We start from the raw sequence: 72,089 nt of genomic DNA, 5'->3' as shown, positions 1-72,089 counted from the left end.
GGAACTTTATAGATTCAGCCTGGGTAGAGAGAATGTGTATCCCTACAGAACCAAAAAGCACTGTGGATATTGTTAGGACAATTGATGGCAGTTTTATGAAATCTGGGCCTATAACACATACTACCACACCGTTACATGTGTTACTTTTAAACTAACATCATGAAATCATTTATTTTGATATCATCTCCTCGCCTCAGTTCCAAGCCATCATTGGTCTCCCTTGGTTGATGAAACATATCCCCAATATTGACTGGCAAAAACATACCATAGACTGTGCATCAGAGTACTGTATAAACCATAGTCTGGAGCCTTCCGTATTAGCGCAACAGGTAGCTAGCAGTGCCGACTGTCCGGTACCGGTATTACCGGATGTTATAACGAGTTCAAAGACGTGTTGGACCACCCCATCGGTCGTATGACTGCCGTATAGATCTGGTACCCGGTGTCAAAATTCCGTGCAGTGGCATCTATGCCCTAACTGAAAAAGATAACATCTATTTGAGGGAGTACTTGGACGACATGCTGCAAAAAGGCTTCATTTGCCCTTCGCGATCTGCCGCTTCCTCCCCTCTTTTTTTTATACCCAAACGGGAAGGGGGCTTTAAATGTTGCATCAACTATAGAGCCCTTAATAACGTGACTACAAAAAATCGATATCCATTGCCTCTAATACAATCTCTGCTCGACCAAGTTGAAACAGCCTCCATATTCACTAAACTGGATTTGAGGGGTGCGTATCACTTGGTTCGAGTAAGAGCGGGAGATGAATAGAAGAAGGCTTTTCGAACCAAGTTTGGGTTATATGAATACTTGGTAATGCCTTTCAGGCTTTGCAACGCCCCTACGGACTTTCAATTCTTTATCAATGACGTGTTAAGAGAGACCTGGACCTAAACACTATTGCGTACATCGATGACATCCTGATCTACTCTTCCACTGTGGAGGATCATGTCAGACATGTCAAGAGTGTTCTAAACCGTCTCAGAGACAACAACCTGTACGTCAAGCTAAACAAATGTGAGTTCCACGTCCCTGAGGTCACCTTCTTGGGTTTTGTCTTATCAGCACAGGGGGTGACTATGGACCCCTAAAAAGTTGCTGCTATCACTAAATGGCCATCTCCTCATTCCGTGAAGGAAGTGCAGAACTTTCTGGACTTTGCCAATTTCTATAGGCGATTCATACAAGGATTTGCTGCACTCACAACTCCCATCACCAGACTCTTGAAGAAAGGGATGTCGTTCTGTTGGACGCCTGAGGCTGAGAAGGATTTTTCCTGTTTAAAAGAGGCCTTTGTTACCGCCCTTCTTCTGGCGTATCCTTACACTTCACAGCTGTTTCTGTTGGAAACAAACGCATCCCAAGTTGCCATAGGAGGAGTGTTGTCTCAAAGGGACAGACTGAAGGGATATCTACATCCCATAGCATATTATTCCCATAAGCTAACTCCTGCTTAAGTAAACTACTCGGTAGAAGATAGGGAATTGTTGGCTATAAAAAGGGCCTTCGAGGAAAGGCGACAGTATTTGCTTGGGGCTTCGCACACAGTAACCATCATCACTGATCACAGAAACCTGCAATTCTTGAAGGCAGCCAAGGCCTTATCTATGAGACAGTTGAGATTGGCCCATTTTTTTGTGATTTTGATTATGTCATCCAGTACCAGGCTGGCGCTAAACATGGCAAGGCAGACGCCCTATCCCGCTTTGGGTATTACCTTCCTGACGAACTGTGTGCACAAGAACCAACTTTCATCTTGAATCCTGATCATGTATTGGGGGTACCTTCTCAGAAGAATCTCTTATGAAAGAAGTGGCCCTTACACATGAATCAGAGGAAGTTAGGAACATTGAAACAAAACACAACGGAGTCAGAAGTAAGGATTTGGTCTTTGTTTACTCCTCCCTACTCAGTCTCTTCAGACACAAGCACTGAATTGGTGTCATACACATGCTCTAGTGGGCCACCCTGGTTACAAGAAGACCCTTGCCATGCTCAAAAGGTATTTTTGGTGGCCATCCATGAACTAAGATGCCCGTTTGTACGTACAAGATTGTTATGTTTGCGTACAGAGCAAAATAACTCATCAGGTACCAGCTAGTTTCTTAGCTCCTATGCCTACACCTCCTACACCATGGCACTCTATTATTATGGACTTTATTGTGGAACTGCCTCCTACTAAACAAGGGCACACAGTCATATTTGTTGTGGTCAATATTCTATCCAAGATGTCACATTTTATACCCTTGAAGAAAGTACCTTTCCCCAAAGAACTAGCTTGTATGTTTCTCCAACAGATAGTGCGTCTTCATGGCTTACACTCCATAATTGTCTCAGACAGGGGCCCTCAATTCTTGTCCCATTTCTGGAAAGGGCTGAATGGCATGCTGGAGATAAATGTACGTCTCTCTACGGCTCACCATCCTCAGACCGATGCTCAGACAGAAAGGGCAACCAGTGTCTAGAGCAATATTTGCAGTGTCACCTCCTGCAGGGAGAGAAGGATTGTGACTTATGGACTGCAGAGTTTGCATATAATAACAGTGAGAATGTGTCTATCCGGGTTTCACCTTTTCTTTGTACCTATGGGTTTCACCCTCATTGTGGTATGGTCTCACCTTTACTGCCTGCTACTTCCCCGGCAGCTCAGGAAATGGTATCTCACCTCCAGAACATTCATACTTCTGCTAAGAAATCACTAGATGAGGCAAAAAACAAGTACAAAGAGGGAGCAGATCGGCATCGTTGACAATCACCTGTTTATGCTGTAGGAGACAGGGTATGGTTGTCCACTCGGAACATTCAACTGAAGTGTACAACCAAATTCAAGCCTCGCTTTATTGGTCCCTATGTTGTTACCAAAGTAGTGAACCCTGTGGCTCTGAAGCTTGAGTTGCCTACCTCCTTGCGTTTACATCCTGTCTTTCATGTGTCTTTATTGAAACCTGTCACCCCAGGTACTGTTGTTCCTGTGCAGCCTCCCCCTGTTTTGCTTGATAAGGGTCCCAAGAATGAGGTTGCTTATATCGTGGACTTCAGTAGAGTGCATCGTTGGTTGCAGTACCTGATTCACTGGAAGGGCTATGGGTCAAATGAGCGGTCATGGAAGCCAGCTTCTAATGTGCATGCACCCTGTTTAGTTCGCTTGTTCCATTGTCGGTATCCACACAAACCCAAGCCTGTTGGAGTGGGGTTTTGGGGGGTGCACTGTCAGGCTCCGTAGCTGCGGGGCCTTTAACAGCACCCACGCTCGCAGACGGAGCAGAGAGGCCCGCCCGTCATTCCTTGTCGGCGGCCGGAGGTGGTGCCTAAGGGGTATTTAATGACGGGATCCACACTGGAAACGCGCTCCGCGTTCCAGTTCGGATCCCGCCTGGCCTCCCGCCGCCGGCTGCATTTTCTGACTACACTTACCTGCTGTTGTCCTTAACCTTTATCCTCTGTATTGGTCGTCTGCCTGCTTTCGGTCTCCGGAAGGGCTCTTCCGCTTCCTGGGTCCTTAAGTCTTCTTCCGGAGCTTTCTGACCTTCCGTGATGTTGTCCCAGAGTTACTGATGGTAACCCTTGACAGTCTGGTCCAGAGATAGGAAACAGAATAGCGTTTTAAAGCATCAATATTTTTGATTTAGGTTTTCTTTTTTGTATTTCAACAACTTTATGTCTGGGAATAATACTTATCTGATGGTCTTGCATCCCTCTGCAGTATGTCTGGAGATTCTTGTGTTTTCCAGTCTCTGTAAAAGAGAGGAAGAGATATAGTTATTATACAAGAGTCCATCTCTTCATTCTTGTTGCTCACATATTTCGACCCCTGTTTATTTATTTATTTATTTATTCTGTTCCTCGTACTTCCTCCTGTGAAGGGAAATTCGTTTTTTGTTTTTCCCTGTGTATAGGAGTACAAATGTATTTTTGTCTTACTTGGGGCCTTCCATACCTATGGTGATTTTAACCTAGGTTAGTACTCGTTTTGTCTTCTTAGTGTTATACGCTAACTGCTGCAGTCCTATTACTTAATTGACCCTTGTCCGTCCTTCTAGGTAGCTGGGCATTCTGGTGTCCCTAGGAGCTGTCTCTTCGTGCGTGATAGCTTTTTCCATTCAAGGTATTCCTTAAAAAATAAGCAGGGTATTTAGCTAGCTTGCTGGTGTGAACATTTAGAACTCACCTTGTGCTTTCTCTTTTAGGATTCTAGGAGACACTCTCTAAGAAGATGCAGCGGACGCCTAGCCCTTCTTCCTTCCCTTTTTTGTTTACCTTGTTCCCCACCTTTGCTCGTTTGCTTTGACTAAGTTGGGCGAAAGAGGTGGGTGAGGGAAGTTGGGGCCTAGCCTCGTGTTCATCCATGCTGTCCCTGCAGTAAACCCAGGTGAGCTCTCACACCATTCACTGTCTGACTGCTGCAGCGCATGGCATGACGCAACACAAAAACAAAGACAATGTTTCACCCGCTAGTAGCTAGGTCACTGGCCAATCCTCATCCAATCACTGACTTCTTTGTGAACTCGAGTTAACGCCACTGACTCTCAGCTTGGACAGGGGGCAGTGCACTGACTCCTTGTGTTGGGGTGATTATGACTCTCCAGAGAGGATGTAATTATCAGAGTCTGTGTCAATGTGAGAGAAACTAAAGCTAACTTCCACAGATGCATAATGAATGTTGTGGACTGGATGAAGGACAACTGTCTCGAACCCAACATTGAATAAACTGAAGTCCTCCTCTTTGGGAATAGCACCTCACCCTGGACCGTCACATGGTGACCCATGTAGCCGGGCACACCACCTGCCCCAACAGACCATGTCCACATTCTCGGCATCATCCTAGATAGCAAGCTATCCATGGAGAAGCAAGTCAATTAAGTCTCCTCCGCCTGCTTCCACACCCTTCTGATGCTCCACAAGATCTTCAGTTACCTCCCAGTAGACACCAGAAGGACCATCACGCAGGCACTCATCACCAGTAGACTGGAACACCAGAAGGACCATCACGCAGGCACTCATCACCAGTAGACTGGACTACAGAAGCATGCTCTATGTAAGAATCACTGCATACCTTCTAAAGAGACCCCCACAAAACAGAACTCAGTGGCAAGACTCACACTCGACCTCCCCAGAAAGACCCATATCACACCATATCTCAAGTAACTACACTGACTCCTGATTCAGAGGAGATGCCAGTTCAAGATGCTGATCTATGCCTACAAAGCCCTGCACAACGAAGGAATAGAATACGTCAACAAAAGCCTGACCCTCCACCAACCAGCCAGATACCTTCAATCAGCTTCCCTCCCTCTGCAGACACACCACGGATCTGTCGAGCCATTAACAGAGGATACTCCTTCTTGCACCTGGCAGCCAAGACTCGGAACAACCACCCCCTGCACCTCAGGACCGCACTGTCACTCCAGCAATTCAGAAGAGAACTAAAGACCTGAATGTATGAATATTCAAACTTCCAAGCAGCAGCAAACCGCTCCAGTGCCTCGGCACTCTCACAGGAGATTTGCCGCACTCTATAAATATTTGATTGATTGAGCCATGGCATGTCACGTGGTCAAGTACCCAAAGCCCACCTTTATTGTTCACTGCAGTCAGAGCCTACGGCAAGGGCGGCACTGCGCCGTGTGGTACCAATTTGTGCTCACTGTTGTGAGTGAAAAACCACAACTGTGACAGGCAGCATCATATAATGCAGGCTCACTGGCGGCAGTGTCACAGCACTGCCAGCAGGCAATGCGTGTCTCGCAGTTTTCCACCTGCCTGCTCCTACATGTGCCTTATTGTGCCTCGCATTTGCACCATTTTTGAATGTGCTATAAATGCATCACTATTGGCCTTATTTAGACCTCAGCGGATGGAATACTCTGTCACAAACATGACGGATATCCCCTCAGTCTTATTATGATCTCCATCGGGTATAATGGGATCGTAATATGGCGGACGGGATCTCTATCATGTTTGTGACGGAGTGTTCCCCTCCATCAAGATCTAAATCAGACCCTAAGTATTTTAGTGCTGTGATGAAGACCACCACACTAAAATGTGTTAGTCTAACCACTGATGCATGGTACTTGGCAGAGCTGTGCCTCCAGCCCCTAAATAAACAAATAAAGTGCTTTTATTCCCACCTTCTCTGTTGTCTGTGTTGCCCCCCACCCATCCCTTCTCTTGCTACTTGTGTACCATGCCTTCCCTCATACCCCACCAACAATATAAAAAGAACTAAGATCATATCAAATCGCTTTTTCACTTTCGTTCATGCTACACTCCATCTATTCTGCTGTACAACATGATTAAAAACATTGACGAGTCCAATAACTCTCTCATAGGCAAGACTATTGGCTTTACCAATTCTTGTTTTAGTTGGCATTCTTATGATTGTATGCATGTCATAAAACAACCACTTTTGTTGCACTTACAGTGCCAGTTACACAATTGTAAAAAATATTGTTATATTGTTAATTGTATAAAATACAAAATATTTTATTCCCCCATTTTCTACTGCTGCTTTCTCACTGCCTTTTTTCCTCCCATCATCCTTTCATTTTTCTACCCCTTTTATGGGTTTTCCCCTTCCAGCTTTTTTAACTTCTGCTTTTGTTTCCCTTCTCTTTCATTCTCTCCCCTCTTGCTTTATTGTATAATTTAATTCTATGTCAGGACCAGAGGCTCAGATTCTTCTTCTCTCGCTTTACTAGCTCCAAACAGCAGCCAATCATACAGTGTAAAAAACACTTGTAAAAATTACAAATCCCAAGAACCCCTCAAACTCCGCCTCCACCACAGTCCACAAATCATGACATTCCTAGGCCCCAAACCTGGGAGGCACCATCTTGATTGCCTCTTTCTTTGCTGCTCTGCAGCCAATATAAGTGTTTCTCTGCTTATTATGATGTCCTTCTTAATGTTGTTCAGATTTTGTTAGATTTGATACTCAATGTTTTTTGCAGGCATGCGACGTTGTGTTTGATGCCATTGTTCACTTCTTGTAGACTGGAAGTAGTGTCCAATACCTCATTGTTACTCTCTGCGACCACGCTTGTTTATTGCATGGATACCCCCCACCGCCCTACCGGTGTGTGGAGCGTGATCTTCTCCATGCTCTGTGTTACTGTCGAGCTGGCCGACTGTTCCCCGCAGTGGCCTGTTTGGGAGAGAGGGACACGCAGGTAGCCCAATTGGGCTCTGCACATGTAGTCCTCTTTCTTCCTCTCTACAGCCGGCACTCTTTTACACTCTTGGTGGCTTCTGAAGGTTGTATCTACAGTAGAGGTTCAGTGCCATCCCCCAGGCAGCAATGACAGGGGTTGCCTCTCTCCCCAGCTTTCTGACTCTATAAAGGTGGTGCTTTGGCTGGAATATTCTACATCTGTCTGAACTGCTCCCTCATGATGCCCTGTATGGCAGATACTTTCAGGGCTGTAATAATCCTTCTACAGGCGTGCCCTAAGGAGCTATTTTCTTTGGTGACTAATGTATACACCTATTTACTCTCATTTGTGAGCGGCTTCCCTTGCTCCTATGGAAGTGACTGACTATTGGATCCTTTTTGTTCGAGTCTGAGACCTGCCAAACTGCTTACCATCATGTCGGACTGCAAATCTTTTGATTCCAGTGAGTATGAATCCTATGGCCGTGAGGACAAGGAGGGGTACTACCTCAACAATGGCTTGGGTAGGTTATTGATTATTCTGTGTAGCATTCCCTGAGAAAAGCACTGACTGTCGCCCTGCAGCCTATAACAGAGCACCTAGATCAACTGAGTGAGTGCCAGAAGAAAGTCTCCCCTCCACTCTGACTGTGCCCCAGGTTCATGCCAATCATATAAAGCCAAATCTAAGTTGGTGGACTGGCCACATGCTAAGACTCTAACAAAATTGTCAAACAAAATATTAAGAGAACATACATAGTGTCTGGTGTGTATCTCAGGACCCAAAACAGGATGCCTCCCACCCTGATTCAGATTCCAATCCTCTTTCTTCCATCCTCTCCAACCTTAGCAAACCTTCAGGCTGCAAGTGTAAGAGGGCTGTGAACTGCCTTCCAAGTGGCTCCCTGTCTTCTCTTCTGACCAGCCCCTTGGAGGATGAGCTGGACAATATCGTCCATCTGAGATCCAAGTATTGGGCTCCAGACCATGTGGAGGCCAAATACACACAGATTAATCTTTGCAAAAGTTTTTAAAATGAGGTGTGCAGTCGCCTCAGAGCTGAGTGGCCCATAGCTGACCTCGTGAATAAGACTGCTGAGACCCCAGACATAGAGCCTAGTATGCTGACCTTTCTAAAGAAATATGCTCCTGACCCCAAAAAAGGCATTGATTGTGCCTTACGAGCCCATCAGGACAAACTTTTGGACGTCTTGGGGCCCCTGACAAAAATACTGGAGTTAGCCTTCGAGGCTTAAGAGACTGTTAAAGGGGTAGACCCAGAAGTCCTTGCCGGGTGGGCTTAATGGGCAGTTTGCCTCCTTGGCAATGTTAACTGTGCTCTCTCTTCTGAGTGCCATAAGTCCATAGTTGTGAGAATTGATCCCAAACTTCTCGACATGGATACATCTGAAGCTAGCCCTTTGGCTGAAGAACACTGCTGGGACCATTTATTAAAAGACATTGGGAAATTTATAAACATGTTTACAGCTTTTGACAAGGGGCAGACCTTCCTTAAAGTGTTACAGGCCCTTTATGGACAAGCCATTCTAGGACGCTTGGCCTGATGCTCCTTTTCACAAGGTCTTCAGAGGGCATTTGGATTTCGCCATTGCAGAGGATGGCAAGACAGTGTTTGTCCTCCATATCAAGAGGCTTCAGGGGACGTTTCAACAGGGGAGCTCTCTGTGGAAATAAAGTCTCCTTCAATACAAAATTCTCAGGTAACTCCAATTACCTTTCCTTATGTTTCCTTCTAGGGCAGACTTTGCCACTTTGCATACGATTGGGCCAAGGTTTCCACCAATGCCTGGGTTCTCTACACTGTTCAGGTTTACAAAATAGAGTTTACATAGAATCCTGTTCAATCTTCTATTCCTTCTCAACTTCATTCCAACTAAAAGGGGTGGGTTTTATACACCGAAATCCAAGACCTTCTTCTGAAGCAGGCCATTGCTCCTTCCAGCCCTCTCCCAGGGGTTTCTGCAGCACTATCTTTCTTGTTCAGAAGAAAGGCGGGGTCACCAACTTGGGCTCAATCAGTAACATTACATTTGATGGGGTGTTCTATCACCACTTCACTCCGAGACCTACTATAGAAAGGGAACTGGATGGACCAGTTGGACCTCAAAGCTGCCTATCTCATGATCCCCATTTTTGTGCCCCACAGGTGGTTTCTACAGTTCCAATGGATATCTCAGTAGTTCGAATACCTAACCCTGCCCTCTGGGTTATCCTCAACTCCTTGGGCCTTTAACAATCTAATGAAACTAGAGGTCGAGACATTGAGGGAGAAGGGCATATGATTGATAGTATATCTCAACAACATGATAATTATAACCTAATCTCAAACTGTCCTGCTTCTTCAACTTTCATGGATGATCAACTTACTGCAAGACCTGGGCTTCATTTTGAACCTGAAGAGGTCAGTTGTGAGCCCCTGCTAACAGATAGAATTTCTGGGGTTCCAGGTGGATTCTGTCATGACACAGTTACTATTCTCTGCTTCGAAGATGAAATCAAAAAAGAGGGAGTTGAGATCTGTAATGGGCAAGCAGCCTCTTTCGTTGAGATCAGTTGTCAACTGGTGGGCGTCCTGGTTCCTCTATCCAAGTGTTTTTTTCTGGGCCCTCTGCACTACAGGGCCCTTCAAAACTTGAAAATTCAACATAGACACTGATTGACATACAACTCTCAGATTCTGCTATCCCAGGACGCGAGAGTGGAGGTAATGTAGTGGCTACAACACGTGGAGCCCTGGAATGGCAGAGCCATTTTTTGAGCCGTTCCAGATGTGGTCATAGAGTCCAGTGCCAGCAAATGGGGTTGGGTAGCCAGGTGTGGAGAGTTCTCCACTAGAGGTCGTTGGTCGCTAGAGGAACTCGGTCTTCACATCAACTGCTTAGAGCTTTTGGCAGGTTTATTCACAAAGTCCAATTGTTGCATTCTCCTTTGAATGGATGTGTTGGTAGTATGCTATATAAACAGACTGGCTGTTTGCGGACATCAGCAAAGACTTCTAGCACTTCTGCCTTTGCCAAAGGATCACAGTGGTAGTGGAATACCTGCCCAGACTGGACAATGTTGCGGTGGACTGGAACTCCAGGTTTATGGCAAATCCCAGCAACTGGGAGCTTCATTCCTGAGTCTTTCAGGGGATTAATTGTGCCCTGGGTACGTGCAAGGTGGATCTGTTTGCATCCTGGGTGATCTATCAGTTGAAGGGTTTTCACAGTTGAAGACCAGACCCAGAAGCACTTGCCATGGATGCATTTTTTCAGTATTATTAATTTCCCCCATTTCCAATGATCTCCAAAGTTGTGGCCCAAGTCAGACACCAACGAGCAGCTGTGGTGTTGATCACTCACAGCTAGAAAACCCAATGTTAGTTTCCTGTTATTCTGGAGATGATTATCGACTACCCGATTGCCCTTAAGGTGTTTCCAGAGCTTTTAACAGATAATGCCTGGTGTTCCCGGTACCAGCCTTCAAACTCCGGACAGCACGAAATGGTTGCTGCCAACTAGAGACACATTTATGCCCTCCTGCTGCTGAGCGAAGCTCGAGCAGGGGAAGGCAGAACAATAAGCATCCTGTCACAGGGAGGTGTGACCACCTCCCAGACAGGATTTAGTATATTAGGACTAGGTGGGTGCACTTGCCAGTGACTGAAAGTCTGCAAGAGGGGCACATTTGGTGTCCCTGTACATAGTGCAGTTTAAACCAGTCCTGGGTGCCGTTGGCTCCCGCTCTGGTGCTAAACTGGACAAAAGACATGGGAGTAACCTCCCCCCTGTCCAGACCCTCCCCAGGGAGGGTACCCTGGACCGTTCCAACCCTCTCCTGTGGGCACTTATGGGCTTACCTGCCTGTAATACCTCAGATTCATCGAGGACAATATTCTAACCAGAAACAACTGCACTTCGACCGTCTGGGCACTTTGGACTTTGCTGGACTTCATTTGTGCCTTACTCCATCTTCCTCTCAGTCTGCTGCATTGTTTGTGCCTGTGCACGATACAGGATCTGTGTGGGCCCTGTGGAGCATCAAGACAACTGAAGATAATCTCCCTTGGAGTGAAGAAGTCACTCCCCTGCATTCGCAGGCACCGCAACACTGCTGACTGGTCTGCTGATCCCAATCTCCTGTGGACTCTGAAGGGTCCAGCAACACAAGAGGTAGATTTCTATGCCTCTTGAGGTCTGAGCTGCCCTCTCACCAGAATCCCTTGTGGGGGCTGCAATACCTTAACCCCTGTGCACTGCATACTTTTGCAAGTGCATGTGCTTGTTGGCAATTTCCGAACAACTGCATTAGGCTCCGAGTAGCCCCAACCTCTGGCACCACTTTTTACAAAGATCTACAACCACCTTGCACCGTGGGCTCCGTGACCTGTTGTTTTGTGAAGCTGTTTGAGGTCCTCTTGCGACTCCTGTTCCTCCGGCCTGTGGGTCCATTTGAGGGTCAACTTTGCTTTTCTTGTACTCACCTGGTTGCTCCAGGCTTGCCCTGACTCCCCTGTGTGTCGTGAGTCTCTTGGACCTTGCTGGTCTAAACCATACACTTCTTTGGCCTTTGGAGTGAGTTGTCGTTGCCAAGGCTTGTTGGTGCTCCCCCCGAACACCGACAACTCAGCACTCAACATTCTTTTTGAGACAGCCCGTATCTGGCTCCTGGTCATCCTCGACATCGCCTGGTCCCAGCAGCTGCACAGTCAAGGTCCCCGTCAACTATCCTGAAGCACCTGACATCGGTGGGCATTCGTCTCTCAAGCCCCTGGTCACTCTGAAGTGACACAGACTCTGTCCCCTCTGCTTTCCGGTACTCTTTGACTAGAATTCACATTTGGATTCCAACTGACATTCTTCTCCCTTCCAGCAGCAGCTCTTCTTCGAAGTCCTCCACTGGGTTTGACAGCGGTTTCGGGTGCCACTTCACACCTATGCACCCGGCTTCCCTGGGTTAGGTAACTTGGATACCTCGGTACCCACAGGTGGGGTGGCTCTCTAACCTTTCTGTCTTCAATAGGTCTTCTTCATAGTTCTGGGAAGGGTCCTTAATCTTTAAAACATCAACCACGACTTTCACATAGAGTTGTACAGAGCAGGCGGTCGTGTTCCCACACTGCACCCGTCCTCTGTGGGAGCCCTATCTACTCTTTTTGGCCATGTATGGAACGATGTAATTATTTCTTTCTTTCTGGTAATATATGTCACTGTTATTGCTTGACTTTTGGTCTGGCTTTTTATCTCAGTTGATCATATTGCCTATTGGACTCATTTGTGGGCTACTTCATGTATTGGAGATTTACTTACTTTCAGCTCTTCTTTTTATTTTTGTAGCTTTTACTTTGCTGTATACTTAGCTTGGTTGTTTTCAAATATTTTGGATGTGAGGAACTATTTAGAACCTCATAGATTTGTAAATCCTTTAACTCATTCAGTAACTCTGTACATGTCTTACGATGCGGACTGTCTTGATGTTGTTTCCATTCTTTTCTTCTCTTTGAAGTGATAAAACCGGTCTGGCTCCACCCCTAGCAGGGTATCCATCTATTTTTTCAAGTAGGTTTTTATACATTTCTCTTTACGAGGGTGTGGTGACTGGTGCTACTGATATCTATATTTCTTTCAATATTTTTTTCTCACTTCTTGGGTTTTCTTATTTCGTTCAAAAACACTTTTTTTGGTTTTGAATATGATTATTCAAACTCACTTGGTGTGGGCTCTTACTTTGTTGGTAATTCCTAGAGTAGCTACTCTCCTTCTTCCCTTTTCCAGTTGCAGCCTTATGTAAAGCCTAGATATTTATTGCAAATTCTCTTTTGCCCACAGACCAACAGTTTTATAAATGTTGAATAAAGTCCGGCACTATAATGAAATGATGTTGGAAATGAAGATTTAAAAATTTGCTTTCAACTAAACGACTCATTTTGTGTGCGCCCTGAAGAAGGAGATGTTGAGTTTTCATAAGATCTCCGAAACGCGCGTCGGCGCTTGTCTTTTGTGTATTTTTTAGCTATTGTGTAATGTATTTTGATTTGTTGCTCACTGTTTTGTAACACAGCTATTGTTGGTTTTTTATTCTCAGATCTTAGATTCTTTCATGTTTTGTTATTGTTATTTATTTTTGTTTTTACGTTTTGTGCTGGTTAGGATGTATCTGTTTTCATCACTGTCACCCATTTCGTATGATATTTTGTATTTTTTTTTAAAAGATGAGAAAAATTGCTATAAACATTATGAAAATGAAAATGATTTAATAAATTAAATAATTATTTTTTGAACACTTTTGGTCTGTGGGTCTGATCGATTGTATGGACATACTGCCCACTATTGAAGTATATGCGTGTAGGAAGTTTAGCCTGTTTTGTTGATCACTTTATTTCCCTGATTACTTCCTCACCTACTTAACTTACTCAGGGTCCCTCTTCTGTAGTCTTGTTAGGGGCCCTATCTACTCACCTTGGGTGGTTCCTTGGGAGCCCAGTGATTCTACGTCCTCTCAACATCGTCCTGACTCGAGTCATGGTTCTTATACCACTTTCTTAGTATATGGTTTGGTCCCCCACTGTGGCCCACTGTGTATTAGCGCTATTTTCTATTGTGTGCTTTGTGTCTATCGCCGTGTAGGAGATACTGAAAAGCACTAGATAGTGTTATATAAATAAATACATATTGTTATACCTACTGTGTGGTTCTCCTTTCATTTAATCTACCCTATAAGATTGCATTCTGGTAAAACAAGCTGCTTTACACTCCTTCAAAACTTAGCCTGAAGGCTGATCTCCACAACTACCACTTGGATAGCTTTCTAAGGTTGTCTGAGACCTCTTAAATCCCCATAAGGGTTGTCTGGACTGGGGCAGGGTGCCCATTTTAAATAGTGGCCAGCATATATCAGGCCAGCCTCTCACACAGTGTGAGAAGCAGAAACATAAAATGGTATTTAAAATACCATTTTATGTTTCTGCTCCTTGCACTGCAGTGAGACAACGCTCCTCCACCCACACGGAGGAGCTGCCCCTGGTGCAATGATGTGTAAGTAAAGGCTTGCTTTTCTATGTGATGTTAGTCTATTCATGTTGTTTTTGGTCTGCAGCATGTAAATGTTTTATGCATTGACCCGCCCTTTTGTTGTTTGAACTATTTTCGTTGCATGTTGTCTGATTTCAGGAGCTAAAATAACATAAGAGTGAGATCAGGAGTGGCTCCATGGTGGATGACTGGTCCATGCTATCACATGATTTGAACAGGATTAACCTTTGAGATGGCTCCGCAGTTCCTGTTGTTACTGTTTGATTTTGGACTTATAATTCGTCAGACATTTTACTGTTGAATTTTTAGTTCATTCACAAAGAAAGAGGCATTCAAGATGTTGTCTCTCAGTTTTAAGGGGCTTAGGAATGTCACGATTGCTGGACTGTGGTAGGGAGGCATGATTTGAGAAGTTCTTGGGATTTGTAGCTTATTATAAGTTTTTTCTACTGTTTTGATTGGCTGCTGTTTGGAGCTAGTAGAGAGAGATAAGCATAATCATCGCCTCTGTGTCCTTAATAGAATAAAAAATTATTTTCGCAAATGTTGAATTTTTTTTATTTCCATTTCCTTGAAAATATTCTATATCCTTTCACTCTGTCTCCCTTCATGCATTTAATTTTCTTTTATTTCATGCCTCATTCTTTGTAGTACTTGCAACTGCGCAGCAATGGCTGCAGTATTAGAGAGACATTGGGTATTTGAGCTGAGTTTGGTGTCTCGGTGAATCATGTATCCCCTAGCTTAGCCCGAGAAGACATCTGCTGCTTCTGTCTGGCGCTGCCAGGACCGAGTTTATTCTTGGGCGCAATGGAGTTACACGATCTCAAGGAGATTCCAGATATTACTCAACACTGGTTCATCCCAGAATGGAACAAAAAGCAAACTACCCTAAAAACTGGGCATGCGCACAGCTGACTGAAAAGGCCAACCTATTGAATACAATTGGGATCCGGGCACAGAGTAAAGGAAGACTCTGCAGAAACATGTGAAATGGGACGGGAAGAGAGGCAACACGAAAGGTAAAAAGAGAACAAGCATTTGCAATGCGATCGGTCTCGCCTTTGGGACCTTATATGTATTTAGTTATTAAGCACGTTAGCCTGGGTGCTGAAACATCTACTATTCATTAACATGGAGGGAAAGTAAGCACCAAACTGCGTGACACACCAGGTATGGGAACACATGGAGAGAAATATTGCCTTTCAGCTGGAAATAGTATAGTCCAAAGCTCTGTTTTTAATATAAAATCAGGGCCTTCAGTGGTCATATCACTGAAAATACAAGATTTGAAAAAAATATTGTCTACGGGTGCTCGTGGAAGACAATTTCTATGGACTGGGATCTAGAGAATGCTAAAGTGATTCTGGAATTTTACTGACCTCTGCTGGTCGTTTTCTATTAAGAAAGTTAAATAGAGGCAGTTGCCAGAAAAATAAAAAAGTCCTTCAGCAGAAAGCAATTCTGGTATTTTACTGACCTCTGCTGGTCATTTTCTATCAAGACAGTTAAATAGAGGCAGTTGAACAGAGAAATAGTCCCTAAACGGAAGAAGACAAGTCCTAGGGCTGATCTCCAGAGCCCACAAAGTACATACACATATAAGTATATAAATAATAATGTATATACTAAAGTGTATACAAGAGGTCTCCAATGCTCGACCATAAAAAGGGAGAAAACTGGAGGGGTATGCTCAGCCGTTGCCCGTGGAGGGAGTTCCATGGAGCAGAAAGGCGGGGCGGGGGGTACTAAACACAGGAATATGGATAATTGGAGGTAAGTAAACAATTAAATAAATCAAACTAATTTCGTTCGCGTGCTACAAAATTTGTTTTATTTATTTGATTGTTTACTTACCTCCAATTATCCATATTCCGGTGTTTAGTACCCCCCACCCTGCCCCTCACCCGCCCCGCCCCGCCTTTCTGCCCCACGGAACTCCCACCACGGGCCGCGGCTGGGTATGCTGAGCAAAAGACGACATACATATGATGAGTTACAAGAGGTAGGGTAGAAGGAGGCATAGTGGGAGCGAGGAAGGCTGTGGGAAACAGACTGAGTGTAATCCTAGACGTCTCTGGTTGGTGCAATCAGAGAGGGGACAGTCTGTAGACTGGGATGGTGACAAGCTGACAGAGAGATTGAGGGGGCGATGAGCCTGCAATGCTTATAGGTTTAACCAGGAACAACCTCAAAGGGAGAGACCAAACTGTGTGGGAGGCGGGCAGAAGAGTGTGGTTTTAGTAATATGGGAGTAAGATGTGAGTGAGTGAGTGAACGAGCAAGAGGGCAATCCAGGGAGGGAGTGATAATTGTAGAGCACAAACTTGTCCACCCACGGTCAGATTTGCCCTGTGGCTGATAAAGTTATGGATAAGTGCTGCAGGACTTCATAGAACCTCATTAGCTGAATAAACTGGACTTTGGGGCCATGAGGAACCTATCATGGTTGGCCTTCTGCTAAGGCAGAAGAAACAGATTGTTCCACAACTAAGGTGTGATCACAAAGATTGAGCTTCCTCCAAGATGTACTTATTCAATATGCAGGAAAAGAAGAAGGGGAAGTGAACCAGACTGAAAAGAGCATCATCAGTGCGGTGAACAACATAATATCCAGTGGAAACCTGGAAGCTGGTCATAGGTTTCCACCAGCAGTGCAGACATGGGCATAATTGTGGATATCCAAGATCATCACAGTGAGTCAGTGATGAGCGAGGAGCATAAACTTCCGAATATCCTATGACAAGTTACCAAAACATAGTCCTCCGTCAGATTCAAGCACGTTTCACTTGCCCGTTGACACCCCACTCACACTTTTAAATAACCAAAGGACTCCAGCACTCGTTGTAACCACCCCAATAAACATCAGAGATTTCTGTATCCAAGAGATGACAGGGAGGAGTTTCAGGATTTTGAAGAAAACAACTGTAAACGACAAAATAGTAATCCATATATAAACCACCTAATTCTAACCCTATTCTATATGTCGACATAAATAAATTTTACTCTTTGCGAATCAGATTTTACAGCACATACAAAATGCCGGCAAGCAATTACATGACTGGCGCCAGCCATAGAGGATAGCCTTTAGGAACATTTTGGTACACCATATTTATGTTTTTATTTTTATTATTTCACGCATGGCACAGCATCAAAAATTTAAATATTAAAATATGCCAGCGCCCAATGCGTCCACTAAGAATTTTAAATAAAGAAAAAAATGCCATCAAGTATATCTTCAACAGAGCAGTATGAGTGCTTCCTAGCAGGCAGGTGTACTTAGACCCATGTAGAAACCCATTTTAGTTTTTATGTACGACAGGAAAGTATAATTTTATCGCCGGGAAGAAAGTGAAGTTGGTGTAAAGTGAAAACATGCTTTAGAAAACACAACGATGACTAAAAATAGAAACGTGTGTAAAAAACGAAAGTAAAAAGCATTAGTAAAGTAAAAAAAATAAGGTATTTGCCCACCAGTCCTGGCACTGCAGTGGACTTTGTGCTACCATTCAGAGTGCAAGAGAGCCAATGAGTTAAGTAGGTTTGCCCTAATAACCCCCGCTAAATGCTGCGGTGGACAGAACCACAACACCAATAATGATAGTTGAACAGATCAATCAATCAATCAATCATGGAATTTATATCGCGCACTACTCACCCGGAAGGGTCTCAAGGCGCTTGGGGGAGGGGGTCTGCTACTGCTCGAACAGCCAGGTCTTGAGCTGTTTCCTGAAGGCGAGGTGGTCCTGGGTCAGCCGCAGGTGGACGGGCAGGGAGTTCCATGTCTTAGCCGCCAGGTAGGAGAAGGATCTTCCTCCGGCGGTGGCTCTCTGGATGCGAGGGACGACGGCGAGGGCGAGGTTCGCGGATCGTAGCTGTCGGGTGGGCGTGTAGAAGGTCAGGCGGTCGTTGAGGTACCTTGGGCCCAGGTCGTGGAGGGATTTGTGTGCGTGGGTGAGGAGTCTGAACGTGATCCTCTTGTTGACAGGGAGCCAGTGCAGGTCTCTCAGGTGGCTCGAGATGTGGCTGCGTCGGGGGGCGTCCAGGATGAGACGGGCGGAGGCGTTCTGGATACGCTGAAGTCTTTTCTGATGCTTGGCTGTTGTACCGGCGTAGAGGGTGTTTCCGTAGTCTAGTCTGCTGGTGACGAGGGCCTGGGTGACAGTCTTCCTGGTCTCGGTCGGGATCCATCGGAAGATCTTGCGGAGCATGCGGAGGTTGTGGAAGCAAGATGAGGAGATGGCGTTGACTTGTCTGGTCATCGATAGGGAGGAGTCCAGGATGACGCCTAAGTTGCGTGCGTGGTCCGTTGGCTTGGGTGCGGTGCCCAGGGCCGGGGGCCACCAGGAGTTGTCCCATGCGGAGGGCGACGGTCCCAGGATGAGGACTTCTGTCTTGTCCGTGTTCAACTTCTGGCGGCTGATGTTCATCCATTCGGCGACATCTTTCATCCCTTCGTGTAGGTCGGCTTTGGCGGTGTCGGGGTCTCTGGTGAGGGAGAGAATCAGCTGGGTGTCATCGGCGTAGGAAATGATGTTGAGGTTGTGTTGGCGTGCGATGGCAGCGAGGGGTTTCATGTAGATGTTGAAGAGAGTAGGGCTGAGCGACGATCCTTGCGGGATGCCGCAGATGACTTCGGTGGCCTCAGAGCGGTACGGAGGGAGGCGTACTCTCTGTGTTCTGCCGGAGAGGTATGAGATGATCCATTCCAGAGCATTCCCCTGGATGCCGGTGTCGTTGAGGCGTTGGACTAGGGTGCGGTGGCAGACAGTGTCAAATGCTGCGGAGAGGTCAAGGAGGATGAGTGCCGCTGTTTCACCTTTGTCGAGCAGGGCTCGGATGTCGTCGGTGGCTGCGATGAGGGCGGTCTCGGAGCTTCGTCCCCAGTTCTTTGATCCCTTTAAATAAGGCAATAAACAGGTTAGTGCGGGAACAATTTCTGTGCAGATCTGCTGAATTAAAAAACAAAATATATTTGTTAAAAAGAAGGAGAAGTCGCATCAAGAAGAAACTTAAAAAGGAAAAAGAGGATTCTCTTTGGATAAGTTTACGGGAGGCGGTTGTTCATGGCAATGTTAGAAAATTTTGGTCTCTCATTGGAGAGGGTTGTGGAGTTAGAGTTAGCCCTCATCCTATTCCTATTGCTGAATCGTTATGGGTGTCATTTATCTCCGCCCTTTATGCTGGGAATGGTGTAGCATTTGAATGTGAGTGCTCCTTAGGAGCTCCTAGAGATGCTGAGCTTCCTATTGAAGCTCCTTCAGAGAAAACCATTGAAATGGCCATTAAGGATATGCGTTCCTCTGGAGCTATGGGGCCCGATGAACTTCCCATTTCGATACTAAAGCTAGACCCTGTTTTATGGAGTAAGATTCTTTTTCCTTTATTTAGAGCTTGCTTTTCCAGTAAGATTGTGCCATCCTCTTGGAAGGGGAGCATTTTGGTTCCCCTGTTCAAGAAGGGCGATAGGAATAACCCAATGAACTATCGTCAGATAGCCCTTCTTGATGCTATTGGAAAAGTTTTTTCCAAATGCCTTCTAGCACTAATTACTGACTGGGTCAAGGCGAACCAGATTTTACCCCTTGAACAAACGGGTTTCCGCAAAGGGCATAGTACTTTGGATAACCTTACAGCCCTGCAGGTTATTCTGGATAAATATGTAAGAGTTCGGGGCGGAGGAGTCTATACGGCTTTTATTGATTTCTCCACAGCATTTGACAAAGTGGATCGTCCTCTGCTGTGGAGAAAGCTAGCTATATTAGGTATGCCCTCTCTTCTACTAGACCTAGTACGATCTCTACATTCGGACACTTGGTGTCGAGTGTTACAGGGTGGAGAAAGGGGCCTCTCGCGGGCTATTCCCTCCACTAATGGTTTAAAACAAGGTTGTCTTCTGGCTCCCCTTTTGTTCTCCTTGTATATTGCTGATCTTCCAACCTCGCTTGCATCTTGTGTTGGCATAGCCCCGGTAGTGGGGGGTTATCCTATAGCCTGCCTTCTATATGCTGACGATATTTTAATCCTAGATCTAACTCCTAAAGGTTTAGCTAATCGTCTGCAGGCTTTACATGATTTTGCTGAGTCCCACTTCTTGAGGATAAATGCCACAAAAAGTAAAATTATGTGCATTACAGGGAGGAAAAAATCTAAATCTGAGAATTATGGCTGGTCAGTAGGTGGTCAGAAATTGGAAGTGGTTAAATCATATACCTTTTTAGGAAGAATAATTTCTGCAAACCTGAGCGAGAGGCAGCACATTGATAACAACTCTCGTAAAGCCCTGTCTCAAGGCAAAAGCTTGAGTGCTCTTTATTCCGCCACAGGGAGAAGACACTTTGCTTTTTTACTCGAGGTTTATAAGGCAAAAATTCCTTCAACCCTCCTATATGGAATAGAATTGGTTGACTTAAAACACTGGGGCTTTCTACATATGATTGAAGGAAAATTATTAAGGTCTTTAACCACTCTGAATTCTGCTTGCTCTACAGCTGCTCTTAGACTTGAATTTGGTCTACGTAGCAGTTGGGTACAGGGCCTGTCTGCTTTAGTACGTTGGGTTGCCAGCCTGGCTAGAGGAGAAATGGGGACGCTGAGATCCCTTCTCAAGAGAGAACTATTGGGAAGTTTTAAAGAACACTCTCAAATCGTTAGGAAATTCAGAAAGGCTGTGGCACTACTTGAATTAGATGAGAGTTCTATCTTTACTATTTCTTCTTCCCAACTAAAATCTCTTTTGAAACAGGCTTCCTGGACTCTTTGCTTCATGCTGGACAAAGAATCCATGACAGCTAAGAAGCGAAGCGTCCTTCTGTTGAATACATATTCAAGGAAGCTTGTTCAACCTTACGTATTTTGGAATTTACCACACGGCATTCGGAGATTTTGGTTTCTCTTGAGGCAAGATCTATTGCCGCTTAATTCTCTCTTGGCTAAATGGTATGGGTCTTCCCCCTTATGTAATTTTTGTAATATGTCTGCACAGGATTGTACTCATGTATTGTTTATTTGTCCTGCATTGCGTTCATTGCGTTTAAAGTGGCTACGATCAATTTGTTTACAATTGGGAATTCTTGATGCGAATTCTTTTTTAAAGGCTTTATATACTCCTCCCAATGAAATGTTTTGCTTCAATATTTTTAACTTTTTTAAAGGTTTTTTAGATATTTATTGATGAAATAAGGAGGACTGTGTCGTAGTATGTCCTTTTTAATGGAGAGTGTTGTAATTGTTTTCTTTTCTTTTTTATGATGGAATATGTAAATGTATTTTTTGCATTTTGTTTATGTGGCCCTCTTCGGAGTGCCAAAACATAATAAATAATTGAATTGAGAGAGGGCGGTCTCGGTGCTGTGGTTGGCTCTGAATCCGGATTGCGATGGGTCGAGGGATCCGTTCGTCTCGAGGAAGGCGGCCAGCTGCTTGTTGACGACCTTCTTGATGACTTTGGCAGGGAATGGAAGGAGCGAGATTGGGCGGAAGTTCTTGAGGTCGGTCGGGTCCGCTGTTGGTTTCTTCAGTAGTGCGCTGAGCTCGGCGTGCTTCCAGCTCTCCGGGAAGGTGGCTGTGTCGAAGGAGGCGTTGATGATGTCTCGGAGGTGGGGTGCGATGGTAGAGGCGGCCTTGTTGAAGACATGGTGGGGGCATGGGTCGGTCGGAGATCCGGAGTGGATGGTGTTCATCATGCGTGTCGTGTCTTCGGGGGTCACTTTGGTCCATGTCTGGAGGATAGCGGCGGGGTGCGTAGGTTCGGTCGATGGGTGCGGGGGTGGAGCACCAAAACTGTTGTGGATGTCGGCGATCTTGCGGTGGAAGTACGAGGCGAGGGAGTCGCAGAGGTCCTGCAAGGGAGTGATGTCGTTGTTGCCGGTGCTGGGGTTGGAGAACTCCTTGACGATGTTGAAGAGCTCCTTGCTGTCATGGGCGTTCTTGTCCAGTCGTTCCTTCAAAGATTTCTTCTTGGTGGTGCGGATGAGCTGGTGATGTCTGCGGGTGGCGAGTTTGAGGGCGGTCATGTTGTCGGTGGTCTTGTCGAGGAGCCAGGCCTTCTCGAGGGTGCGGCAGGCCTTCTTGGAGTCCTTGAGTTCGTCGGTGAACCAGGGGGCCTTCTTGCTTCTGGGCCTGGTGAGTGGGTTCTTCAGTGGGGCGAGGTCGTTGGCACAGGAGGTCAGCCATTGCGTGAGGTCGAGGGCTGCTGTGTTAGGGTCCGTTGTCCTGACCGGTGGGTTCTGGCTGAGGGAGGTGGTGAGCTGGTCGACGGTGATCTTGCTCCAGTTTCTGTGGGGAACCTGCTTCGGGTGGTGGTGGACCGTGTTCTTCTTGAAGATGAAGTGGACGCAGCTGTGGTCAGTCCAGTGGAGTCCGGTGCAGTGGCTGAAGGTGACGTGCTTGCTGGATGAGAAGAGGGGGTCGAGCGTGTGGCCGGCGTAGTGGGTGGGGGTGTGGACCAGTTGCTGGAGTCCGAGGTTGGCGAGGTTGTCCAGCAGGGTGGTCGTGTTGCGGTCGTTGTTGTTCTCCAGGTGGAAGTTGAGGTCCCCGAGGAGGATGTAGTCGGCGGAGGGGAGGGTGTGAGGGCTGATGAAGTCCGTGATGTCTTCGCAGAACTGTGCGCGTGGTCCCGGGGGTCTGTAGATGAGGGTGCCTCTGAGGGTAGTCTTGGGGTCGGTGTGGATCTGGAAGTGCAGGTATTCGGCGGTGTTGAATGCGTCGGTGGAGTCCGTCGAGATGCGAATGGTGCTTTTGTGAGCGATGGCGATGCCCCCTCCGGTCTGGTTGTTGCGATCCCTCCTGATGATCTTGTAGCCGTCCGGGATGGCTATGGCGATGTCGGGGGCTGAGGAGTCGTTCATCCAGGTTTCCGTGAGGAAGGCGACGTCTGGAGATGCGGTGTCGAGGAGGTTCCACAGTTCCACGGCGTGTCTGTGCACGGAGCGGGTGTTGATCAGGATGCACTTGAGGTGGTTGCTGTTGTCCGTCTTGGTGGGCGTGGTGCCTGTTTGGAGGCAGGAGAAGTTGCAGGATCGGCAGACGAAGGGTCCATGGGTGCGTCGCGGGGTCGCTCGGTAGCATCCGGGGGCTCGGGCGGTTTTGAGTTCGATGAGCGTGGCGAAGTCGTAGGTCCTGCGGGGGGGCTGGCGGGCGCGGGGGCCAGGGGGTCTGGCGCTGGGCGTGGTCCAGGCGCGGACGGGCGCAGACGGGCTTACCTTTGGCGCACCTTCGGCGCACAATCGGCGCTCCCGCTGCGCGCGTCCGCTGCGCGGTCGCTGAGGGGGCGTCATAAATAAGGAGCCGGGAGGGAGGGTCAGCTGGGAGGCGGGAGCGGGTTGGCCAATGGGCAGTGAGGGGAGGCGGGACTGCAGGCGGAGGCGGGAGCAGGAAGGAGGAGAGCGGGTCAGCGGCGGCGGAAACGGCGGGAAAAACGGAGCAGAAGTGACCGGGGCAGCGTCGGCGGTCAGCGGGCGAGGAGGGGCAGCAGCGGCAGGAAGCGACAGGCGGAACCTGAGAGGCAGCAGGCAGCAGGCAGGAGGCGGCGGTGGCGGCGTGAAACCAGGTAAGTGGCGTCAGGCGGTGGTTGCAGGGTGGGCAGGTGCCAGGCAGCGACAGGTAGGCAGAGCAGTGGAGATGAGCGACCGGCTGTGGGGGGGATCAATGGTTGAAGAGGGCTAACCCAGAGACTCTCCATGTATGTATTTTTATGTATAAACGTTTGTCAAATGAGGCTGTTGAAAAAAGTGGTAAAGTTAGGACTCCTAACTTTAGGACTCCTAAATATCTTCTGTGAATACCGAAAGTTTTAAAGTTAGGATTTTTCTCAGTTTAGGAGTAGTAAAGTTAGTAGTCCTAACTTTACTACTCCTAAACTGAGAAAAATCCTAACTTTAAGACTTTTGGTATTCACAGAAGGCATTTAGGAGTCCTAAAGTTAGGACTCCTAACTTCTGTGAATACCGAAATGAGTAAGTGCCTTCTGAGAATACCAAAATGAGTAAGTGCCTTCTGTGAATACCAAAATGGTAGTAAGTTTAGGATTTTGTCTTAAGTTAGTTCTGTGAATCGGGCCCTGTTTACACAGCCACAGCTCTTTTGCACATTAATGACCGGCGCTCACCCAGTCCTTGTTCATGAACTTGTAATCTCTCTTTCTATTGTCTCTTGTACATTCTTAAACCAGTTTTTAAGTACTTGCATGTAACACACATGATTAGGTCTCGCCTTGCTATCGCGTAAGCGATCGCAAAGCGAGACTATTGTAAGGGGCTCCCAAAAGTGCTCCGAAAAGCGGATTGCATGGCCAGCACGCGCACAATCACGCGCATCGTGCCGCCATGCAATCCGTTTGGCATCGCACTTCAAAGGGTCCGCTCCCCCGCCCCCGCCAAGCGCGCGCGCCACGCTCCGCCGGGCTTGTCTTGTTTATTTATGTCTTTGTTGTGGTGACTCCCATCTAAGCTCCACTTTTGTGTGCACTTCCGTTTTCGCTTTTCTGGGCCTTGTACTTCTTCTTCTTCTTTTTGTTGCAGTGACTTCCGTGTTATCCCCACGTTTGTGTGCACATTACATTGCTGCTTTTCTGTGCCTCGTACTTAAAAAAAAAAGTGTGGCAGTGAATACCGTGTAATCCCAACTTTTGTGTGCACTTTCATTTCACTTCTATAGGCCTCAGACTTGTTTAATTTATTTTTGTATTCCAGTGACTCCCGTGTAATCACCACTTTTGTGTGCACATTTCATTGCCGCATTTCTGGGCCTCGGACTTTTTTTGTTTTTTGTTGTTGCAGTAACTCTTGTGTAATCTCCACTTTTGTGTGCACATTTCATTGCGTCTTTGCTCTTTACCGCCCTCTGACTTGATCTCTTTCCTACCCCTGTATACTTGTCCATTGAATGACACACACGCTCCTCCTCTGGCTCCTGTTGGTGTTCTGTATGATGGCTTGAGCATCCATTCCCAGATGTCACCTTCTTCGCGCCCCTCATCCACACCCATGTCCGACGGTGACGGTCCAGAGGAATTTAAATTGCTTTATGACGCCTTCCGGGTTTCTTCTTACAAAGACAAGAGTCACGTTTACTTATCTTGTGCAGCGATGTCATCTTTTCTGGAGTCCGAGATAAACAGGCCTTTGCAAAGCCATTAGTTCTGGCCTTTGAGACCTGTTGAGTTCACTTTGTGTGTGGATGTGTTCCTTCTGAAAGGGCAGCATGCCGTCACTCATAGCGAAGTCAGCAATTGGCTGAAATGGGCTCAGGCATGCTCCTTAATGCATGCTGGAATGAATGGGAGGAAGAAAAATGTGAATGACACAAAAACGGACAAATGAACATCAAGACTGGCTGAAACCTCTATAATTAACTATGGGGCATATCAACAACAACCGGCGATAATTATTGCTAAGCGCACTTAGCGCTAGGATAATTATCGCCGGCTTGCGTGGATTTTTATCGCTGAGATAGCGTGCTATTAGCAACGCTTATCTCAAAAGCGATAAAAATCCTAGAGCTAACTGCCTAACGTGAGATTATCACTGGAAACCCAGCGATAATCTCACGAAATGTGGCGTTAGCTTGTTGATAGGGACTCACAAACTTAGCCATGATATCCTCCTTCCATAGGATATCATGGCTAAGTCAGTCCTGAAGCAGGCGTAAGGAAAGTAGCGATAACACTGGTTATCGCTACTTTTCTTGCCACTATGCTTCATAGCGTGGGGCTTGATGATAGGAGAAATGTCGCTTAGCGACATTTCTCCTGTCACGTTAGGTCAGGAACGTCCACTTTGCATCTCATTAGAGATGCAAAGCTGGGCGTTAAGATTTCGTACGCTAAAGCTAGGTTTCACACGTTAGCGTGACCTTGCTAATTAGGCGATAAAATTATCGCCGCTTTTCGGCCGATAACGGCCGCATAAGCGGCGATAATTTTCTATCGCCTCGTTGCTGTTTTATGCCCCTATGTTATGCACAGGGCCACTGGAATTATGCGGCAGAGGAGAGCCAAAATATGTGTCATGGTTTAGTAAATTATTCAGCAAAAAAAGGCAAATTATGCTGCAGATTTTGTGATACTATTACTTCATTATTTTGTCTTTTATACACTTATTAAGACTGTCTGGCATTGTTATTTGCAATGTCAATAGCTCAAACTCGTGTAAATGCGAGACCTATTGCATTGCAAATGCTTGTTTATACTCATGTTTCCGTACACACATTGCAAAGATTTTAATTAATTTTGCAATAAAGGAATTATGACTGACTGACTCATCTGCAATGCTTTCTGAATGAAGCTTGGCAGTCTGAACTGAACTGAACTGACAGTCTAAATTCATTTATCACTCACATACTGAGCTTGATAAAATAAAGTGTATAAAATCTAGAAATGACAAAGAATAAAGGCTTTGCTTTTGCTAAAGATTGGTGCTGTATGACTGCATGAAAGGAGTTAGAATTCGATATTTTTATAACGTGATTAATTTTACTTTAGGTACCTTTGATGTTGGGAGCACAAAGCGAACCACAGTGAAAGGAATGGACTTAAATATTCAAATATTTGCTTTTGATGCATTTGTTCTAGGTGGAGTGCAGTACTGTGTGCTAGGGTACAGTGCAAACATTTGAATGCCATTAGATGGCGCCGGGGGTGGGGCTGAACTGCCGGGGCACTGCCAACTAATGTTCTTATAAATCGCTGGTAACGTCTTGAGGAAGAGTGTAGAATGTAGAAAAAAATGTCAGCAAATATGTTTCTTTTGCTGCTCCCGCAGTCCTACTAGAGAAATCACCTTACCCCGGTTTCTTTCTAAATCTCCCTTTTATCTGTTAACAAACATTGGAATTAATTATAGTGGTGTATAAAAGCATACAATAACTGTCTGCGTGGTGGGGCGTGGGGATGGTGTACCAGAGTCTGGATAAACCACCAAAAATAGAAAGTGAAGACAACTAGGCATAATTATATTGCACAATTGAAATAACACACACTGAAGTGTAAACGGGCCTTCGAATTGCATATTTATATTTCTCTGCTGCCATCTACCGACAACATATGGAATATATTTCTACTGTTTCTCAGACAAAAAATGGCTTTTATTCGAGTTCATAAAATGTGCATTAGTTGCAGCATCCGATCATTAACATATACCGGGGTTCGTTAGTTATTGGATGCTATAAATAAAGGAAATTATGAGTTTTGCCATACAAATTGGCATAACATTCAAATGTTGGTTCCTAAACCACTAGGTGCTTACAGCACCTAAATCTCTGAGGATATTCACAAGAACGTGTGCTAAACATCACCAAAAAATGCTAACGCAACTTTACACATCGCAGCCTATCACGGGAAAATAACCCTGTGTCATCGTGGAACTCACAACACGGCGGTACCATGCGATAGTCCGCCAAAAACGCGGCCAATGTCCGCGATACAACCACCGCGACGGATATAAAAACACAAACCCCAACGCGTAAAAAGACGCGATGTGCCCATGCACGATAAGAAAACAGTGACAACCAGCAATACCCACGCGTAATACGGTAAAAAGCACAAGAACAGCATATGGAAAATGCCACTAAAAAACGACATCAACTGCGGAGTACCACGGATGCACCCTGCCCGACTGCAGTGGACAACATGAACCCCACAATCCCCACGGAGGAACACCCAGGAATACAGGGCCCGTGGAAGGGCAATGAGAAGAGGAAGAGGAAGACGGGGTAAAGTCGCCAGGAAAACCCGATCATCGCCAAGGATGAGCCAGAACACCACCACCAACTGTACGTCACCTCCAAGGTCTCATTGGCAACAAAGAGGCAAAGATGGCACACCACCTCAGACATAAGTATAAGTGCCCCTCGACACTGACAACATCTCGGTACAAACAGCAACACCTCCACAACAGAACACAGGACACAACTGGTGCCGCAAATGTACACAACATGGCAAATCATATCTGGAAGGAAACTGTGACATGACAATGTACAAGTACAACCTGTAACCTGCAAATATGTTTTATGCACACATGCTGTGCTTTTGGACATTTTGTACTGTCCCATGATTGCCAGGGACAGCCATAATGTGACGTGCCCATGAGAAGAAATTGTCAATGATGGTGTTCTTATGGGCCATTCCTGCCGCAGCTGCAGTGGGATGTGGGCCACCTGCACCATCGTCACCATCATCTGGAACTGGGATCCATGGTGCATTGGTGCGTACACAGATGTTGTGCAACACACAACATGCAATGATCATCTTGCACACGATGTACAGGCTGTACAGGAGCTTTCCACCTGTGCCGTCCAGGCACCTGAAACGTGACTTCTACACGCCAAATGTGCGTTCAACGATGCCCCTGGTGCGTATGTTGGCCGCATTGTACTGCCTCTGGGCGGGTGTGTTCGGGTCTTGGAGGGGTGTCATCATCCAAGGGCAGAGGGCATATCCTTGATCACCTGTGACAGTGCAGGGAGAAAAGAGTCAATACTTGGTTTCTGCAGGATGTGATAGCAGGCCCACTAATCCAGTGACGCATGTGCTGGCTGTGTGTGGGGTGTGTGTAAGCCAGCCCTCAGGGAGTAGCTGGTGCTGGCAACAACTCTAACACTCATCAGGCACTCAGAAATGCAATGTCAGAACAACAAGGGATGATGACTTGAGTCGCACAGGGTTAGTGGCCCTGGATGCACAGCAGCCGACACGGGCCCACCGCCACGGGACGCTGACCTGCGGGAGACTGGGGTAGAGTCATGAGGGCAGAGAAGGGTGTTGTATGTGTCATAGGTGCTTTCTGCGTAGTTTCTTGGGGGAGAATGGGAGGTCTACCCCCAGGGCATGATCCAGAGAGCACATGCCAGCTGTGTTTGGCAACATGGCGGATATGAATGCCACAGACTCATGCCAGACACCAAGTCCGTACCTGCCCGTTGCTGATGACAACCCCCAGGCCACACGCTCAGACACCAACGATGTTCTGCCGGAGGCTGTCGGTCACTCACGGCACACAGGGTTAGTGGCACCATGTGTCGCCGGCTTGCGTTGAACAGAGTTAGTGGCACCACATGTCGCCGGCTTGCGTTGAACAGGGTTAGTGGCTCTACGTGTCGCCGGCTAGCGTTGAACAGGGTTAGTGGCACCATGTGTCGCAGGCCTGCGATATGGAATTATGCCTTACTGATTGAAGGGAGTTTGTGGGCCAGCGTCGGGGGGGGCAGCGATAATCTGCGGAGGCTGCAGAGGTCACGGGACTGGTGCTTGGAGCTTGCACCGGCACGTGGTGGGCACTCTTTGACACACGACGGTGTCGGCAGGTGAGCAGAGCGGCCTTGGAGCGCTGGGGCGGGCAGGCCTGGTCTGGGTTTCAGCGTCCTGGGGTGCAGCAGGCTCACAGGGTTGCAGGCTCCGCTGCTCACGGTGTCGGCCTCGTGGCAGACTGCAAGGCGCCACCCTGTCAGTGACGTTGGCATTTCCGGGAGAGAACCACGCTCTGCGCCACGGGGGGGTTGGTCCATAGCCCTGCGTTGCCCTGGCGTACTCAGGGGCAACCAACTACGCTCACGCACACAGGGGGGATGCAGCGAGTGACATTTCCGCTATCTGACCCACAGCCTGGTGTGACATGGTTGCGTCCACTGTTCACTACTCTCCAGTCACCAGCAGTTGTGGTCTGCATGGACATATCTGTGGTTTGCATCCCCATGTCTGTCCTGCACATCCATGCCTCACTTGTCGTTCTGTACATTTCCATTCACGGGTCACTTGCATCGTTCGCACATGGCTGCATTCCGCATTTCCACATGTTCAGCTGTTGTGTGGCTGTGGTGCCATGACATAGCTGTATTGTGTGCAGGGGTAGCCCAGGATCGCCATGGAGTAGTGTTGTCGTGTCTGGTAGGTAGTCATGTTGATTGACATGTTGTATGTGGTTTGGTCACGTGTGCATTCCCACATTTGTGCGTTGTGTGATGGTGGCTTTGAGGTGTGTGGTGTGTTGATTTGGCACTTACCAACGAGCAGTCCAGTTCCATGTGTGCCATCCTGGAAGCGCTGCTTGATAATGGACTGTCGGAAGATGTAGGAATCGTGCACACTGCCGGGGTAGTTTGCGAGGACATTGGTAAACATTCCCCGGTGGTCCACTATTGCCTGCACATTGTTGGAATGTGTGTGCTTTTTGTTGCAGTAGTGGTGTGCAGTATCCACAGGGGGCACAAGTGGGACATGTGTGCAGTCTATTGCCCTCAATACTACTGGGAATCCAGCTATGGCATAGAAGCCTTGCTTGGTCTCCTGCTGTTCCTGCGCAGTGTGGGAAAGGTGAAGGTACTGGGGTATGAAGATGATGATGGCATCCAGGACAGGTGTGATGAACTTTGATAGGGCTGGCTGTGAGACCCCTCTGACTCTGGCAGTTGTTGATTGGAAGGTACCAGAGACCAACAGGTGCAGCACAGCCAGCAGCTTTGCCTGCGGAGGGATGTTGGTTCTCCGTTGTGTTGGGACCGTCAACCTGTAGGCGATGTGGGTCATGATGCGGATGATGGTTGACCTTTTGAGCCTGTATTGGGCAATGACTTTCTCAGGCGTTAGGTCTGTGAGAGTGGTGCGTTTTCGGTAAGTCCGCTGTCTTACTCTGCGCTGCCACTGTGGTTGTCCGGGGGGGCGGGTCTGGATCCTGGGGGTGGTGGCAGTCCTAGGGGTGGAGGCGGTGGGTGTTGTGGCCCTGTCGGGGCTCCGAGCTGCATGATGAGTAACTCCATATCGTTGTTTGTTCTTAGGGTGTGGCTGTGTGCGGGGCTCCGTTGCCTACTGCAGGTAGTCGTCTGGCTTTACACCTGCAGGAGGCAGGTGTTAAATACCTGCTGCTACCGTGGCTTATCGCATGGTTTTGACTCGCATCGCGGATCTGGCAGTTCGTTGTGAAAGTGGTGTTGTGGTTTTATCATGTGTTTTTGCACGGGAACGCCTACTCTGCATCTCATTAGGGTTAGTTGGTGTTGTCGATAAATTTTGGGGCAGTTATCGCGGGAATACTGGCGTTATTTGCAGTTTGCACCAGCTTGTGAATGGGGTGTTAAATCTATCTCCACTTTTGATGCGTTAAGGTGGAGATAAATCGGAGATAAGCCCTTGTGAATATCTCCCTCTGTCTTTTTATTTACCACACCTTTTTCCCCTGGTGATTTAGCCTGCCGAAATGTATCGCGTGCAAATTTTGATTTTCAGGAAAGTCCAACATACTTTTATTCCTGATACCTATGTAAAAGGTGGTTTACAAGAGTGTCGAAATGTACCACAACCTCCTGATTGAGGGCTTTGGCCTACATTATGGGTGGCCCGGGTCTTTGTGATAAGTTTTACGTCTGATAATGAGCAACATCCAGGTGTATGTGTATGGAATTTTTCGAATACGATAATTGTTACCTAATTAACAGAGACGTTTTAAGGCATGGGTAAAGTGGGCCCTGTCCTGGAGCCCCACGCTTTCAGAGTGCCCCCTTTGAGCCAGCTCTGTACTGCAAAGTGCCCTGACCCGATGACCTTGAATAATTCTTAAAGAGATTGTTTAAAATGCCATTTTCCTTTCATTAGAATTTAATGGGGGTGATGGGTGAGAGTCAGTCAGTCAGTCAGTCAAAATTACTTTATTCGGTTTCATAACAAAAACCATAAAAGCATATAAATATATACAGACAATATAAATAACATTTAACATTAAAACATTACGAGTGAATTAAAAAGGCATACAAGGTAGTGGTTACAATTCATGAATTACCCAAATAATGATTATGTCCAAGAAATTTTCTTCCTTAATCTCATTGAGGTTGCTAAAAATTTGGCAATATTAAAGATCTCCCACGTTGATCCCAGCAATTGTAAATATAAAAGGGCAGGTTTAACTTGCCTAAAACCTTTCTCCTTAATAAGGGGGATGATATGTTTTTTTACGAATGGGAGCCAAGTATTTACAAAAGAAGATAAAGTGCACTGTATCTTTAAGGGAAAAACCGTCACAAGAACAGATTCCCAGGTCCTTCTCCCTTGACCACCCTGGGGAATCGGTGAGCAAAAGATGAAATTTGTTCAGTCTGAACCTGGTAAGTAAAAAACGATGATTCATGTTATTAACAATGACCAGGTAGGGTTCAATACTGTTTGAGGTGATTAATAACTGATGAGCCCTGACTGAAGGTTTAAGTAGCTCCTTATCTTCTCTTTCTAAAGTTATCCGATTTTTATATTCAACTTTCACCCATTTTAAATCCCCCTTAGTTAGACTGCCAGGAGCATCAAATAATTCTGGACGACCTAGTTCTCTTGATAAGTTCTTAACATAGTTTATCCAGGGGATGGAGGTGCCATACTCAAGAGATAAACAATCCTTTAAAATTGCGTGATTTAATTCCAAATCAGGGTTTAGCCAGGTTGTAATCCATTTTAACATGGGCGCTAGAGCAATACGGTCCACGAGGTGGTCTAACCCGCATTCCTGATGAACAATAAAGGCAGGGGTTGACTGAGGAAGAGATAAAATAGATTTTAAAAATTTGTCCTCAACTATTTGAAGAATTTTTACATCTTTAATTCCCCATAATTCAGCCCCATACGTTGCTATAGAAAGACATTTAGCAACATAAATGTTCAAAATGGCCTGCATGGGCTTCACCCCCAATTTGCGGGCAAAGTCTAATACAGCTAAGGTAGATCTAACAAAAGTATTATGCTTAGCCGCCAATTGCGGAGACCAGTTAAGACTATCATCAAAGATAACCCCCAAATAGGGAAATCTACTGACGCGGGATAAAACATGCCCTTCGCAATACAAGCTCTTAGCTTTTTTTACTTTACACCCCATAATCATAACATGAGATTTGGAAAAATTCACGCTGAGATCAAGTGCTTTCATAAAATTTGCAAATGAGTCCAGCAACCGTTGCAGACCCACAGGAGTACGTGCTAGCAAGGCGGCATCATCGGCGTATAATAATGCCGGAATAGAAAATTTGCCAGCTCTAGGAATGTCCTTGCACGATTTGGTCAAAACAGCACCTAGATCATTAATATATAAAGTAAAAAGCAGGGGGGCTAGAATACAGCCCTGTCTAACACCATTCGAAATTCCAATCCTACTAGTACAGTTGCCCAGGCGGTCATATCTAACAGTGGCGGTGAGATCCCTATGTAAATCAGCCAGGAAAAATACAATGTTTTCATCAATGCCACACTTAAGAAGCAGATCCCATAGCTTTGACCGGTTTACTCGGTCAAAGGCCGAGGACAGGTCCATAAAGGCAAGATATAATTTCCCTTTTTTGGCAATAGTGTATTTGCCTATTAATAAATATAGGTTCAGACTTTGATCTATAGTACCTCGGCCTGCTCTGAACCCATATTGTAGGCAAGATAGGGTCTCCTTATCCTCCAACCACGCAGAGAGTCTCCCCAAAACTACACGCCCAAGGACTTTGACTGCAGAATCGATGAGGGAGATAGGGCGGTAACAACTAGGATCCCCCCTGCAACCTTTTTTAAAAATGGGTATAATCACGGATTCAGACCAAGTATCCGGGATGCCTGAAACACAAATCCTATTAAAAACATTCATTAAAACCACAGACCAAGTCTCAAGGTCAGTTTTATAAAGATCAACCGGAACACCATCCGGGCCCGGGGCTTTATTGCTTGTCATCTTTTCAATGGCCTCGACTACCTCGGTCTTAGAAACCGTTAAAGTATATTGATTTACAACGGAGGAGGATGGGGGCTGTGCCCCATTTCTAACCCCTTCATAGACTGACTTAAAATGGGTACACCACAAATCTTCCCCTATTCCGCAATCTAATTGGCCGTTACAAGCGTCGCTAAAATAGGGTTTATTCACCACGGACCAGAACTTTGCACTATTTCTAAGAACATCCACGGAAGCTAGTTCCGCCCAAGCCTCCTTTCTAACCTCTTGCTTTCTAGTTTTCAAAGCTTTATCATAATCTTTCCTCAGCATAGCAATAATCGGCCTGTTGATAGGTTTACAACGTAAAGCAGCCTTCAGCCTTCTGTTAGCCAGAGAGCAGTTACTATCAAACCATCCCAGGTCTATATTATCATTACCCTTAGCTGGGCAGCTGAGATCAGCGGAGATTTGTGAACAAATTACAGAGTAAGCCTCTAATACTTCATTATTACCGGCATCCGTGTTCAAACAAATATTTATCTCTGAACCCACCTTCCTTTTTAAATTAGAGTGGAAATCCTCCGGAATAATTTTGTTCCATCTAATCCTACGATTCTGGTCAGAGGGGCGGATATTGAATTTATCCGTCCTGCCCGTAGTTTTAGTGCGGGTAATAAGAGTTTCTGAAATGCTAAGGACCACAGGGTTATGGTCACTGAAGTGTGACCACATCACCTTGTAACCGTGAATCATTTTACCAAGTGCAAAGCTAATAAAAATATAATCGATGACAGAGTGTTTACCATTCCCTTTAAAAGTGGGAATTTCCTCCGACGTCAAAGAAGGGAGTATAAGGCCGAAGTCTGCTAATAATGACTCAAGACATTCTCCCTGAACAGAGTGCTCAAAATGAGCATCACCTTGTATAGATGATCCTAATGGGTCAAAGGTCTGACAAGTGTCAGGACAGCCGTGGATGTTAAAGTCACCCGAGATTATAATAAAACAGTCATTATGGTTAGCGTCTTTGTAAGCCGCCAAAAAGCGTGTTAAAGCTAAGAGATGATCCGTTGTGGTGACTCTTTCAAAAGAAAGGGTAAGAGTCTATTACAGACATTTTGCAGAGAAATGTTTTATTTTTATTTTAGATCAAAACAGGACCCCACATAGGACAAATGGGAGGGTGTCACGGAGATTATATGCAGTAACATTAGCAAGGTGATGCTGTGTTAGAATATTGAAAACACGTCACTATTGCTGCATATTAGATGTAAACCCATTTTGAATTTTGGACGAGTGCCCTGTGCACTCACTGTCTGTGACCTGGCCAAAGAGGGCATGAAAGAGCTGAAATTGGATCGTAAATTTAAAGATGAACAGGGCCCCCCAAAATTCGCTTGGCCCCGAGCGCCCAACATCATTCAGATGTCCCTGATTACAATGGGTCATCTCAATGTAGATTGTGGTGAGTAGCAACTAAAATCTATGCATTCCAGTATTTCCAGGACATTTTTCCCTCCTAAATTCCAGTAGGTTGGACCAGCAAAAACGTAATGATGTCTGAGTGCGAACAGCTGCTTGCTCGCGGAATTTAATGAACTGGGCCATCGATATTCAACGCCTATGTCTTCTATAGCTATATGGAGGATGTAGTGCTTCTGCGTAGCAGTATGATAACCATTATCAGGCGCGCAACACCCATTGGACTCACAGGGCTTCAGCCCCCCCCCCGTCGTGTGTGGCAGCCCGGGATGAGACACCTTCCCCGGCAAAAAAGCAGCCGCCCCCGAGCACTTCACAGGTCTTTAAAAGACCATTTGCATGTTAATGAGGCCTCGCTGTGGTCTCACCCCTTCTAAGAGCCCCTGCAGCTCCACTCTGCCTATTGCTTAAAGTTCAGCCCCCCCCGAAATTTTTGCTCAGCCCCCCCCCCCCGAAATTTTTGCTCAGCCCCCCCCGAAATTTGGCTCTAGTTGCGCCTCTGATAGTCCCGATGTATTAAATGCATATGACTGTGGCAAATACGGCATTACCCAAAGCCGCAGGCTTTGTCAGAGTGAATAATCAAACTCCATTAATGAAAGCCCCATTGGGAGTCATAAATGTTTTTGTACCTCACACTGTCAACATTAGGATTGCTTGAGAATCGCAAGCATAATGGGGCCTCAGAGAGACATTACAGAGCTGCCTTATGATTCACTGGGAAGCGTACCCGAGGATCACAACATTGAAAGGTGACTGGCTGCTTTCATCGGCCTCAAACAATTTGCATATGAAAGCATTTTTTTTTACAAAAAAACATTCCATCTTTACTGTAACTGTGATACAAGTGTTGCAGTATACCTCCAGTAAACCTTCACTCTACCGTCTTTGAACGAGGCCTTCAAGGCTTAGGCTGGACAACGCTAGTGGGAGAGTGAAGACAGACTGGAGGTGACATTCATTTCCATTGCAGCTCGAGAGGCCTGTGCGCTGGTTAGAAGGGACCACATTCAATAGCACCTTTCATGTTGATAGGGTGTGTCTGAAACTGCAAAGATCACAGAACAAGCATTTACAATGCAATAGGTCTCGCATTACTGAAAGTTTGAGCTTTTGGTGTTGCATTATTATTAGCAACGCCAATAGCTCAAACATTCATTAATGCGAGACCTATTGCATTGCAAATGCTTGTTTAAAATGTGCGTGTTAATGCCTATAAGTTGGTGAAAAATAGTCATTTACATAATTATTTATGTTAAAACAGGTGGCTTTTGTCCTCTGGCAACTTCTGTGTGTCTTGTTGTTTTCCAGTAGCTTTATTTGTCCACAGAGAGAGAGAAAGATACTTAAAAATATATATGTTTTTAACGAATCGCAGTTGTGTCAGCGAGATGCAACCTATATTAAGTAGCATTAATGAATATATACCAGACAGAAAACAGTGCGTCCTCACCACGCCCCCTTGTTTACTGCCTACGACATATCTGTTTTCGTTTTTTATTTTCTCGGTGAGCAACTTCGAAGGTTGCAAAATGTCATGGGCGTTAAGCAAAGCATCATTTAATTAAACAAAACGAGCGCGCAGAGGAAAAAAAGGTAACTTGGTGAATCTTCCTAAACCCCAGTATTTTCCCGGTTGTTCTCTTAGAGCTGCACTGACGTCACAACCTAAAGCCCTAGAGCAGGGATACTCATAGTACGGCCCGCGGGCCGCCAGCGGCCCGGCAAGCCTTCCTTGGCGGCCCGCGGACCTTGCAGACATCGTGCCGGTTGCAGCAGCGTGGAGCTATGGGGGCCGGGCCGGGCCGGGCCGGGTGATTCTTTTAAAAGCCATTCACTTGTTAATAAGGCTTTGTTGTATTTCACCTCTTCTTAGCGCCCCTGCATCTCCCCTCTGAATGAGTGGAGATGCAGGGGCGCTAAGAAGAGGTGAAGTACAACAAAGCCTCATTAACAAGTGAATGGTCTTTAAAAGACCCGTGAAGTACTTGGGTGCGGCGGCTGTGTGCGCTCTGTCCACTCTGTGCCCCGCCCCGCCTCCCCTCTCATCGCGCCTGGCTCTGCCTGGGAATGAATGTCATCTGAAGTGTATGAGGCTGAGCAGATCAAACACCACGAAGAAAGCACTGAACACTACGGTTGTGCTCCCGGCTATTCAGGCTAGAAGGCGGCCACTGTTCAATACCTGGACGATTTTAACTAATTTGGAGAGATGGAGGCCGGCCTGGCTGACTCCGAAGCACATGTTCCCAAAATCCGGGTTTACAGTCTCGGCCAAATCTCTGATTTCCTCCGCCAGCTGGTTGGCAGGCGTCATGTGTTCTTTGATTCTCTCCAGCCCCCTTTCACACTCCTTCAAGAGCCCCTCCACTTCGTCTTTCTCTATTTTGCTGTTGATCGCATCCACCACACTTGCCCCTGCAGAGGTGACTCCCCCTGCGGTGGAGAGGCCGAGTCCTACAGCAGCTGCCCCGAGGGATGCCTCCCCTGTGAAAGGTGCAAGGACCAGCCCCCCCAATGCCAGCAGTCCCCCAGAAACACCCGCGAAGCTCCCGATGGAGACAGAGGGAGAGAGAGGGAAGGAAGGAGACGGAGAGAGAGGGAGAGTGATAGAGAGAGTGATAGAGAGAGCGAGAGAGTGATAGAGAGAGCGAGAGAGTGATAGAAAGAGCGAGAGAGTGATAGAGAGAGCGAGAGAGGGAGGGAGACAGAGGGAGGGAGACAGACAGACAGACAGACAGACAGACAGACAGACAGACAGACAGACAGACAGACAGACAGACAGACAGACAGACAGACAGACAGATAGATATGTGTGAATGCCTGGTCTGGTGGCTCAGTGGACAAAGGCGTCCGCTGCAGGGGCCTGTGTTCAACCTCATGGTCATAGATTTTTGTGGGGGTCTAGCCCCGCCCCTCCCCCACTGGCCCCGCCCCCACCGGTGCGGCCCTCAGCCAGAAACCACACTGTAAATTTGGCCCCCGAGAGAAAGTTTGTGAGTACCCCTGCCCTAGAGCATGCAACCCGTTGTTTTTTTCAAATGGTCACTCACACTCAGTGCCCAGGAATGAGTAATTTGTTTGAGCGAGTTAACGCTCACCGCTGACATCTGTTGTGATCCGAAGGCCACGACCCTGATTTTGCCACTAGATGTACTGTCATAAAAACGACATAAAAATCGATATTTATAATACCATGTTGGTGCAGACCTCTCAAGCTGTCCCAAGTTGTGCGTGAGCTGTTGACCAAGAGGCATTTTTTCTGTCTTCTGCTAATTGTAATCCCGGTAGTTTTTAAGTTACCATTAAAAACTCAACGTCACAAGTACCATCATCTGAAGAAATAACGATGATAGAAGCAAATATATATGACTTGAATAAGTACAAGATGTCAGAGTTTTATAACTCTTAGAATGCCCTTCTTACTAGTACCCTGCTCCACACTTCTCGTTTTATGGACCTCTGACAGATAAAGGGCTTTTCTGGCCAACTGGGAATCAAACCTGGATGCATACATAACTTAGCATCCGACATATGAACCTTAAGTTCTTAACTATACTACACATTCCACTAAATGACAAAATCGTGTATTCATAGCTTTTATTGGAGAGGATGTGACCTTACGGCCAGAGCTGCCGACTTTGGAGCTGGGGGACCAGTTTCGAGCCTCGGCGTTGGCTCAACATCCCGTGATTTTAGCTAAATCACTCAATCTCCCCGTGCCTACCAAAAAACAAGAGGCCGTTGCCGGAATAGAGAGTGGAAGTCTCGCCAGGTACCGTGCTGCCGCCATGATCGAACTGCCACAGACAGGCCGCATTACTCCCAGCCTGTCCCATTTACTGCTACTGGGGATGGGACAGGCAGGGGCTGGACAGCGAGGGTCAGGCCGCTGTTAGAGCAGCAGGGCAGAGGCATACCCTGGTCCTGTGGCACAGGAGCCTTGCCCGCCCCGATGCTGAAAACAAGCACAATGTTACTGCGGAAGCCTACCTCACTCCAGAGCCATCAGAAGTCGCGAGATAAAATGTAATTGACATTACAGAGGCATTAACAGTTCTAGAGTTCAGCACAGGGCTTACATAAAAACGAGACATTTTACTGCAGCACAATCTAACAAAATTCACAAGGGGGTGCCTGAAAGTGTCCCGGTTTGCAGAAGTAAATGTCAACACATGTCCCGAGGTGCTCCTACACACAGTCATCCGATATTCTCTATGGGGTCAAATGGCAGTGGCCATAGACAGTGAAATGAAAAAACAATGTGGCTATAGTAACCTACAAACGGAAAAGTTAAAGCAGGAACAAGAACGGATCAGAGGAAGAAATTTTAAAAATAGTGAGGCTGAGACCAAGCTAGTACATACGCGGTGTACTATATCGATATACTCCAAATACTGGAGAAACAGACTTCAGCGCTACCAATAAGCTCAGATCAATAAATCCTCAATGACACGGAGAATGCCGCAGTTAACAGAAGCGGGCTGGAAGGAGCGGTGAAGGTTTCCGGTTTAGATCCGAGTTGCAAATATTCAGTTTTCCACCCACCAAGGTTTAAGAAACATGGGCCATTCATGTCTCAGCACGCTGACGACATGCTTGGAAATCTTAAAATCTGAAGGAAACTGAGTGCCTTCTAGGTAAGAGTGGAGAAGGGCAGCAAGTCACTAAATCCATTTAATAAGAAAAAAACACCTAATGTGACAGAGCGACAGATACCTTGAAGGACCACAAGTAAATACTCTTCGCTAACAAGTGGCAATGAATATGTGAACCGCAGCATCTTGAATCCTCGGTGAAGCGACATTTCGCCCTCCCTCTCCGAATAGTATTGTTAATGTTCGACGTGTGGTTTCGGGTTGCAGTATTCCCGGTGAATTCAGCCATTAGCAGCTGTAAGACTGTGTTTGGGGCCAGTGCGTATTTGCTCAGGTTTTTCTGCCATCCCACTTGGACGGCCTCGCCTGCTAAAAGGTTTTTTGTCTTTATGGGGCCATGTGTTTGGCCCCATAAAGATAAGAAACCTTTTGCGACGAAAGTAGTTCAGGCGAGCCCGTCCAAGTGGGATGGCTCAAAAAGCCGAGCAAATACGTCACCAACAGCTGTTTTCCAATGGCTGGCCACCGTTTAGCATAAACGGTGACGCCGGCCAATGGAAAAGAGGGGCGGGGCTTAATGCCCTTTACTAAAAAATCCCCATGTCATTAAATCTCGCCAGCGAGACTGCGCATGCACGCAGCCTACGCTAGCGAGACCTAACGTGGAGCATATGCTAGCGAGACCTAAAAAACCAGACCCTGATGAATTCTTTCCTTCTGGGCGAAGGCTTATAAGAGCTGAAACAGCAGAACAAAGCCAACCCTAACGTGCTTTTGGCATAGGCATCCACACATAATGCTCTACAGAAACCCATAACAGGATGCAGTTGGCTACTGTTGATTCTGGAACATCACTAAACATTATGCTAGACTACTCAAATATTATCAGCCACTAGCCAGTACAACCCATCGCTAAGCAATACCAAACACCATCAATGCAATAATAACACACCACTTTGACTCAGGTCAACAAGACTCCGAGAACAGTAAAGGGCACCCAGAATCCTAAAGCCCTTCAGAATCAGACAAATGGTGGGAATGCTTGAATTAATCTCAGCCACCAGTAATTAATCTGGGCCGCATTACATTCCATCATTCTTTTGCTCTTGATGCCATTACAAAGAGGGGCAAGTTAGGTGCAAATCAGCCTTGGTCCAGTCCCAGCAGCAACAGTCTAGCCTGAATGGCTGGTGCACATCAACTGTGAATGGGACCACAAACATGGACATGCAAACCTTCTTTTGAATGAAGGTAGATAGCCATTTTAGTTTGTATCATTTAGGTTAGAAAACTGCCAAACAGCTGATCTCCTCCGAAGACCGGTAAAGACTGTGAAATGCATGCAACAAGATTTCTTACTGGTAAAGCGGCAGTCACTTTATACTGTTCAAAAGTATATAAGATTGTGATGTAAAAGACTAAAAATACCAGAGCCAGTGCTTAATGTGAGCCGGTAGCTGTCCGTGGACCCGCCTGCACTCATTTTTGGGAACCGGCGCCTATTTGTCTACATGGACATTTTGCGAGAGCAAGAGAGGGAAAACACTCACAGTAGAGTGACGGAGGAAGAGAAAGACGAACAAAACGTCACAAAAGTAGAAAGCAGGACCCGCGGGTGAATGTCTGGTACTGAATTAAGCAGGTGTGGGGTGGATTTAAGACTATGCAGGTGAGTCAACATTTAATTGCGCTGGCCAGGAGCTTCTGAGCAGAGCTTTGGGCACCAGCACTCACTTTTTACAAATTAAGCACTGCCCAGAGCACCCGAGCTTCTCCTGAATACTAAAACAGATGAGATGTGAAAGGCCGCTAATGCCATAGAACACTGGGTTCTAACTGGGAACCAATGTCTGATTGCAACCGGAACTTCTCTTCAAACATTCAGGCCTTGGTCTGCTCAGAATAGTTCCTTACTTCTGGATGATCCTGCTTTGTGAGACCCTGAAGTATTAGGATACTGAGATGTTCCCATGCCATAAAAGACATCGGAATCTTTCCAGAGAAACCTGCAAAGTTATGTGTTACTGGGAAAAGTGAAGCGGCATCACTAGTTGAATGTGGGCTACTACAAATATTTTCAAGAGAACTGGATTCACGGGGATCATACCAAAAGAATCCAATTTTACAAACTGATTAAAATGACTTCTTTGCCTTAATAGCCTTCCTTTGCTGGCTAGTTATTTTGTGCTTTTTGTGGGAAGGAACTGATTTATGGGTTTCTGAAGACTTTTGGCACCCAGGGGTATCCATCCAACCATAGCTCTACTTCCTAGTAGGCTTCTGTGAGTACTAAGGGGCAGATTTATCTTAGAGTTGTGTCCCCCTTGCGCCACGCAAGGGGGCACAAGGGCGGTGCAACTACTAAGTCAGATTTATCAAGTCACGCAAGGCCACCTTGTGTGGCCCTGTGTGGCTTGATAAATCTAGACTAACACAACGCAGCACAAATCGCTGTGTTTTGTTACTCTGGCATAGGGCTGTGTTCCATGGGGGAGTGTGGGTCTTCCCATGCATCTACCCATGGATTTTGGCGCATTTGCAGATTTACCATTAACGGTAGACCTGGGAATGCGTCCAAATGCTGCCCCTCCCCAGGTGAAGAGTAACAAGGAGTAATATCTTTATTTCTCCATGTTTCGTCTTCTTTCTATGTGTACTGCATGCAGCACCAATAGAAAGAGGAAATGGCTTAGAGGATTATTTGTGTTCAAGAAGGTGACCCTTCCTGTGCAAAGGAAATCCTGTCTGCAACGCAGGTGCCCATCCACCACCACGCAAGTGTGCTTGCCTTGGCTCAGCACAAGGAAAGGACAGGAATGCACCGTATGATGTTAAATACAGTGGGGCATATTTACAAGCCCCTAGCGCCACCAGTGCGTCAATTTTTGTGATGCACCAGCGGTGCAGTGTGGTGCTCCATATTTACGAGGACACATAAAGCGTGGTTTTTTATGTCCTTGTAAATACGGTCCCTTTCACGCAGCACTTTGCGCGAAAGGTGTTCGATGCGTGTTGCTGTGGGTGAGCAGCAGAAACCCATGGATTCAGGCACATTCCCAGATTTACATGTTTCATAAACCTGGGACTGCATCAAAATCGTACACCTTCACAGGGGAGGCATAACGAGGTGCAATGAGGAGAAATACTTTTATTTCTCCTCTTTTTTTTCCTTTTTCTATGTGTGCTGCATTCTGCACCTTCTGGCACAAAAACAATCATCCCAGCGATGCAGGCACCCTTGCACCATGGTGCAAGAATGCCTGCAATGGCACCTGGCATCCAAAAATGCGTCAGTGCAGGAGACAGCTCAGGGATACGTCATATTCCTTCAAATAAAATGTATCCCTTTGCTTTGGAAGTAACGCAGAGCGGCACAGCCAAATGGCTTGCGGCACCGCGCTGTGTTACTTCATTGTAAATCTAGCTCAGCGTATTCTTGCCCCTTCCCTTCACGAAGTGCAGCAAGGTGGCTCGCTGCACTACGTTAAAATAATGATAAATCTGACTCTAAGTATTCACAGAAGTCTCCTGTTAGCCCATTTGACCTCCTGGAGCCTTCGCCAGATATTACCTTTGACTTTGTCTCTGTGGACCGTGTTGAGCTCAATAAAGATTTTTTATGACCAAATGTAGAATATTGACTGGAACCCACTCCAGAATCATACATTACTGCACGTTTGTGGGTTGCCTATCTTAGCACTAGCCCCACTCATAGCTTTTTATACCAAATATATAGTTTCCACCTGTGACCTTCATTGTGTATAAAACCTTTTGGAACCATGTTCCCTATAGACTCCATGTTATTTTGGTAGATATTTTCTCGCTCTGTGGTTTGTTCTAAGTGCAAATGTAGAAATCTTGTATGGCAAAATCCCTTCATTAAGATATCCCGGACTCGTATGCTAGCAATTTGCACTGGTAGCAGTTACACCTCTGCAAGCCATGTACACATACTTTTACTTTTTGAGTATCTCCATTGATTCTAACTTTTGAACTTATACGTTTTTTTCATGTTTGTTTTATTTTCCTATTTGCATTTTAACTTTTTACTTAAACTTGTGATGGCTTGGCTGTTTTTAGATTTCGCCTACACAGTGTTTTCGCGTTGTGTTTGTGAAATCGATTGTATTGAATATAAATCTTATAAATCATATCCTGTCTCCTTGCTGTCCTTGCTTTTCATTGGTTCCTGTGCTTGCCACTTACTTTTCCTCCATTTCTATTGGCTGTAGCATGTTGTTTCCTGCACTTACCAGTGCTTGTTCCTCTTGTGCTTCTCTTATCAATTCCCCGTAGCCAAAGTACTGTTTCCATCCACATTTCTGGAAGTGTTTTCTTTGCCATTGAGCCATCATTCACCTTCCTCTATCGCTCTTGCACTGGTTTTCCCTTCTCCCACTTCTATTTCATTCTTTCTCAGTGCCTTTATATAATCCTTCTCACCCTGGATCCAGCATTTTAACTGCATGCAGGCCATGTTTTCTTTAATGTATTAATTATTACATGAGACTTGGAAATCATTTTGCTCCAAGCCTTGCCTTCAGTCCTGAGCCCCACCCTCCGCAAAGCCTCAATCATTTGCTATTTTTATTTTTTAGTTTTATATAGTGCGAACTCGACCGGAGGTATTAGAGCGCTTAACATGGGCAACAGGTGTGTTACAGATGGACACATTTAGTTTGTTAGGCACGGGTAGATTAAGTGATTTGCAGAGAATCACAAGATGATGGAGCGTCCCTGCTGAGACTTGCCCGGTTTTCCAGCTTGCAGGTTGACCGCTCTAGCTGTTGGGCCACAACCTCTCCCCTGCTTGTTTCTCTTCTTGCTTCTTTGCGATGATGTTTGGGCACCCTAGCATTTCCCTGTTTGAGATATGCCACTGGTTTTCCCCAGGGCACCGGCTTTGTTTGTATGGAATTGACAGAAGGCTTTGGTGTCCAGTTGCAGGAGCTGCCGTCCCAGGGTACGAGCGTGCGGAAGTCGCTGGAGTCGCCCCAGCCATGATGCTGCAGAGTCCACATCACAGACTAGCTCTTGTGCTCTCACATCACTGCCTCTGCCCGTCTAACACCCTCTGATGCCTGCTGCTTTCAGGAAGCGCAGTTACAATTTGGAGAAGTTTGAGCAGCAGGGTAGGTTTTCTAGAGCTTGAATGAGAAGTCTCCATACCCCATGCTAGAAAGAAAACCATTCTGAGTAGTAAATATCCCCTGACACAAGAGATACATTTTCAAACAACAACTCAACAGCTTGATACTGGATAACTTTACAGATTTGACCTTGGCAGTGTACGTACCTCAGTGAAAACTGAGTTAAGAATGCTGCAGAAAGCATAGGAAAACTAACCCCCTCAAGTATGCACCTAGACATGCATTGTGGCAGTATGCATCTTACGGTGTGTCTCAATGCGGCCTGCAGGGCTGAAGTTTCAGAGGAAGCATGCAAACATTTGCTTACACATTTTTTGAAACTGCTGTGTTCGAAATGGGATCCAACTAAGGGTAAAAGGCGGACATGGGCAAATTCAGGGATTATACGAACAGCGCCGCAGTGCTGCTTTTTAGGTCTCGCGAGCCAAAGGCTCGAAGAGACATTTTATATGTGGGATTTTCAAAGTGCTACCCACAGTCTTTTGGCTGGCCTAAACCTTGAGTGCACGATCATCACATGCACGTGCACAGCTGCTCCTCTGCTCATTGCATTCCCCCCTCCCTTCTCACCCAGCCCTTTGATGCTCTGCTTGATTACTTTCACTTTCACAGCTTTGACCCTTGCATTCACCCCTCCCTTCTCACCCAGCCCTTTGATGCTCTGCTCCCATCTCCCTCCTCCCTGGGCGTGAAGGGAGACAGAGCCATCCTGCTTGATTCATGGCTGTTTGTGCTTGCCGCTGCTTGATCCCAACAACAATGCTCTTCGCGCTTATCTTGTTTAGTGTTTAGGGATTTCAACCATTTCCAGCTTCCGTCCCTATTTCAAGTCTGCCATGGTTTAATTTTAGCGTTACGATCGGCATTCGCTTTGCACTGACCTAGGTTACTATTTAAAGGGAGTTCAACCATTGCCGCTAAATCTGCCATTCTTCATTTTTATTTTCACAATTGGCATTTTTTTTTGGTACGCACAGAAGAGCCGAGACTCGAACCTGGTTCCCCAGTCACTAAGTCGGCAGCTCTGTTAAAACTTTCGGCGCGCGCTTTTTGTGCATGCCGCTGCTTGATCCCAACAACAATGCTCTTCGCGCTTATCTTGTTTAGTGTTTAGGGATTTCAACCATTTCCAGCTTCCGTCCCTATTTCAAGTCTGCCATGGTTTAATTTTAGCGTTACAATCGGCATTCGCTTTGCACTGACCTTGTTTACTATTTAAAGGGAGTTCAACCATTGCCGCTAAATCTGCCATTCTTCTATTTTATTTTCACAATTGGCATTTTTTTTTGGTACGCACAGAAGAGCTGAGACTCGAACCTGGTTCCCCAGTCACTAAGTCGGCAGCTCTGTATGTTAAGCCACATCTGTATCATAATAACGTCATTTTGGGGATGGGCTTGTTCCGGTTTCTTTCCCTGGGTGTGGCTTATTGTGGGCTTGTTATAGTCCACAGATGTGAGGATAGGAGCCAGATTATGAAATATCATCTCAGCACTCTGTGATGTTTTGTGTTCAGCTACAGAGCAGCTGTGCATTGCAAAGCTTAATCGGTCTTTTGGCAGTTATCCATACTTATTATATGTTACTTCCCTTCGTCACTGCCGCTTTGCCGTTGTATTTGCTTTCCCGTCCAGCCTCACTCCTCTGGCGCAATTACTTGTTTAAATATTGCCTTCAACTCTACATCAAATTATGTTATATTTGTTAATTATGTGGAATCTATATATGTGTGTTTGCACACAGAGAGGCTATGTTGTTAGTATTGTGCGTACGGCGCTTACTAAATAAAACAGGCTTATAGGCAGAGGGAAAGAAAACATTTAATTGAAAACATTCTGCATGGTATTTTCAATAGCATCGGAATGTTGTTTACTTCTGCATTTGTAATATCAAATGTTTGTTTTGGTTTTCACTGCTGAAGCTGGTTAAACCGCCACTCACAGGCTTTCAGGCGGGTTCACCGCCTCTTGGAGAAAGATACCCGTGGAGCCTGAAACAATGGCGCGTGGGTTCTTATGTGTTTCTACAGTACCTACACCATCTTTAGTGCGTGGTGTCCTGGCTTCCTAATCCAAGGGATGCTTCAGCAGCCCTGTAAACCGCCTTGGTCAGGGGCGTATTTTATCCAGCTCAGGTAGTTAACGTTGCTGTCAGTGGTTTGTAATCCTTATGACATGGGTACTTCAAGTCCCATGATGCAAGGAAAATACCTGGCCTGGACGAGCTATTCAAGTATGCCCTGGCATAGGAAACTTTGTGAGAGCTCTGGCAGTGAAAGCACAACCAGCTAACCGGCACAGCAGTGGTTAACAACATGGTGCCACTTTTGGTTAAAAAAAGGGTTTTCATGAATATAATGATGCCCACCATAAGCGTATGGCAATGGCGCGGGGTCGTCTTCCAAATGTAAACAGACCACAATCCGCGTTTATAACCTTATCTGTTCCTGAAGTAGAAGTAAATTGAAGAACTAATAATATGCAGAATATAGCATTACTGACGAGTAGAATTTGCTTTTATTTATTTGAATTTTTACAAACATAACTTTCGAGTATTTCAATAACTTAAAACATAGCGAGGATGATGATTTGCATCCGGAATTAGCACATAATAGAGAGCGGATGGATGCGTACTTTTGACTATTAGGGAACGTGCAGCTCGATGTCATGTTGGTTTCCTATTTCTTCCACTTCTGTGAACATGAGGCAAGGTGATGTTAATTCCTCATGATCGGCGGCACAGCGCAATGTTACAAGGTAGAGCAAGGGGCGGACGAGAACAGCATTGTTTCTGTGCTAAAACAGGTTGGCGATTTGACTTGATTTCTCTATATAGGTGTGCAGCAGACACGTTCAGTTTCAGTTGTGTTCCCCAAAGCATTTGAAATTATGGGCCATAGCTGCCAAGTTTTGAGCTTTCTTAGGTGTGACATTTTTTTCTCCCTCTATCAGGCCCCTTCTGCTTTTGTGATAAACAGTAAAAAAAAGCTCTGGCAGGTAACAATAAATGAAATATATATGTGTCTAGCGCCAAAGCACTCTTAGGACATCAGTGCGCTGCACAAGTGACTTCCATTCCAGTATAAAACCACATGTGGAAATGCACAGCTCCGCAAACAATGGGGCCTTAAACCCACTGCACTGAAGTTGCAATCTCGGTACGTGTGCTCCAGTGGCCCCTGTCTCCAGCTGCTCCTCTGTCCCTGCGCCTCCTCTCCGGCAGTAAACACAAGCCCCCCCCCCCCCCCCAGACAGGGGTATTCAACACCGCCCCTGCCCAACCCCCCTTCACTGGTGGCTAATGAGACCTGGACTGGAAGAGCAGGTTCTCTTTGAAGATCCCCATGAACCAGAGGCCGGCAGAGCCCAGCCCCGGACCAGAGCAGCAGATTGGGAGCACGTGGGGTGGCACTGCATGCCCTGCAGCTATCGTAAGGGGCACTGCACACCCTGCAGGCACGGGCACAGCACAGCACTGCTACCATGCTCACAGCACTGCATACCCTGCAGCCACGGTAAGGGACACAGCAATGTTATAGTATTTATTTATATTTATAGCAGTTTTATGTAGCGTGAACGTGCCCAAAGCATTTACAATGCAATATGGCATTGTAAATGACAATGCCTTTTATGTATGCGTTAAGAAAACCTGCAAAGTGTGTGTTTACGCGCACCACTTGCAGGTTTTCAAAACACATAAATAAAAGGCAGTGTCATTTACAATGTCAATAGCACAAACTCTCGCAAATGCGAGACCTATTGCATTGCAAATGCTTGTTTACTTTTGTACCTTTCCTTGAATGACAAAGGACGAGTCTTAACGAAGATCGTTGCATGAGAAGGAAAAGGTCAGCCACTTTGACCTTTACAGAACCCAGGCTTTAAAAGCACTGATCTTGAGTTTAGCCCCTTCAAGTACATATGTTGTGGCTGATGAACTACAGCTTTCATACCCTCAATGCCTCATCTAAACCATGGCATGGACGAAGAGTCAATTTGGCAAGAGCATGAGTGGATGTTTGCTGTGATGCCAAGCCAACATGACTGGTGTGTAGTTGACAAAGACACTTAGGGGGTATTTACTCATTTTTTTGCTTGCGCGACGCAAAGCATTGCATCAATTTACTAATCATTATGAAAGCCCACAGTTGGAGCTCAAAGTTGCGCAACACCGTGCCAGCAACCGCACAATCCTCATTAAATCTTGACTTTAAAGATTTGTTTATTCAACGTGGCCATCAAGTACGAAGACATTTGTACACCCACACACTGAAAACTCACTGTTTTTCCATAGTGAATTGTTATTTGGCATACTTATAGACTGCAAAATGATTGTGAATCACTGCAATAAAGTAGGACAAGCATTTGCAATGCAATCGGTCTTGCCTTTGGGACCTTATATGTATTTAGCTATGCAGCACATTAGCCTGGGTGCTGAAACATCTACTGTTCTTTAACATGGAGTGAAAGTAAGCACCAAACTGTTTACACACCAGGTATGGGAAGACATGGAGAGAAATATTGCCATTCAATGGGAAATGGTATAGTCGAAAGCGCTGTTTTCAATATAAAATCAGGGCCTTCGGTGGTCATTTCACTGAAAATACAAGATTTGAAAAAAATATTTTTGCCTACGGGTGCTCATGGGAGACAATACCTATCAGAGGCGCAACTAGAGCCAAATTTCGGGGGGGGCTGAGCAAAAATTTCGGGGGGGGCTGAACTTTAAGCAATTGGCAGAGTGGAGCTGCAGGGGCTCTTAGAAGGGGTGAAACAACAGCGAGGCCTCATCAACATGCAAATGGTCTTTTAAAGACCTGCGAAGTGCTCGGGTGCGGCTGCTTTTTTGCCCGGGAAGGTGTCTCATCCCGGGCTGCCACACGCGACGGGGGGGGGCTGAAGCCCTGTGAGTCCAATGGGTGTTGCGCGCCTGATACCTATGGACTGAAATCTAGAGAATGCTGAAGTGATTCTTGTATTTTACTGACCGCTGCTGGTCGTTTTCTATCAAGAAAGTTAAATAGAGGCAGTTGCCAGAAAAATGTAAAAAGAAAGTCCCTCAGCAGAAAGCAATTCTGGTATTTTACTGATCTCTACTGGCCGTTTTCTATCAAGACAGTTAAATAGAGGTAGTTGAACAGAAAAAAAGTCCCTAAGCGTAAGCAAACAAGTCCTAGGGCTGATCTCCAGAGCCCACAAAGTATATACACATATAAGTATATACTAAAGTATATACAAGAGGTCTCGAATGCTCGACCTAAAAAAAGGTTATCAGTACTACTTTACACATTGAAAAAAATAAAACTGGCACAGCACATAAAATGAAATAGTTTTTAACATCTGCATTTCACATTTATTTTTTATGTGATAAAAGTGTATGTCCTGTGCACAGAAAATCAGGAAACACACCAATTATGTTATTTTTTTTATTGTAGGAAAGACTATTTTAAGAGAATTTTTACACCAAGTCTTAACACAGGATTAATAGTTTGCAAAGAACTGAAGTGAAAATTTAGACGGGTTGTTTATTGGGATGCTTATAGCGCAGTGCATTGTAAAGTTTAAATTATATGCAGGAAATTGTATCTAAAACTGCAATGGGCCTGTGCTATAAAAGATAATTAATGAAATTAACAGAAACGAACTACTGCATTGCCATATGCACTTTGAATGTATTTTTGTGCACGAGGCAAAGCAAACACATTAGAATTTCCAAAAGAAATACGTATTTGTTGCACTGCTGGATCGGTGGAAATGTTTTGCTAGGCTAAATGGCTCAGTGAGTTAACCACGCTCTGATGACAACTTTTTGTGACCTGCAGCTTTTTAGTCCGAATCCTGTCGAGACCAACTCAGCCTTTCGTTCTTCCCATGTCACCCAATTGAGAACCATTGTATTACTATAAGATATGCAATTTACAGAGCTTCAAAACTACTGGCATCGGATATTAAGTATTGAAGCAAAATTTCACTACAAGAGTTTTTCACTATATAAAGTGGTTCCCAGGTATGTAAATTGTTTCACACAGGCAAGTAATTTGGCATAAAAGTTTTCAGAATCCACTGTTTAAAAAAAACCAATAAAGAACAAGAGTGATGTATACAAAATACCAAGGGGACAGCATGTTGGTATTCACCTTGGTTTATGTTGTAGGCACTCAGTGCACTTGGCTTTTAAACCGAATAAACTGTGTTTTAAAACATGTTTGCAACTTCCTAACATTTTATACAATCCATGTTCGCTTTAACCTACTAAATGGTACTCGGTTCCCATCCTAACAAAGAGTAGAGGCAGGCCGTGCCCTGTCCGCTTTCAAACATGAGGCCACAAATTGCTTTAGTGTATGATTGTTACGGCCAGTTTTATCCGCCAATAGGAGTCGTTGTGGGACACTTCTATTTGTATGTACTTTACAAACTGAAAATGCAGTAATAGAAGTTTTAGCTACACCTGAACTAAGATCTTTGGTCAAATCAAGCAATTAAGCTGTGAATTATAGACAGGGCCTTTGGAATTATGTGACAAGGGAGTGCTAAATTACGTGGCATGGTTGAGTAAATTATACGGCAAGAAAAGGCAAATTCTGCAACGTAATACAGCATATTATCTTGGGCTGTGCTTTTAAAATGTCTTGTATTTAATATAACTTAAAAGGGGGCTCGTACCAGTTTCTATTACCAAATTACTGTGTCGATCATTTGTTGTGTGGAACTTTTCTATTGTTTTCTTTCCCTGGCTGCACACACTGAAACAGCTGTGTTATACTCCTGATTTTTTCATTGTGACACCACCAAGGGGTATTCATTTGATCTCACTCTACATTTTATGTGGGCTTAAGTTCTTGAGCTCGATTTTATGGCTTTGTTTTGTGTAATTATATTAGCGCGCCTGTATGAGCCTGTATGAAGATCTCGCGTCACTCTCTCCCCATATCGGAAGAACTGGACAAAACTGCCATCTACTGGCTATTTTTTAAATTGAATATAAAATTGCTCTTGCATTTTCTCTTCAGGTTTTATGTTGCTTGGGTAATGAACTGAGTGCCGGGAGTCAACGCGGACATCTTTGTTTTGACCTTTTGCATGCACAAACAGCTTTATATTAAACATATAGGAGAAACATAATGCATTTCCCAATACTTGTATTACTTAGGTTGTGTAAAGCAGATGCTTTAGCCTTAGAACATTTGTGGCATTTACTATTCATACCTCAGTACCTTTCTTTGCACTTTCTCTGCATTATCAGATTGACTTTTTCAACTTAATCTATTTGGTAATTATGATCAAATTCTAAATGTTGTAATAAACTTTGCGTGTTGAAAATAAAGTGAATATACAAGAGCTATGCTATATTTCACTACTAAAAAGGCAGCCAAAAGGTCAGTTACCTTGCAGACAACAGGGTCATGATTTGAATGGTGCAGAAAGTACAGTAGTAACGGGCCCAAAAGTATTCAGAGCTCCTGTAAACACATAATATTGCTATATTTGACTACTAAACAGGCAGTCGCAATTGCAGTCACCTTGCAGTTAAAAGAGACTTGATTTGAATACTGCTGCATGTGCAGTGGCACCGGACCCAAAAGCTTTAGGGACCCCACTAAACCCAGATTAATGCTAATATTTAAAATTAAACAGGCAGTCACAAGTGCAGTTACTGTGCAGACAACAGGGTTATGATTTAAATGGTGCAGCAGGTGTAGTGAAACCAGGACCAAAAGCTCTAGACACCCAACACACACCTAAAATTGCTATATTTTACTACTAAACAGGCAGTCACAAGTGCAGTTACCTTGCACACAACAGGGTCATGATTTGAATGGGGCACCAGGTTCACTGGCACCGAGCCCAAAAGTCATCAGAACTCCTCTAAATACCTAATATTGCTATATTTTACGACTATACATGAAGTCGCAATTGCAGTTGCCTTGGAGTTAAAAGGGGCTTGATTTAAATGGTGCAGCATGTGCTGTAGCCCCGGAGTCAAACGTTGTCATAACTCCACTACACACCAAATTTTGCTATATTTTACTACTAAACAGACAGTGACAAATGCAATTATCCTTTAGGCAACAAGGTCATTATTTGAATGGTGCAGCAGATGCAGTGGAACCGGGTCCAAAAGTTATCAGAACTTCTCTAAACACCTAATATTGCTTGCTATATTTTACAACTAAAAAGGCAGTCACATGCGCAGTTATCTAGCAAGCGCTAGGGTCATGATTTCAATAGTGAAACAGGTGCAGTGGCACCGGGACCAAAAGCTCCAGGCACCACACTAAACAAAGATAATTGCTATATTTTACAACTAAACAGGCAGTCACAAGAGCAGTTATCTTTCAGGCACTAGGTTAATGATTTGAATGGCACAGAAGGTGCAGTGGCACCGGGCCAAAAAGTTGTCTGAACTCGTCTAAACACATAATATTGCTACACTTGACAATCACAAGTGCAGTTAACTTGCAGACAACAGGGTCATGAATTGAACGGTGCAGAAGGTGCAGTAGCACAGGCCCAAAAGGAGCCATAACTCCTCTAAACACCTAATATTGCTATATTTTACTACTATACAGGCAAACACAATTGCGGTTATCTTGCAGTTAAAAAGGGCTTGATTTGAATGGTGAAGCAGGTGCAGTGGCACCGGGGCCAAAGGCTCTCTGGACCCCACTATACACAGAATGTTGGTAAATTTGACTACTAAACAGGCAGTCACAAGTGCAGTTATCTAGCAGGCACTAGGGCCACAATTGCAATGGTACTGCAGGTGCAGTGGCACTGGGGCCAAAAGTTGTCAGAACTCCTCTAAACACCGAATATTGCTATATTTAACTACTAAACAGGCACAAGTGCAGTTACCTTGCAGGTACTAGGGTCATGATTTCAGTAGTGCAGCAGGTGCAGTGACACTGGGGCCCAATGCTTTAGGAACCCCTCTAAAAACCGAATATTGCAATATTTTACTATTAAACAGGCAGTCACAAGTGCAGTTACCTTACAGGCAATAGGGTCGCAATTTAAATGGTGCGGCAGGTGCAGTGGCACCAGGCCCAAAAGTTGTGAGAACTCCTCTAAATTCATAATATTTCTATTACATCAATTCGATTATTTCCCTCTTTCGTTTCATTTTATTTTTATTTTGCTATTACTTACCCGTTCTATACCTCTAGTAACGGCACAATATATTGCCTTTTTGTGCATACACAAGTCATAACACTTTAACAGACTTTCTGTAACTTATATTGTACAACTACTCAGCAAGCTACAACTTGCAACAAAAAACTGCTTATTATCAACCACATCGGGGAAACCTAATGCATTTACCAATGTTTGTTTTATATGCACTTCCTCAACTATTTTCTTCGATGCTCGTATTTCTCCTCAGGTCAAGCTACCTACAACCAAAGTTTTCGCTATTGAAAAGTGTTCACTTGTGGGCGTAAAACCACATGCGTAGAAAAGTCACAGTATGGCAGTGCTGCTACTATAAGGCTTTGATGGCCTGTACATGTCAGTGGTGACCGGTCCTAGGATGCTTGATTCCGGTCCAGGGAAGACATGGCTTGGCAGTTCGGGCTGGACTGTTCCCATGAGGCACAGGGTCAAGACTGATTTGCATATGGCCATGTCTGAACTGGGGTGGCGTGGTGAGCAAAATAACGATGGATTAAACCCAGATCTGTGACTGGGGGTGAATGTTTTGCCAATGTGCAACATTCCATCCATCATCTTGTGTATTTTGCTGAACGCCCTATGTGGGAAGGGTATGCCCAGACGTGGGTCCCGTGCTCACTACGCCACTGGAGTCAAGCTATCCTGGCTGAAGAGGGGTGAAACCCCGAAACCGATCCTAGGATGCTTGATTCCGGTCCAGGGAAGACATGGCTTGGCAGTTCGGGCTGGACTGTTCCCATGAGGCACAGGGTCAAGACTGATTTGCATATGGCCATGTCTGAACTGGGGTGGCGTGGTGAGCAAAATACCGATGGTTCAAACCCAGATCTGTGACTGGAGGAGAATGTTTTGCCAATGTGCAACATTCCATCCATCATCTTGTGTGTTTTGCTGTTCACCCTATGTGGGAAGGGTATGCCCAGACGTGGGTTCCGTGCTCACTACGCCACTGGAGTCAAGCTATCCTGGCTGAAGAGGGGTGAAACCCCGAAACCGGTCCTAGGATGCTTGATTCCGGTCCAGGGAAGACATGGCTTGGCAGTTCGGGCTGGACTGTTCTCATGAGGCACAGGGTCAAGACTGATTTGCATATGGCCATGTCTGAACTGGGGTGGCGTGGTGAGCAAAATAACGATGGATTAAACCCAGATCTGTGACTGGGGGTGAATGTTTTGCCAATGTGCAACATTCCATCCATCATCTTGTGTGTTTTAGTGGTGGCCTATATATCTGGAAGTGGCGACCAAATTGCTCCTCATTCGAAGGGAGGGTCATTGTATGTTATGAATAACTTGTGTATAGCATAGGGAGCTGCTAGACAGCAGTGGCTTTCAACGGATGCAAGGAAATGCCTCCTTTAGCCAGTGCTAATGTCAAGGCAGGCATCAAGACTTGTAGGCCTGCCAAATACCAGGGAGGGTACTATATGTAATATGTGTATGATTCATGGACATTCACGCGTCTACACACAGAGTGAGACGACACCCAGGCACACACAAACGTATGCAAACTCTCAGACACACACCCACTCACACAAACGAACACGCATATACACTTGCACAAAGTACCCACACAAACTACCCTTTCACTCATTCAGTCACTCACTCACATCATGCCTTCTCTGCTCTGGCAGTCCCCGGGTGCAGTCACATGGGTGTTCACTGCAAGTTGAAGAAAGTAGATTTTTCTTAATCTTCCAAATTTATTGCAGGTTTATAGGACTCAGACGTGTCCCAAGGTCATTAGAGAGATTTAAATGAGCAACGGACTACATTACACAAAGACAGATTTTTCATAAATATTGATTATTCCAAAACCGGAAATTGCTTTTCAGACTCTCGATCTCCATGCACTTTGACAAACTATTTGAGTGCCAGCGTTGAGCCAGCAACACTTGGCCACCCTTCATGTGGCTTAGAGTAAACCTCGTGTATTGTCAATCAATCTACCAGCCAGCCAATCACGATGTTGTTGAATATTAGGCAGAAGGCATTTCAGGTTGTTCTATATGCTTCTCTTAATGGACATGGGACTGTGCTCCCTTTTATAAGGAGTTACACACAAATAGATGATAAATGAAATAAAAAAACATTTACACTGTCTTTGAATATTTATGCACAGCACATGTGAACGCTTAGCCATGAGAATACTACATGCATGTACATATGGGAGTATATATTGTGAGAGTTATGCCTTGTACATAAACATTTATAACTATAATGAGTTTATTTGTGTATGTATTATGTATCAATATGACAACATACTTTCAAGTTTGGGTACACCTCTATATATGTAGATATTTATTTATACTTTTTGGGGGAGGGAAAATACATTCTCTCACTCTAGGAGTGTACCTCAACTCTCTCACTCATCGCAAACCTTTCTGCCGACTATGGACTACCAAACACCCTCTCCAAACTCTTCCCTCATTGATCCAATTTATCTAACCGACACTTGTCCACGGCTCCCAATAACACATCACATCTTTCCTTTGCTAAGCCACTTTAGTCTATTCCTTTGGAAACAATACAGTAAGGGGTATATTCACAAGAACGTGTGATAACTACCGCAAGAGTAGCCTAACGCAACTCTCAACATCGCAGCCCATCGCGGGAAAATTACGACGTGCCAACCAAGTATTAACAACGCGGCGGTAGCATGCGATAGTCACCAGATAACGCGTCAAATGGCCATGCAAAATCCAACACCACGCTGCAAAAATGCAAAACGCGAACACAAAAAATCATGCGATGAGTCCAATCGCAGTAAGAAAAATTAGCGAAAACCAGCCACAGGCCTTCAGATCCCACGCGACTGGCGGGAAAATGCACTATAAAAGAAACAAAAAAAACACACCAAAACCAATTCAAACTGCGTAGCACCATGGATGCACCTGGACCGAGTGCAGAGGACATGCCGAACTCCCCAAGTCAGATGGAGGACCAGCACGGAACCCTGGGGTCGGGGAAGGGCAAGGAGAAGAGGAAGAGGAAGACGGGGTTCAGTCGGCCGGAAGACCGGATCCTCGTCACGGAGGTGATAGAAAACTATCAACAACATGTTCGTCACCTCCCCTGCGGAACTGGCAACACAAACGTAAATATGGCAGTCCATCGTCACAAAAGTCAATGCAATCGGAGGGTCGAGGAGGTCAATGGAGGAGGTCAGGAGGAGCTGGCATGAAGTGCACAGCCAAACGAAGGAGAAACTCGCCGCCAACAGGAATGCAGCAACGGTGACTGGAGGTGGGAGTCCTGCGACGCAAGAGGAGCTGGATGAGCTGGAGGAAATGGTGGCCACAGTCAGCAGTGTGGAGATGGTGGCAGGAGTTGGGGGCCTGGACACAGCTCGATACGACCTGACTCAACAGCAACAGGGTGAGTAACGACCAGGGACTGGGGGGACGGGGGAGATGGGCACAATGGCACACCTGCACAAATATGTATCGCACACTGCACACCCACAATGATCGTGGAACATGTCCCTGACAGCCTTGGCACATTGCAGCATACATAGAAACACCAAGTAGGCCCCCGCCCACTATGTGCACAAAGGGGCCCCCCTCCCAACACCAATATCACAACCTACCCATGCACATGTGCTGAATCCAGGAAAGCAGCGGCTCTGTGAGCCACACTGACTATGCAAGTGACACTGCATGACAGATAGCATGGCTGCAGTCACAATACATGCCATGGCCCACGAATCGACATGGAGGTGTCCCAGTCCAGATCACATCCGTAAAGGAGCAGGTCAAACTCTGACATATCCACGTGCACCCACAACCCATGACGCACAACACATGCAGCAGACGAACAATGCACCAGGCTACAAAATCTGTCCCGGAGCCCATATGACCCAAGTCAAAAACAATACAGCCCCCGAAAAGCACACAATTCAAAGGCACCCCGCCTCAAAGGTAGAAGGGTACACAAAATCAGAGCTGTAGGGGCAACTCCCCCATAATGCAGCACACACACATAGCAATCACAGTACATCAGCAATGAGAGCAACCTGGTACAATGCGCAACACCAGAGGAACATGTTCCGCTCGTGCGTATCAACTGTCCACTCACATCAGGCATTGCCTGACACTGTGTGATGACAATGCAGGGGTACTACCACACATCCGTCATGTAGTCGGTAAACACACTGACTACCATCAAATAACCAGCTCCACCAAAACAGCCACAATGTACATTGGCATGCAGTCTGAATGTAAACATCTGCAATCCTTCAACATACATGTGAAACACTGTTAACCTGCATCACCCCTTTACATTTCAGAGGGACAAAAAACACCTCGTGCAGAGCACACCACACTTCCCATCAGTGATGATGAAGAGGACAACCTGCACATATGTCAGGACACCCTCCAACGGATAATGGACAGCCTCCGCACCCCATCCCCAGGGGCAGGGCAGGCCAGCTGCCTCAAGGTGACCCCACCACCTGTACAGACCAGACAGCAGGATATACAGACCACCACGGCTGTCTCCCAGGACCCCCCGACCAAAACACGGAATTACAACAGCATGTGTGGGCATGCCAGGTGGAGTTGGCTGATCAGCTGCAGGTGGGTTTTGAGCTCGTGGCAGCCAAACTCGATGCCATACGTGGGTGTCTGAGTCCCATCAGGGGCCACTTACAGTCCCTATCGGACACCCCCTGTATGCACCATGCTCCTCCACAGACCTTGGCTGACCTCGCTGGGGCCACTAATCAGATAATCAGATACAAGAACTGTCTGGTCAGACAGGCAGCAGCGATGACAGCACAGAGTTGGCACAGCTGCGGAGGGCAATGAAGACCATGGAGCAGATGCAGGCTGGAAGTCTTGCTGCCACGTCTGGACACCAGTGAGTAATAGCTGGGAATTTCAACATCCTGCAGTACATCATCTTGCCATTGATGCCACTGAGCCTGTCACAGATGGCTGCAGCGGGAACATCGACATACACAGTTTCGACCCCTGATGTGTCGTGGCACACGGTGATGCAGACCCATCACCTTCGCAGTCTGATGTGTCAGTGGCACCCAGTGATGCAGCCATTACCCCGCCACACACACCTGACACACTGGACACAGAACCCGTATCAGGGGAGTAAGATGGGAATGGAAATTACAGTGTGAGGAGGGAGACAGTAGCATCCATCACCGCCATATGGCCTGTTCCTGCCTGGTTCTGACCTATGCATCATGCCCTGGGACAACACCTCCCACTGACCCCCGGAACACTCTGGGACATTCACCCGGACCCCGACACGGACTGTCATATCCTCCCTGCTGGACACAGCAACCCTGCTGCGGACTGCACTCCCCCTCGTCCAAATCACTTTTCATTACCCAAAGGACTCTGTTTGGTCCACCGCTGGGCTTCCATGTAATGTGGGCTTGGATGGCCATGTACACCTCCAGCTTTGTCAATCACCTGAATGTGAATAAAACATTCTAAATCACACATATGTGTCATGACTATGTTCACTTACGTATAGAAGTATTGCAGGATGTAGGGACAATGATGCACATGTAGGTACACCCTGGTAACTGACATCTATGTGTATGTGTATCACTGAGACACATGGCAAATTGGATGACTGTGAAGGTGAGTACTAGCTGTGTCCTCATTGCACATTAACTACAGTCTCACAACCTCCCAACGTAGGCACACGTACATGTATTGAATAGGGCTGTGTGTAGGAATGCCCAATCGGTAGCAGGCCAGAGGTGGTGTCCTACATCACATGTGACAACCGGACCTCACTTCCCATACCTACACGCACACATCTGTGTGGCCACGTCCCGTTACAATTTATGACATGGCAAAACATGGTCTGAGTTTGGACACCATACTCACATTGCAGAAGTCACGTAAGTGTACAAGTCGGCCAGCAACTATCCCATAAAAATGTCTGGCCCACAGAGGTGGAGATTGCAAAAGGGAGCCACGCCCATTGTACATGCGTCAGTCAGTTCCTCCCTGTGTAGGGACGATGCACACTGTGGCACACGAGTGGACATTCGATAAAACACTCATCACAGTTACGCACCAATGGATTAGCAAAGACTTTATTGGCATGTGCGTGTCAGTACGGACGAGGCAACGGCCACAACAGGCAGGGACAGGCTTAAGGCGCTTACACGCAGCATGGGAACATGCAGAGGTTCAGGAAACGGTGAGGCAAAAATGGACACCAGTCTCAGCACACCTTGCCGTTCTGGACGAGTCATGTGTTGTCTGGCGTCTGTCCATTGCCTCGTGTGAGGGGGCTCGACTCACTGCCCATGTGATCAGCATAGTGCTCTGCCACCAGAGTGCGCAGATTGTCTGCTCTGCTGACAGTGATCAGGTGGAAGGGTCTGACAGGTTCACATGTCATCCTACATTGCCATGTGTGTTCACTCACCCCAGCAGTGTGTACGAATTGGTAACGTCGCATAACGATGCTGTGTTGTTCCGAGCATGGACCGGCATCACCTTACACAGGTGTGTGTACGCAAGCGTAGTTCCACGCACATGCATCCAGAGTCCTAACGATGGCAGACAATGTCCTCTGTTGTGGTGGGATATGTGAGCATTCCTCACGATGCAACAAGTTGTTGGGACCTGTGCTGTGTGTGACAATCCGATGTGGCTGCAGGGACGTAGTTACTCGTCCATGAATGTCTGTGCAGCTTCATGTGCAATGCGTTCCAATAGTACGTCGTTGTGATGTTCGAGGAACACCAGGGTGAGCCAATCCATTAACTGGTCCGGGCAGTTGTGCTCAGCCTACGCCGTTTCCCCAATCCGCAACACAGCACAATAGGGGAGCGCCTCGATGTGGTCTCTGCACACGAGGAATTGTGCAATCTCCCATGCACAACTGCCAATACATACGCAGTATGTCAAAGCATCCCATGCACGGCTGTCTCGGTTACACTCCTGTTCGTGATCCGACAGGGGGCGCACACACAAGTCATAGTCCAATTCATCTACGGTTGTGTTGGATAGGCAGACATCCATGGGACACTCGAATGTGCATGTTCGGCACAGGAAGCTCAGCCGGTAGCTGATCGGCAGCACTGCCAGTGGCAGTGCGCCCAGTAAATGCAGCATACGTGCACTGTACTGTTCCACGTGACGGGGGTTGTGCATGTGCCTGGGATGGCCTGACATTGCGTTGGTGTGTCTCGTGGAACCGGCACTCTTCTGGACTGCGGCAGTTGTGTGGAGGATATGCCACAGCTCTGGGCTATAATTAGATTGTGTGTGCAACGTTGGGGAGAATGGGTTGCTGTTTCCGTGAGTGTCAAGGGCATCCCATGCAGGGGTACATCAGGCAGGGCCTTCTGTGTGTGGGGTGTGGATAAGTTGGATTGTTCATTTGCACAATGTGTGGTGTGGGAGTCGTCCACGTCTGCCATGGCATCTCTCTCAGGGTGTTCCAGCCTGCGTTCAGGACCAAGGTCAGAGGTGCAGGTGTACTCCTGCCTTCTTCATTGGTACAAAGGAGCTTTCATCCGTAATGTGTGTCTGACTACTACTTGCGTTTTCGGAATGTGATGTGGCTTTGGCACTGAGATTGGGGCAAGGTCTTGAGCTCATGGTGTCCCAATAGTGACACACACACATGTTGGCATGTAGGGCCAGGTGCCCGGGAGGCCTTGCGCTGCTTGTGCAGTCTCCGTCTCTCTTCCAGGTCAGAGCAGGTGTTAGTTTCCTGGTGCTAACGCCTTATCGCATGTTTTGTGTCCTTATCGCAGTTCTGGCCGTTCGTTGTGAATGTTGTGGAGTGGTGTTGTTGCGGATTTTGGCACGGGAACGCCTACTCTGCATCTCATTAGCGATAGTTGCGGGGGTCATCCGTGGCGATGTTTATTGCGGCTGGTATCGCGGGTAAACTGGTGCTGTTGGCTGTTAACACTAGCTTGTGATTGGGGCGATAAGTTTCTGGAAACTTTGGCTGTGATAAAGTGCCGTTAAGTCGGCGATAGTTCCTTGTGAATATGGCCCTAAATGCATGAGTTCTTAAGAGCACAAAATTAACATGCTTACCACAACTAATCTACAAGGAAACAAAAAAAACACGTTTACAAACTACCTTTTACACCACATTGGCCTGTGGAGTAGTGTGCTTCTTGCTGCCAGGGCCAGACTGGCCGTACCGGGCATCAAGCATTTCCCTGGGAGGCTGGAAGGGTGGAGGATGGTTTTGCAGCGGTGAGGACCGGTTTGGTTACTGGGGTCCGGGTTTTCAGCAGTGCTGCAATATGGGCCCCAGTAACAAAAGCATCAAGCAAGCATTTCCAGACTCCTGGGGACATGCCGTGCTTCCCAAGGGGATGGTCCGAGAAAATTGCCAAGGGCTGCTTTGGGTTTTCAGTCCAGCCCTGCTTGCTGCAAAGTGCTTCAACCTCTCGTCAGAGATAGTAAGCACTATATAAATGCCATTTACAATTACAGAAACATAACGTTCTGACAAATTGTGGCAGCAGTGCCATCCCCAGCTAAACATATTTTGCAGTACAATATAACATAGGTAGAAAAATTCAAAGACAAGACAGTCAAAGTAAACTAGACATTCTCAAAAACAATCTAAAAATGTAAAAAGTACTTAGCCAGTTCTGGGAATGAAAAATATTGAGGAGAACAGTTAGAAAAAGAAGAATCAAAATAAGAAATGGCACATAGTCTGCAGCTAGAGTGAAGGACACCCCATCAATCTAGATCTTCCAACGAGTTGAACAGCAAACTCCTGCGTTCAAAGAAATGGAAGAAGCTCCAATACCAGGTCTTGTATGGAACACCAATATAATAAGAGCAGCTCAGCTGCAAATTATGCAACACGTCTACCAGAATTAACCTTATTAAGAAAGGGCAACCCTTAAAAAGGATTATTAACAGTAGCACCCATTTATTTCAAATCAACCTAGCTGAACTAAATGTATTTATATCTAAATAGTGGACTTAGTATGACTTTATAAAATCAAACTAATGTATGTATTATGATTTATTTAGTAAAAAATCGGTATTTAAATTCTCTTTTGCATCAATTAATATCATAGATTTTAAAAAAATCCTTGCCATGTTACAAGTCATCCACAAACAACAGAAAAGCCACATACATACAATTAAATTTAAAAATTTGTCATTAAATACCCAACAAAGAACAATTTCTCATCTGATCAGGTCTGTGTGTGTAGACGGCAATCTTTATAAAGTTGTCTCAGTGTTTTTGTGGCATAGAATTTATTTTCTCCACTTCTCTTAGGACGGAAGTATAAAACCAGGGTACACGTGACACGTTAAACTTCAATATGGGAAAATAAAATATACGTGGAATACATTGGCGGCTGGTAGGGAAAAGGGGTGGCAGAGCGGGGGGGATGAGGTGGTTGAAAAATATTTTTTAAAAACCACTTACCTTTTCCTCCGTCTCTCCTCGTCATCTCCACTTCACTGCAGTCTGTAAAAAGCAGGAAACAAACAGGCTCCCCAAAGCCAATCACAATGATGCAATGCAGCATTGTGATTGCACACACGGCTACCATATTCAACCCTTTTCCGCCCGGTCGACTCGTTATAATGGACCCCTTAGTGTCTTGCTGTTTTAAGCTCATTGCAGACATGAAGAATGAAAGCAGAATCTGTACTGAGAAATTACAGTTAGTCATTTTTGCATAAAGATATTATAATCGGTTTGATGTAAATATGAATTAAAAAATGCTGTGTCTTCGACTGTGTAGAAAGATTGTATCTTTCCTCTAATTACCTATAGCATAGGAAAACAATTATTATGCTACCATAAACATCTACTTTCCACTCATCACTTTTTCCTTTAAGAAAAACATGAGCGGAAGGAAAATCAAGTTCTTGTTTTTGTTGTTGAAACTGTAGCTGTAGTGATGCACCGCAATCTGCCTCTCACCTTTGCTGCTGGCTCTGGCAGCAGGAATTGTGATATCAGAACTCAACTGTCACAACTTATTACCTCCTCATCCAACCTTCCCATCCCAGTCCTTACATCTATGAGGGTCGGCTCCTCCCTGCAGCCTTAACCAAGCAAAACCAAAAAACACATACAGCTCCCATCCCTTCCCTCCCGGCCACACCCACATCCTGTAAAATATAAAACCTCTGACCTCACATCCGGAAACCCAGATTCCAAAGCAATGGATTTGAACACAGGGAGGGAGGTTATGGGAACCAAGATTGTGAAGGGAAGTTGTAGACTCAGAGTAATAAACATTATTGGTAAGTAACCAGGTTTTACAGATGAGCAGCTACATCACAACTCAACTGTAATAAGAACATTAAAAATTGGATTTTATCCAACCAAGTATTGAGAATGTCTTATAGTAGTAGAAGGAATTTAGTTCCACAAGGTTCATTTGAAGTAAGGAGAACTACTGTTAATAATAGGTTTATAATACAAAAGTGAGCCTGCAATCCCTGTATAAAAGCCTATCTTTAATTTCCAAATACGGTCGAGCTGTGACACCTTTTGTCACTTGTAATAAAACATGATGCAGCTGCTCAACTGTAATTATTATGGTTGAATTATGATGTCATAAGGTCTGATGCTATACCCAGCAGCCAAGGTGAAAGGCAGGTCAAGGAGCTTCAGCACAGCTGCAGTGTGAATCATGAAAACGAGAACTGTCTTTTTGCTCTTATGGTACGTTTTTCTTGAATGACCACTGATCAGTAGAATTAGATGTTTAAGCCAATATATTTATCTTTTGCAGGCTGTAAGTAATGTAGAATATCTCTTCATGTTCATTCAGCCCATTCTGAGCAACCCCTTCTTTAATCTGATTTCCGCTGAACTGATTTTAATGTTTTTGCAAAAAATTACTAATTGCATTTTGGCATTTTTACTTTTGAAATGCAGGTTCCACTTTTATTCTTCATGTCAGCAACCGTAAGTCATCAAGGCTTCAAGCTTTTTCTGTGACAATGTATTTCAAGGAATAAAATAGCCTCTGCTGTACATTCAAAGAGTATTGCCAGTCACTTTGGAATTCCATGACTAAATGAAGGCACTCGGTCTTTGGCCTTGGTCCGCTATATGGTCACAGAACCAGTTTGCTTATTATGTACAGAAGGGGTTGGTTCTTTATAGCACATATACCCATGTCTACTGGAACTCAAGTTAAGATCCTACAAAAGTGAGGTCAGCTAAGACCCAAAACATGAAAACACCCCAAGAGCTGCCACATATAATACTAACCTCACATCACAGACACATGGGTTTAGCTGGCATATTACAAAGCCAATACTGCAGACTCTGTCGACCACAAACTCAACATCCCCACGAAGCTCCTATCATGGTAAAACACACAACAAAAGACACTGGTATGCACATTTTGTATCAAAGTTTGTGTTGTGCTTTCATCAGGTGGACACATGGTCAAAATTTAATCACTGACTTACAGTTTGAAATTCATAGCTTTCAAGAGGCTGCATATAATGATGCGGCGACCATCAGTTACTCCTGGTTTCTCAGTCAATAGCAATAAGCATACTGACTAGGCTTGGGTGGATCTCCTGGAGTTTTTCTCTGCGGAATTCCCTGAAGCACTGTGAAAAATCAGCGCAAACAGCACTACCTGGTTTGCGCGGGGGCTGCCATTTTGTTTTACATGCTTTCTGTTTTCTGCATGGTGCTGGGCCTGATTTTTCAATCCTTTCCAATCCTCGCCCTATACCACTCATTTATCCCTCATTTACATTTTTTGAATCAGTGTGTGTCTTTCTGTTTGTGTATTTTACGCCATTGTCTTTTTTTCCGCTCTTTCTGTGACTTTTGGTACTTTTTTTGTTTTCTTACTAGTTCCTTTAGTTCTTCCTTTCTGCTTCTGTTCTTGTTAGTTTCCAATTTTTTTCCTACCCATTGCCATGTTGGAGCACCAGGGAGCAAGCGAAGGTGCCAGTGCGGCTTCTACAAGCCACACACCTTGTGGTTGCCAGCGCTTTCTAGGGGGTGCAGCCCCACGCCATTTTTCTGAGGCGGAGAAGGCTGCACTTGTTTGCTATGTTCAGAACCACCTCCCCTCCATGATGGCAGCAGGCAGCAGGCAACAGGACTGGGAGGGTATATGCCCTGCAGGAGCATTGGCTGCTGTGGGTGAGAGTGTGCTGGTGTTGACGCCAGCACAGTGGGGTCTAGTGCAGCAGTTGACGCCCAACTAGGCAGATAAAATTGAATATGCACAGGACCTGCTTGACCTGTTAGGTATTGAGTTTGTAGGGCTTGGGGAGTAGTTATTCATTGTTTGTTTTCTAAAATGCAAAACAAAATCAAATAGCATGGTGCTCACACTCCGAGGTATGCTAAGTTTATGTTCTCCTATTGCTCTCCTATTCGCCACCCCGCTCCCGCCTCCCAGCTGTTCCTCCCTCCCACCTCCTCTCATATGGAGGCCGCGCAGCGGTGAAAGGAGCGACCTTTGACCCTGCTCGCAGGCAGGTCGCTCCCCACACTGCTGCAATGCTACGCTAGCACTGTCTCTTGCACTTGTTACCGGATTGCTTCTGCTTGTTCTTCCCTCGCTGTATTTCGCTGTATTTCCTTTGCTGTTACTGGATTGCTTTTGCTCGTTTTTCCCTCGCTGTATTATCTTTACTGTAATCTGTTGTGTTCTCTCACTGCCCATTAATCCATTTTCTCCCTCCTGCCTTATTTCGTTGTTTTCCCCCCCGCCACTCTTGCTGTGCCCTGGTTTTTGTTCCCCCTGCCGTTCGCCTGCTCCTTCCCGCCGCTGCGTCCCTGCAGCCCCGCCCCCCTGCTCTCCTATTCGTCACCCCGCTCCCAGCTGCTCCTCCCTCCCACCTCCCCTCATATGGAGGCTGCGCAGCGGGCGCGCCGCTGGTGCGCCGGTGGTGCGCCTAAGGCAAGCCCATCTGTGCCTGTCCGCGGCTGGACTGTACCCAGTGCCAGAACCCCTGGCCCGCACGAACACCACGACGCCCATCTCCGCTACTACTCCAGCACCCTCCACACACTCAACGCCGGACGATCACGCACCTGCTGCCTGGCCGCCCCGAAGCGCACCCAAGGACTCTTCTCCTGCCGGAAGTGCAGCTTCACCAGCACCCGGCCCGCCAACCCACCTACCAAAGAACCCAACCACCTCAGATGCATCAAACTCAACACCCGCTCCGCCCACAAACACGCGGTTGAACTCTGGGACCTACTCAACTCAACCTCCCCAGACGTCGCCTTCCTGACGGAGACCTGGCTGAACCCCTTCTCGGCACCAGATAACGCCATAGCCATCTCAGAAGGCTACAAGATCACCTGCAAGGACCACACCAACGGAGTGGGAGGAGGAATTGCCATCGTCCACAGGAACACTTTCAGAATCTCGACCAGCACTGACGACACCCTCAGCACCGCCAAACACATGCACTTCCAGATCCACACCGACCCCAACACCACCCTCAGAGGAACCCTCATCTACAGACCCCCGGACCCCGACCACAGTTCAGCGATTCCATCGCCGACTTCGTCAGCACACACGCCCTCGCCTCCATGGACTACATCCTCCATGGGGACTTGAACTTTCACCTCGAGAACAACAACGACCCCAACTCTTCCACCCTGATTGACAACCTCGCCAACCTAGGACTCAGACAACTCGTCACAACACCCACCCACTCCGCCGGCCACACGCTAGACCTCATCTTCTCAGCAAGCTCCCACGTCTTCTTCAACCACATCACCGAACCCCACTGGACCGACCACCGCTGCATCCACTTCACCTTCTGGAAACCCACCACACACCACCGGACCAAGCAGATGCCTCGCCGCCGCTGGAGCAAAGTTACCAAAGACCAGCTAACCACCACCCTCGCCCAAAGCCCACCCGCAGACCCGACCGACCCCGACGCCGCAGCCCGCAACCTCAGACAGTGGATCGACGACTGCGCCAACACCCTTGTCCCACTCACGAAACCCTCCAACAGCCACACCAGAAAGAAAGCGAGCTGGTTCTCCAAAGAGCTCCAGGCCTCCAAGCAAACCTGCCGTAAGCTAGAGAAGAACTGGATCTGTGAACGAACACCAGAAAGCTACGCAGCCCACAAGAACGCCACCTGCAGACACCACCACCTCATCAGATCCGCCAAAAGGACCTTCTTCAAAGACCGCCTAGACAACAACGCACACAATAGCAAAGAGCTCTTCAATATCGTGAAGGAACTCTCCAACCCCAGCTCCAACACCAATGACATCCCACCCTCGCAAGACCTGTGCGACTTGCTGGCCACCTTCTTCCACCGCAAGATCACAGACATCCACAACAACTTCAACACCGCGACTGCCCCGGCAAACACCGAGGCCTCCACCCCCACGACCACCACCCGAACCAACCGCCTGATCTCCTGGACCAACATCAACGACGATGACACCATCAAGATCATGAACTCCGTCCACTCCAGATCCGCTTCAGACCCATGCCCACACCACATCTTCAACAAAGCCAACACCACCATCGAACCCCATCTCCGGAAAGCCATCAACATCTCCTTTGAGACAGCAGCCTTCCCAGAGAGCTGGAAGCACGCCAAGATCAATGCCTTACTCAAGAAACCCAAGAACCTCAAGAACTTCTGACCCATCTCCCTGCTCCCGTTCCCGGCAAAAGTCATCGAGAAGGCCGTCAACAAACAACTGACCAGATTCCTCAAGGAGAACAGCATCCTGACCCTGTCCCAGTGCTGGTTCCGCAGCAACCACAGCACCGAAACTGCCCTCATCGCCGCCACCGACAACATCAGGACCCTGCTAGACAACGGAGAAACCGCAGCCCTCATTCTCCTGGACCTGTCAGCCGCCTTTGACACGGTCTGCCACCGCACACTACGAACACACCTCCACGATGCCGGGATCCAAGAGAAGGCCCTGGACTGGACCACCTCCTTCCAATCCGGCAGAACACAGAGCGTCCGCCTCCCCCCCTTCCGCACCAAAGCCACCGAGATCATCTGCGGAGTACCCCAGGGCTCATCCCTCAGCCCAACACTGTTCAACATCTACATGGCACCGCTCACCCACGTCGCCTGACTGCATGACCTCAGCATCATCTCTTATGCCGATGACACCCAGCTGATCCTCTCCCTCACGAAAGACCCCCACACCGCCAAAACCAACCTCCACGAGGGAATGAAGGCCGTCGCCGACTGGTTGAGAAACAGGCGACTGAAGCTGAACTCGGACAAGATGGAGGTCCTCATCCTCGGATCCACCCCCTCGGCCTGGGACGACTCCTGGTGGCCGACCGCACTAGGAACAGCTCCTACGCCCACCGACCACGCACGCAACCTACAGGTCATCCTCGACTCCACCCTCTCCATGATAAAGCAGGTCAACGCCGTCTCTTCCTCCTGCTTCAACACCCTCCACATGCTCTGCAGCATCTACAAGTGGATCCCCACCGAAACGAGAAGGACGGTCACCCAGGCCCTCGTCAGCAGCAGACTGGACTACGGAAACACCCTCTATGCAGGAGCCTCGGCCAAACTCCTGAAAGAGCTCCAACGCATCCATAACGCCCCTGCACGCCTGATCCTCGACATCCCTCGCCGCAGCCACATCACACCCCACCTGAGAGACCTGTACTGGCTCCCCGTCACCAAGAGGATAACTTTCAAGCTCCTAACCCACGCACACAAAGCACTCCACAACACCAGACCAGCGTACTTCAACAGCCAACTCAGCTTCTACACCCCCACCTGCCAGCTCCGCTCCACCGACCACACCCTTGCCACTGTCCCCTGCATCCGAAGGGTGACCGCCGGCAGCAGATTATTCTCCCACCTTGCCGCCATGACATGGAACACCCTCCCCATCCGCCTACAGCAGACCCAAGAACTACTGACCTTCAGAAGACTCCTCAAAACCTGGATCTTCGAACAGTAGCAGTATTCCCCCACCCCTTAGCGCCTTGAGACCCTCACGGGTAAGTAGTGCACTCTACAAATGCCTGACTGATTGATTGATTGATTGATTGAATATTTTGCGATCCAGTTTGAGCTACTCAGGTGCTCCGCACTACCAAATTGTACTTGGCAGCAGTGGCGCTCGCTTGGGCTGATTGTTTCATAAGTCATGTAGACTCCTTATCCTGTCACTGAAATAGTGGTAGTAGTAATATCAGTGAGTTAGCATTCTCTCTGCCTTTTTTATGTGGCTCGTACAGTCCCAAGCAATCTCCCAGTGATGTGTAGTATGCATCTATGCATTGAAAAAGATTACTGAGTTTGGCCATCAAAGGGGGTTGAGATGAGAAGTAAAGATAATTTGTTGCAATGCATTAGTATTTACAAATGTAGTTTAGGAAATTTGGACAAGGGCTTCGGTTTAGGAAATTAGAAATAGGTCAACTCGAGTACTAGTACTATAGGTGATCTAATTTAGAGAAGTACAATGTTACTGCGTTTGCTTTTGCCTGTCAGAATCTTTTTTTATGAGATTAACTGTACCATGAATCAATTTTTTTAATCTCTTTCATTTCTGACATCAGCACGCAAGGGGAAAAAGAGGGCATCGGAGGCAGGTCAGGGCCTGATGCCGTTAGTGTTGCGGTGGGTAGACGTACCAAGACGAACCGAGGGATCTGCTGGCCCAAGTTAGTTATCCTCCTTTTTTTTTAAACTCCTCTTCGATCTATCTAATGTTTGTTAAATTCTTGTTATCCCTGCATTATCCTTTTTTTCTATATTCCATATTTCTGTAGATCACTTCTTCCTGTCTGTACTAGTCTGTAGCTTTTTTGTGCTTTGTTAGAACGCTTCCCTTCTATGTTTTGTGGACTGGTACTGTAAGACCAAGAGAACAGATTTTAGGTACTCTTCTGTGAATATTGCAGGCCGAAGTCAGGCTATTCTGCGCATGTTTGTTGAGAAGGCTTTCTTTTTCTTGTTTATGCCCAAACAGTAAAATTAGAGAGTGGCCATGGTCATGGTGGTCCCCCGCAATTTTGTGTTGTAGTATCTTTCATTTGTACAGTACACCAGCTGTTTAAATGACAGGGCACCATGGCAGGAATGTAGCATGAGGACAGTCCCATTGCATTTGCCAACGAAGACCATATGTCCTTCATTGACCAATTTATTTCACTCTTTCATTACTTTTCAGTGACTCAGAGTCACCATAGCTCTGCTCCTCAATTATGAAAAGTTTTTGTTTGGCTTCACTACCTGACTTTTCAAACATTGTCAACCAACAAAATGCCCACAGTAATATTTTTGAAAGAAGATGCTGCTAAGTAAACTGTAGTGATGTATTGTGGTTGTATTTTGTTGAAAAACAATTATAAGGGCAGGCGTATCGGGCATCTACAAATGTGTTCTTTTCTAGCTGCACAGAACACCAATGCCAGGGCCAGCAACATCACCAGTTCAGCAGACATGGAGGTGGTTGGAGGGGGGGTACCAATGGCGGCTGGGATGGGCAGTGGTAAGTCACATTGCTTGCTTATTCACAAATTAATTACTAGTATAGTTACTGTATTTGTTAAGTGAGGCAGATATGTATCCCACCCATTGTCATTTATCAACTCCCTGCTCATGGCATTTCACCACCAATGACCTAACTGCAGCATGGTTGAATTTGGCACTGCTTTGTTGGCTTTGTAAAGTGCGTCTGCTTCAGTTAATGTAGCATTTACAAAGTTTTCAATGCATTCCAAACCTAAAACAAGGTGTGTTTCCCTTTCCTGCCAGTGCCTACTCAATTACCTCCAGTCCTTGTACTTCACTCCTTTCTTCTTTCCTAAGTTGTGGCCCAGCCTACCAGAAAAATTTAAAAATCTATTCTTAGCATGTGCCACCTTTTTCTGGCCAAGTGTTTC

Source organism: Triturus cristatus, chromosome 8, assembly GCF_964204655.1.
Source record: "Triturus cristatus chromosome 8, aTriCri1.1, whole genome shotgun sequence".
In the NCBI taxonomy this organism is placed as follows: Eukaryota; Metazoa; Chordata; class Amphibia; order Caudata; family Salamandridae; genus Triturus; species Triturus cristatus.
Note: the sequence above shows the minus strand (reverse complement) of the source record.